Source organism: Strongylocentrotus purpuratus, unplaced genomic scaffold, assembly GCF_000002235.5.
Source record: "Strongylocentrotus purpuratus isolate Spur 01 unplaced genomic scaffold, Spur_5.0 spur5_scaffold_13, whole genome shotgun sequence".
NCBI lineage: Eukaryota > Metazoa > Echinodermata > Echinoidea > Camarodonta > Strongylocentrotidae > Strongylocentrotus > Strongylocentrotus purpuratus.
In genome coordinates, this window is record NW_022145598.1 from 198,702 (window position 1) to 261,165 (window position 62,464).

Below are 62,464 nucleotides of genomic sequence, written 5' to 3' on the forward strand. Positions count from 1 at the left end.
GAGACACGAACCGTGTTAATCTGAATGTGAGAAGAGCCCGGGCTTGCCTCTTTTTACTCTCAAGGAGAGATTTAACATCATTAAGGTCGTCAATAATGGACGAAATATAAGCATGGACTTCAAAATGTCGACCGTTAGTCCGAGTGACTTAAAATAATTTAAGGGAATTGATTACAATATGTAAATGAACCAAATAAGAGGAGATAAGTATGACATTTTTTGTATGTGTGATGTATCCGTTTGGGGGAGCAAAACAATGTTCAACAACGTCCCATACGTGCTATGCTTTTCTGGCTTTTCTTCTGCGAGAGTTATGTTGGTAAAATAGTTCTTCAACATGCATTACATTAACATAATTTTTCAAGAATGTGGTTATCGGATACAGTATACTATAACGGCGCATGTGAACTTATATGACTAGGTCTCCATAGTCTTTGGAGCATAGAAGAAAATGTCATGTTAGTGGCGCACGTTTGTAAAATCATTATAGGGGGCAGAAATATGAAATTATGATAATTGTTTCGAAAGTAGAAAGGAAATAAAGTTTTAGAATTCTTAGCATTAGGGAAGTCTCTCCGAAAAAAGGGCATCGTTAAGAAATTTCCTTTCAAGTTATTTCCTGTCAACTGCGGGGAATACACCGTTCACTATGTTTACATACTGGCCTGGATGATCGCTAAGTGTGACCTATATTAAAGGGAAACCCCTTTCCATGAAGTTATTTCACAATAACAAAGAGGGAATTCCCTCTAGGTTTCACAATATACCGAGGCAGTATCAGCTTTTCACATACCCCGGAAAAAACAGCTTCAATCTAAATAAATTACACACATATACTTTCTCTGAATTGAGGTACCCAAAAGCAGATAATTAAAATTGTAATAATGTTATTTATACTTGTTCGATAACTGTCACAATAAAAACCGTTATCTTATATCATTTGGTTCGATGTAATATAATATGTATATTCATAATATCATGTAACTAAAGGTTTTTAACGATATGTTTAGTAAAATGTGTCACTTAAGATAACCTTCGTGTAATCATATGCTTTTGTAAATATGTTAAATTTATATATAAACCTATGAACCGGGAACTACATAATACAAGCTTTGATTTTTAGTAGATCCCCCACTTTATTGATTGATTTATATGAATGTATTCTCTGTTATAACTGTTATCATGTACATTATGTTTTCTATATTGTATGTTTAGTTATAATAATTACCATTATTCATTATGTTCAATTATGTTATCTTTGATAAAGTGAAATAAATAAACTTAAAAACTTGAAACTTGAAACTTGAAAGGAAAGATACAGGATGGAGGAAGAGGGAGACAGAGAGAGTGAGGGAGAGAGAGACAGAGACAGAGAGAGGTGGAGCTTGAGCATGCTGACAAGATGGGAAGAGAGATGAAGAATAGTGATAGAGAGAGAAAGAGAGCGAAAGAAAGAAAGATAGAGAGAGAGGGAAAGAGGTAGAGAGAGTGAGAGAGGAAGAGAGAGAATAGAGAGAGTGAAATAGAGAGGGGGGAGAGAGAGAGAGAGAGAGAGAGAGAGAGAGAGAGAGACATAGAGAGCGAGAGATAACGTAGATTTTCACCCTAAACCTGTTGGCTGATATTTAATATTCTGGTGTGCTTTTCTATAAAAACAAGTATTGACTATTTAAAAGTGTTCCGTCGAAAGTATTATATACAGACACGAACACTTATAAGAGGAGAAGATAAGAAACGTTGACAAGTGTTGGCATTTGATAATGATAACAATAATAGTTCTGATTAGCTGTGCAAGGAACCCTCATCAGTATCATTGCGTTTAAGGAAAAACAGGGTTTTGATGGCAGTGAGCATTGATTCGGCCATGTGGTAAGGTAAAGGACCCGCCCCCCCCCCCCACTCAGTGTTATTTAGGGTACGCATATGCTTGTTCCCTCTTTTTGAAAGCACCCCCTATCTGAGGACTGCCAACATTTCCGAACCCCCGTTTCGCGGGCTTTTCGCGGGCTTTGCCTGCCTTGGAGACCCCCTTTATCATGAAAAATGTTCAATGTACCCCCCTAAATTCGGAATAATTTCTCAGGAGTCCAAAGAGATGAGAGAAAAAACGAAAAAACACACCCTTTTCAAAGAAATATCCGGGTGAAAAGTTAATACACCCCTTTTTTTTTACAATTCTCGGGCCAGACTTTGTCGCACGAAAAGTACCCCTTTACCGGACATTTTGGTAACACGCATGGGGTCCGTCCGTTCTCGGAGTTGGGGGGGGGGGGGGGCGGAGGTAAAGGATGTTATGAATATGAAAGATACGGTCGCAAAGACTTACACGAAATCAACATTAAGATGGCACTTTTTGTGGCCTTGTCCATCACCATTTGAATTATTAGAGCGTGACAGTGACGTATTAGACGAACGTTATCTCTATGGATTCATTCGATACGGCATTGAGACTTTAAGTTGATTTTTGTCGAAAGTTTGCATCGATGTTGTGTCTTCCATGTTTCGTTTTCAGACTTTGAGCCATTCAGTATAATCTCCTCATTTTTTGGTTCAATAACTCTTTGTTCTAAATATCAAATACAACACGAATTGATGACAAGGAAAGGCAATAATTTTCACACAGCGTGTGCTCATCTATGTTGCATCACATGACGCCCAAGAATTTAAAAGAACAGTACACATTTTCTTTAGAGCGGGACTGCACTACTTGTCGCTACTTGCGCCCTCTATATAGCCAACAATGCCTAAGCGGTACCCGTTGATCCCCATGGTCCCCTTTTCTTATGTTAATTGAGAGCTGATGTGATGAGATAACCATCTGCCAGTGACCATGCAGGGAGGTCTAATCCCTCCAGACCAAACTAGTGCAGATAGGCTTTAAAATTTTCGAATTGGAACTCATGGACCATTTCAAAATTATGGTTATTTCAACGACATAAATTGACAATTCTTATTGACTTTTTAAAAATAAACATTCTTTGCTATACTTAAATTTCAACTTTATTTTTCACATTCCATCAAAAACATACCACCAATAACACAAATAATATGAAAAAAGCATATTACGTATATATATATATATATAACAATACAAACGAAAATGTGGAAGGGAACCGCAAAGGCCATTGGCCTTTCGAGGCAGAACCCTAAACAGATATATACATTCAATTCAATTCAATTCAAGGTTTTATTTCAATCAAACATAGAGTACAATGATGCACATGCTGCATCTAAAAAGCTGAAATGTATAAGTTTACAACTATTGAGGATACATATAAATAGAAAAGAATATCCATTCACAAAACATATCTACCTAATCATACAATGAAACCATGACAGATAAATACTGGTCGAAGATAAAATACTGGACAATGTAATACAAGCACATAATATATCGTTCACCACTTGGTGGTTCTAGTAAGATTTATAGTCAGATCGAAAATATTGAATTTGAAATCAAAAGATATTGGAGTAATACAAAATAACAAACTTCGAAACTTGCATTCCTAGAAATGTAATATTTTGTGACGAACTAGTAACTCTTGACATCCAAGAGTGTAGGTCGTTAAACAAAATTATATACCTCATTTTAAGATTCTTTACTAATCCTGTCTTCTGATTGGTTGAAAATGCAGTCATGTTCTTAACCATGCCCGCTAATTGAAATTCATAGTCATTTTTCACGGCTCTACCGGTTTATATCAATTTTTCATAGCACTTTTTCCATGGCCGTGAAACGTGACGTCATTTTGCTGCGATCCCCATTTTGGTTTACGTGTTACCGTATAAGTTTCTTTTGTGCGATGACCGATGCGCAATACCGTTAACGGTGTTTGAGTGCAATTCGATTTTGGTCGCTGCATTCAGGCGACGAATCTACCAATCCACGCAGCGCAGACGACCGATCGCCATTTTGTGTACTAGTCTCGATCGCAAAATACTGGGGTTTTTTGTTTCCAATTTTTTGTCAATAAAGAGGCAAAATGGAGGACACAGCTATGCCAAGATTTCAACTTATGGATGACATTCAGCTGCAAGACTTAATCGATTCTGCTGATAGCAAAAATACGAAGTATGCAGTAAAATACGGCATTAAAATATTTGAAGAGTTCTTGCGAAATGTCAACACGGACCTCGGAGATGTAAACAGACTTCCGAATGCAGACCTGGACAAGATCCTTCAAAAATTCAAACGCACAGTCTGTGTAAATATGTTGCGAATTTGTGAATTTATAAAGTTACTGTTCATGTTCTACTGTTCTACTGGAGCACAGCTTGTTGGTGATATCATCCTGTACAAAAGTTACTGTTCGTGTAAACGTGTTTGGTATTCCCTGTTCTACTGGAGCACAGCTTGTTAGATTTTATACTGTACACAAGTTATTGTTGGTGTTAATATTCATGACTTCAAAGAGATGGAAACCTAAATGGGTGAGTCAACATTTTCCCTTTTTTCGGTATATAAAATATATATTGACTGCTTTTAATATTCGAGGCATAGTTGTTTCTATAGGGTCTCGGGAAACTCACAACCTGCTATGACCCCGCGGCGCAAGCGCCTTGGGGTCATAGCAGGTTGTGAGTTTCCCTTGACCCTATAGAAACCACTATGCCTCTCAAAGCAGTCAATATATCCTTAATAATAATATTGAATTTCTTGGAAAGCAAGTTTCGAAGTTTGTTATCTTGTACCAGTTCAATAACTTTCGATTTCAAAATAATACATTTTCGATCAGACTATAAATCATATGTTTTATTATTAAAACCTATAAATAGATAAATTCATAATTTATGTCAGGGAATGGCTTTCCCAATAGTAATCAAATCAGCATCGCACTGTACGTGTTGTTATAGAGCAGTGAAGCGCGCGCGTCTGACCCAGTACACGTACAAATAATGATGTGCGGTACCGCATCCTTTATATAAATATTGTTGACAACAAGCGGGAAGGAGAAGCTTGAGCAAAAGGGACTCTCCATTCTTTTGACAGAGGCGGAACAAATTGTGTATCAATAGTTATCCTGTCATTGATGGTTGCGCTTTGGAAGGACTGGCCTTTTTCAACAGGACCTGATCTCACATTCGAACATTTTCCATGTTAGTATTTAGAAGGTGGTTACTCTTATAATATATTGCTCTTTCTTCACATTTCGGAGGGCAATATGATATTGCGTGGATGTTTTTTTTAACAGACCTGGGGGTATTTCATGAAGCTGTTCGTAAAATTAGGCATGACTTTAGTGAGCACTCATTTTTGTTCATGTCTGCCCCCAGAAATTTTAAAATCGCGCCGGCCGATATTTCGCTCAACACCCCTCGAGCAAAAATAAGGGTATATTTCTGGTCACCATTTTTTTTTTTTTTTTTTTTTTTTTTTGGGGGGGGGCGTCTATTTTTTGTTGGGGGAAGGGGGAGGGGGTGGCAAAGGCCCGCTCGCCTCCCCCTGCATCCGTGCCTGATAGCTGCAGCAATGTTTCGCCAAATTCATATAAGTAATCAATATATTCAGAGGAAGGGGCTGAGCATCTTTGAAGGGGGGGGGGACAACACTTTCTGGAGAAAAAAAGGGGGGCACCTATACTACGAAAGGAAACCTTTACATCTCTTTACATGATCCAAGTTACTGTTTAAGCATCATACATTGCAGGCGGATGTAATGGTCTGAATATTCATTTCCAAGGGAGAGAAGGTTCAAAAGATTGATAAGTTTATTTTCTTTTCATCGCTTTTCAAACAGATTATGAAAGATCTCGTCTGCAATCAACGAGAAACCATGGCTCAGAGACCGATGCTGATTGTGACTGTCATCCTGTGTACGGCTTACATTGTATCTGCACAATGTCCGGGCATATGTGATTGCAGTAGCTACAATAGTCGTAAGGAGATTCGCTGCGGCACCAGGGACCTCACATCAATTCCAAGCAATCTTCCCTCAGACACGCAGATTCTCCGACTTGAGTTTAACCGCATTGAATCTATTAGTTCAACTGATTTATCACGGATGGTAAATCTGAAGCGACTCACGCTTTACAATAACATGATATCGTTCATCGATACTAATGCTTTTGCATATCAACAAGATCTGGAGATACTTAATCTGAAATATAACAGGATCCGATTCATTCATAGCCAAACATTCCGAAACATGCAAAAGCTAGTCGAGCTGAGCTTGGACAATAACCTGTTACAGTCCTTCGGAAACGACACCTTCAACGGTTTGGTGAAATTAAACGAGTTAGAAATAGATGGAAATCCGTTGCAGTCCTTGCCTGAGGGAATCTTTAATGGCCTCACAAACCTGCGTCTCCTTGATATTTCTAATGTTGTTTTCGAAGTCATTCCATCCAATCTCTTTGATGGACTGACTAGCTTAGAAACCCTCAAGATGAACAACGTTACTCAGAATGGGGACCACCTCTTCAGTAGTGAATTCATTTTCGCTTCTGTTCCTACTCTAATCACGTTAGAGGTTCGTCGGAATTCCTTACATTGTCTTCCGGGGTCTCTTGCAGTACTCAGAGCTTTAAAATTCCTTCAACTATCCATGAATCCACTAACCTGTAGTAATTTTACCGTACTTAAACACCTTCAGCGTCTCGAAGAACTGCACATGGAGGACTCTGGAATAACTACGTTATCCTCAAACATGTTTGTTGGGAACACCAATCTCGTCTTCTTGTTGATAGAGTACTCGAGTTTGTCTACAGTGGAGGAAGGTGCATGCGTTCACAGGACTCAGTCGACTCGAAGATCTGTACCTCTCTTCCAACAACATTACTACTTTGCCAGACCACGTATTTGATTCTCTTCCTAGTGGTGTCAACCTTGATATCGCCGACAATCCTTGGGATTGCGACTGTGATCTACGTTGGTTGCATACTTGGTTGATGATGTCGTATGCAGGCAACACACCTGATGACCGTCAACCAGAGTGCGTATCACCGAATCGCCTGATTGGTCAGCGAATCCTTGACATTGACGAAAGTGAGTACGCCTGTATGCCTCAGACTGAACTCAATGAGACAATGACGCACTCGGTCAATGAAGGTGAAAACTTCGTAATAGAATGCAACATTACAGCGGATCCATCACCTGATCTCCATTGGCTAACACCTGATCATACCGAGCTGTTTCCTAATACCAATCAGATCCCTTTCATCGTTGACTCAGAAAGCACTCTTACTATCATACGAATCAGAAAGGAAGATGATGGAACCTACAGTTGTACTGGTACAAATGCGGCAGGAACTTTAAACATTCGAAACGTTGTTAATGTTGTTGGGACAGGGAATGCGCCTATATTAAAGACTGATCCACATCTTCAATCTAGCACAACTATAACTTCTCAGCAGAGTGAACCACTAAAGGGTGACGAGAATTCAACGTTAGTGATCAGCATCGCTGTTGTTGCTTTCCTCATTATACTAGTTGTAGTGGTCGTGATTGTCGCAGTCATTCTCAGAAGGAACGGCGATGATCGATATACAGATACTGATACATTACAGCGTCAACCAACAACATCTGTGTTCGATCCTCCATCTCACTATTCCACTATACCACTATCACCGAACGATGACATATACCAGGAGATAAAACATGAGGATGACTTGTATGAGAAGCCTCGAGAGCCTGGTGACATGTCTCCAGCGTCAATCAGACCCGACCATACCTACATGGCACATGTACTCCGTCAAGACTCGTTTGTTTCGAATGAAAGCGGGGGCGTCCCAGCAGGTTACGAACGATCGATGGTACGCGATGTCGGCAAACCAAAAAGTGACACCTCATCAACTCCTGGTTCAGATGGTGGTTCAGATCGGCCGGCTAACGGTGCGCAGAGAAATATCTATGTTGCTACGAATGATCGGAAGGGTAACAACCGACAGAGTAATGTAGAGCATAACGAAATGCGAAATTGGGTCCCAGATCTCCATCCAGAAGCGAAAGCGATGTACGCAAACATAAAACGAACCTAGCTTTAAAGAGGCATGTTCCCCGTATTCCAGAGGGCGTTCAAAATACGTACCCGCTGGCGGACGGTGCTAGCTGCCTATTGACACCAACAGAATACGGCTCTTACGCAGATGGCATGTTCCGAATGCCCGGACAATACCGATTATCGCATACATGTGCCGAAGTAATGCCAATCGCAGTTCGGCTCTAAGATTCGGCTGCTGTTTCCGCCCACTTTCGTGACGTCGCGATCGTCAGCGATCAGCTGGCTTGGCGAAGGCAGGCCAGGCCGCGCGTACTTTGATTGACAGATGTATGCAAATTAGAAGTCGATCTTCGGAACCAAGATGGCGATGACTAGAGCAGCGATAACTACACTGGCGGGAACGTGCCACTTTAATATTCAGCACGGTCAGGTTGAGTGAAAATATCCTAACTCTACAAGCATGCATGCATGTATTTACCTTGACCATATGCCTATACACGGGTTAATTTGTTACTATATTAGGTACCTGTTCAATTTAAGTACTATTATAATTTAAAGAAATGTTGGTACAAATCATTTTAAAGATGTTGGGCAGTGCATGGTGTAATGAGCAAAAAACTTTTTTGATCGCAGAAAGATAAACGAACCGGAAAATCATTTCAGCAGCATTTCTAATCACTGGTATTGAATAAGAAATAAACCACATTTCAATTGTATCGGGGGGGGGGAACAACTGCCCCCAAGCTACCCCCCCCCCTCCCCTTCCCACCCATTAATCCGCCAGTGGTGTTGGGTAAATATGTTTAAAATTTCGATCAAAACGGTAAGATGATTAAAAATCAAATTGAAAACCCCGAAATGATAGCATGGACGGCACTTGTTCCCTTTCGAAACCCCGAACATACCGCGGTGTATGCAGCTGAAAATAATGTAGCGTCTTATTTTGTTTACAAGCAACGGATTCCTTAACTTTTTAATCAAAATAATACCATGCGCGGGGTTTATAGTGATTCAATAGATTAATCATTTAGCCTGTGGGTAGTGGAGTAAGAAAAATAACTGAAGAGAAGATGACAGAACAGGCACTAAAAATGTGTGAGATGTCATGGGACATCGTCTCCTTGAGCAAATCATGTTTAACGTGTGACGTCATACATCTCAGCAGCGATCGGAGAGCTTTCCAAGCGCTATGGGGCTGTATATTTAAGCGTTTTGTATTTGATAATAATCGTTACTTTGAATGTTTTCAAGCATTGAATTTTGATACATAGTCCAATCAAAGTTTCACAATAATAAAATGTATACATAGATAATAACATGTAATTTTGAATATGCACACTGGTCTTTGTACGATATCAGGCAGATCAGGATAACGTACGTTTGTGAAGAAGTGTCGTCAGATAACAAATCAAATAGCATTTATTTTTTAAGCACGATTTGGGTGCGATATTTACTCTTATTAATCTGAGATACCAATCAAAATTGTATAAAGATGTCATTGAATACTTATACTGCTGTTTATGGAGTGCTTTATCGTACATTATAATGTTTACGTCGTGGTAGTTGCACTCTGGTAGGTAGTCTGTGATAAAAGAATTTTTAGTACAAAAAAAAATATGGAAAATGCTCACAGGTGTTTGTACAATATCGGGTAGATCACCATAGCGTTTGTGAAGAAGTGTCGTCAGATAACAAATCAAATCAAATTTATTTGTTAAGAGCTGTTTATAAACAAAATCACTATATGCAGGATTCTCGGGTGTGATATTTTATCACTTTTATGTGAGATATCCATCGAAAGTGTACAAAAATGTCAATGAATGCTGTGGTTAATGGAGTCTTTTATATGCACATCCAGTTTCAACGCAGATATAAATTAATCTTTTTGTTGCGAACGTGCAAAGTTATACAATATAATATTATATGTGATATTAATAAAGTCTTGATTTTAGTTATGGTATTACCGAATTGAAAATGGTCTGTTCATGTTTTTAATAGCCTACATGGCATGTAACAAGATACAAGAAACCCCACGAATGAACCAGAGAGAGTGAAATAGAGAGAGAGAGAGAGAGAGAGAGAGAGAGAGAGAGAGAGAGGGAGAGAGAGAGGGGGGGGGGGGGGGGGGGAGGAAATGAGAAGATAAAAGAGGTGATAGAGATCGCTGAAAGGGTTGATCTCCAATATCTCGAGTAGCTTGAGTAATTCTAGATAAACAAATAAGGGCGAGGTTGAAATAGTGCAAGAGAGTGGGAAAAGATAGGGAGAGGGAGAGGGCCAAAGAGAGAGAGAGAGAGAGAGAGAGAGAGGTGCTAGAGACTGCTAGAGAGAGAACTATTCCACTAGGCTTGTAACGAAAGGTTTTCATCTACATGAAAAGAAAATAGAAACAAATCTATTTTGTAAAATGTTTCTCATATTTTATCACCCAATCTCATCTCGGTTTATTGGGAGCCGGGGTTATTGATCATTGGTTAAAGAATTTGGATTGAAATCTATTCTGTCAAATCATTCACCGAGAGAGGGAGACATATGCATTAAGCTCAATCATTTATATTGGGTTTGGGCCTCATGGAATCCCTAGCAAGATCAACGTGATAAAGTAATGTTGTTTAACACTCGCTTTACCGCTTCAAGTGTCCAACTTTTTCAATAAGATGGATTTAATAGGTAAACCTGAAAATTGAGTAGACGAACTAAGACTTGGGTGGGTGGGGGGAAGGGGGTGTTTCATAAAGCTGTTCGTAAGTTACGAACGACTTTAAGCACGACTGGTGATATGTTCTTGTGCTACATGTAAATGATTGAGAATCTGATTAGCACCCATATGTTCCAGTCGTGCGTAACTTACGAACATCTTTATGAAACACCCCCCTGGGAAATTGCAATAAGGGGTGATGAGGGAGGAGGGCGGGCCACCAGATAGCATATACTCAAGATATAGTACTGGGCCGTGATCATATTATTTCCTCTTTAGCAATCTCTATCACCTCTTTTTCTCAGTTTCCCTCCTCTCTCTATTTTCCCTTTCTTATGTTTCTTCGTGGGGCTCCTTGTATCTCGTTGCCATATAGGATATTAAAAACATGAACAGACAACTTTCAATACCATGCAAGCCTTAAATAATATAACACAATATATAGTTTTGTATTTTCACATAGAAATATATATTTAGATCTCTGTCTGTCTCTCTCTCTCTCACACAAACACCGCCACTTTTGCTCTCTCTCTTTCTCTCTACCTACCTCTTTCTCTCTATCTCTGAATGTTGAATACCACTATAAAAGTGCGTAATAAACATGCCAATCACATGTACATCCTAGTCCTATACAATTAGTCTTTAATTTGCTGTATCGTGGTTGACGAGTAAAGGGTATTCTTTTTTTCAAACGTCTTAATAAACAAATAGAATTATTTTTCTTATAGCAACATCGTTATCACAGACCCATACATAAATATAGAAAAAAGAATTCTACAATCATCTTCCAAGTCAATTTGAATCGATGTTTTCCTTAGTTATCTTAATGTAGCAAACAGGTCATACATACATGTATTTAGTTAAAGCCTTATCATGTCCAACTTTTTAATTTTCGAGTAATATTGAACATGTATTGTATTGTATTGTATGTATTAAACTTCATTGATGTACATCAATATTCTGTTTATAAACATATAATCACTTTACAATGCAATGTAACAATCAATATTCTGTTTGGGAACACATCATATAAGTCGATTTACAAAGTAATGTAACATGTAATATTCTGTAAACATATATACCGTATAAATCAATCAACATGATAAAGGATATCCGATCGCAAAAAGATAAAGAGAAACAAATTAAATCTCCCAACATCTTCTGTATTGTATACGCATGCCACTTTAGTGTATTTTAACATTTTTAACGAACATTTTAACCCCCCCCCCCCCGCCCCCACCTTGAACGCCAGGGGGTGGGGCCATCCCCTAAAAAAAGTTAAAATCACGGTTTTTTACACATTTTTTTCTCCCCCCCCCCCCCCCCCCCCCCCCCCATTTGTCTATTTCCCCATGTCCATTTGCCCATTCCTGTCTCCCTTCCCCTTCCTATCTTGTTCCTTTTGTCCCCTCCACTATCCTCTCTCTCTCTATTCTTCTCTTGTCTCCCGCCCCCTCCCCAAATCTCTCTCTTTCTCTGTCTCTGTCTCTGTCTCTCTCTCTCTGTTCATCCCTCCAGCCCTCCCTCCATCTCATAATCTTTCATTTATCTTCCACCTGTCACCCAGACCTTCTATCCATGCTTAACCATTCCACTACCAGTAACAAAAGACACAAATGCATTCATTCAATATTCCATACATATATTAATTTGAAAAGAAAAAAATATAGTCATTTCGAATATATAATGACATACACTATACATGGCAACATATTGTACTGTATAATACCATGCTTGGTATTATATGCAAACATTATCTAAATAATGTATTACATGATTGTCGTCCATAAAGTCCTGTCAAAAACTGTCATACAGTAATTCTTTAATCATCAAGTTTGACAAGCATGTACATGTGTAGGACTGTCAATATATTATTATTATTACATCACAATACCTGATGCCACAGAATTCAAGAATATTTTTTTGTTTTCAGATCCATTTTAAAACATATTCAATCAAATCTTGTCCACAAAGATAAACTAAATATCTCCTTTTAAAAACAGGTCATGAAATGCATAATATTTTCTTCAAAACTTATAATAATGGGCAGCAATTCATGACACTGTCATAAGTACAAGTTTGCCAACACTATTGAAAAACATGTATTAAATTAAACGTGAATTTGAATAGAATGTCGACAAATGACCAATGACCGTTTCATATACTGATTTCCTGTACTTCACTCGGACTAGCAATATAACTGATATTAATGTTGGATGAAAAAGCGTGGAAATTAATCTTTTCTGACGACAATTTGTTCCTATTTTCACAAAGTGAGGGTAGTGAATGAAAATCGCATACAATTTGCATGCATATTTTCCTCACTACCGTCACTTCGTGAAAATAGGAACGAATTGACCCTTAAGCGATAAACATTGTAAGAGCATATTTGACTCTTTCTAATCGATTTTCCCCAATACTTGATTTGTTTAAAATTGCTTGAAGAATCATGTCAGTCCATGAATTGTGGTTATCTTTATATTTGGAAGACATATGGGCTAAGATATTCACTAATTTCACAACCAATTTCTTTGACCAAGATTGTGTTGTATCCTATTTGGAATGTCCTTTCCTTTTCATACACATATTCATCATTTTGAAATACATGTCATAAAGGTGATCTTCCTAAATTTTAATGGTGAGCTAAGTTTCATTCAAAAGATATAAATGATTTCCTCAGCACAGATTTGATCCAGGTGCATATGACTATGATTAGGCAAAATTAGAATAAGGGAGTTTACAGATACAATCTGCGCATGGGCAGATAAAGGTCATTTGTACCAAAAAGGTAAAACACACAGAGATGAATACTGGATATGCGCTCATGAAAGTTTTGTAACATTATTCATTTATGCACCAATGGTACATTCTATGATACGGAAGTATTCTTTTCAAGAGGGCAAACAAAAGGTATTCATGAAGCACATCTAGGACTTTGGCAGTTTTTATTCTAATATGCTCAAAGTGGAACTTCTCCATGTGTAAAAGATCTGTGGATATTTGGGGTCATTTGTACCATGTGCTATCTGAAAACTTCCTCATAGTTGCTAAGCAAAGTGATTCATGTTGACCTCAGATCACAGGTGGCTCATATCATCTACAATATGACCAATAACAGCTATAGCTTCAATCTCTACTTGACCATCCTGCAAACAAAACAGAAGATAAACAATATCTGAAGAACTCCTGCAAGAAGACAGCTGAATATTGTGTGTCATAGGTTGGTGCAAAATGGTCCACACCTCAAATTCATCAAAAGGAATAATGCACGTTTAGACAGCTTAATGAAAGGAAATTGGACATAAAACAGCAGCATATTAATGAAGGAATGCAATTAGTTTAGACCTATATATCAGGCCCAAGTTCATAGAACTTGTTATCAATGAGAGTAAACTATTGAAATCCTTGCATTTGATTGCCTACGAACAGATTGGTCATAGACATATAGTATATCTTGCAATTGTCATCAATAAGGAGTTTAATGAAACAGGGCCCGGGACTTAACTCAATGTATTTACATGATGTAGTTTGACTTGATATGACAAACATTTGTCTTATACCACAACCAGTTATATCTCTTGTACTGTCAACAACTGGTTCAAACTAATTTTGTTTGGGTTGTAAACTTGTAATGTAGTTATTTCAAGTCTCATCATAGTCCTCCACATCAGATATCTCAAATAACTTCAACTATGTATGATGAAGGAAGAACATTTCTTAGCAGACATAATCAAAAAGTATACATGTAGTCAATGATTTGTTTTGCCCACTGTGTGGATTACACAATACATGTACTTACCAATGGGAGACGGGCAACTTGATAGGCAGCTCTAGCAGGAGGATTTTTGGGAAAAACTAGAAATGGAGAATATATATATAACACAATTATATCAATAGGCACAGCAAACACATTCAGGTAGTTAAACTTTGTTATTTAAATCAATATATTGGAAAGCTAGTAGCAAAAAACATTCACAAATTGAAATAATTCACAATTATTCTTCAATTATTTTGCAGTACAAAACCCATGGAAATCTTAATCTCTAGGGAAATTTGTGAAAGTTTCATTTCAGAAATATTTCAACCCCAAAATCAAAAGTATAAAACATGCAGATTTAGCCAGGAGGCCTTGATACATGTACATGCATGTAGAATCAATAGGTTATGTTCAAGAACCATATACCGGTATTCTATTACAAGTAAGCATTAAATACATTGTATTGACACAAGTATACATGTAGGCAGTCGAAAAACATAGAGAATGAAAGGTTCAAACTTAAGACTGGAATTAATCACCCAGGATTATTAGAAAAGCCCTAGAATGATCAGGATGATTTGGAAGAATATGTGTAGGTGGTATGGTAACTGTGGTCTAGGGGATCGGGTGGTATGATGACTGTGGTCTAGGGGATCGGGTGGTATGGTGACTGTGGTCTAGGGGATCGGGTGGTATGGTGACTGTGGTCTAGGGGATTGGGTGGTATGGTGACTGTGGTCTAGGGGATTGGGTGGTATGGTGACTGTGGTCTAGGGGATCGGGTGGTATGGTGACTGTGGTCTAGGGATTGGGTGGTATGGTGACTGTGGTCTAGGGGATTGGGTGGTATGGTGACTGTGGTCTAGGGGATCGGGTGGTATGGTGACTGTGGTCTAGGGGATAGGGTGGTATGGTGACTGTGGTCTAGGGGATCGGGTGGTATGGTGACTGTGGTCTAGGGGATCGGGTGGTATGGTGACTGTGGTCTAGGGGATCGGGTGGTATGGTGACTGGTCTAGGGGATCGGGTGGTATGGCGACTGTGGTCTAGGGGATCGGGTGGTATGGTGACTGTGGTCTAGGGGATCGGGTGGTATGGTGACTGTGGTCTAGGGGATCGGGTGGTATGGTGACTGTGGTCTAGGGGATCGGGTGGTATGGCGACTGTGGTCTAGGGGATCGGGTGGTATGGTGACTGTGGTCTAGGGGATCGGGTGGTATGGTGACTGTGGTCTAGGGGATCGGGTGGTATGGTGACTGTGGTCTAGGGGATCGGGTGGTATGGTGACTGTGATCTAGGGGATTGAAGTAACCACTCTCTGAATAACAAGCTAGAGGATTTCAGTCCTGGCCACAAAACTACTAAAATCTTACAGTTAACAAGGGAAACGCTCTCGGCGGTCTCGCCTGCATTACGCAATTCGATATGATGAAAAATTGAGGTTGGAACATTATTTATAGGCACGGTGACCCATTAGCAGGCCCCACAAAATGAAATCCTTTTGAATATAATCAGCATTTTGAAGTGAATATTGACTAAGAATCATCAAAAGAATTATTTAATATTAATTGTACCACGATCGATAACTTGAATGAAATATGAACAAATTAATATAAAAAAATGATTTATTAATTCTCATATTAAGTTTTGAAAACATAATCCAAGTCTACTGACCTAAAATGACCTTTGACCTTGTGACCTGGAATTTGTGTCATATGATTTGTGATACTTGATAACCCTTGTGTACAAGTTACATGGAATTTGAACAAACAATTTTGAAAATATGCTAAAAATTCAAAATCTTGATGTTGATGCCACAACAAATTTTAAGTGTGTTGACCTAAAATGACCTTTGACGTTAACTTAGTGACCTGAAATACTGATCACTTGATTGGGGATACTTGATAACCCTATAGTCCAAGTTTCATTGACTAAGAACTTAAACATTCAAAATTATATAAAAAATTCAAAACCTTAGCCCTAGGTTAAGATTTTGATGATGATGCCACAACATAGTCCAAGTCTGTTGACCTGAAATGACCTTTGGCCTTGACTTTGTGACCTGAAATTCTACTCACATGATTGGGGATACTTGATAACCCTATAGTCCAAGTTTCATTGACTAAGAACTTATACTTTCAAAATTATATTGAAAATTCAAAAACTTAACCTTAGGTTAAGTTTTTGATGTTGACGCCGCCGACGTCGCCACCGTCACCGGAAAAGCGGCGCCTACATGTATGTCTCGCTTTTTTGCTACGCAGGCGAGACAAAAACTAAATTATTCATACCCTTACCAAGTTTTGTCATTTTTTAAGAGTGTCAAAATTGATTTGTCCCGACTTATGTTTCTTGGTATAAAAGTATTTAACAAAGGCCCTAATTCACTGAACCGATCCACCATCCATCGTTGAGTTACAAAAAACATCAAATCTACTAAGGATATGAATAATTCAGTTCTTAAAATATAAGAAAATCAATGAAAGCTGAAACATGATTAAACTTGTTTAAAAATATATTTGTTGTAGAACATATCTGTAAATATGGTGTCACTGTTATGCTGTATTCATACATTACATATTACACTAAAAGCCTAAAAACAAACTGTTGTGGCAAAATATAAAAAGAATTGAGGGTGATACATATTTTGCACTTCATACAGTTTATCGTAAAGGCCCAAATTCACAAAAGAGGTTTACATTTAACCCATGCTTTAATCCTCGCTTGGTATTCACAAAGAGTTCTTTGTGAATTCGGGCCATTGTCTAGTCAAGAGCAAAATCGCATAAGAACTTTCAAGAAAAACATTTGAGATATTACTTACATCTAGAATAAACAGCATTCATCTTCTGGAAGTCCTCTAAATCCGCCATGAGTACAGTCGTCTTCACAACTGAATAAATTATGGAATACAAGTCAAAACAATAAATATACAAATTTTAAAAGAAGGTTCAGTTTGTTGTTAAAATGTTATTTTTTCTTTAATAGCTCTCCACAATCGCCAACTCAATCACATTACTTTTTGTATGTACAAAACTTGGCATGAATGATGATGCTCCACGTTACTTGCAGGAGAATTTGATTAGAATACTGTTAAAGAAACTGACCACTTGTACAGATACCTGGTCAGTTCATGCAATGGGACATACCATCAGCTGTAGCTACATACTACATCTCTTCTTAATAAATATATGATTCAAAGATTCAAGACTCAAATGATTTTATTTCTCATGCATAACATAATACAATGAATCAAGACAAATAAAATAGTAATGATACAAGAAAATATGATCTAAATAAAAGCCAAGCTTGTTGAAGTATTAGTTCCGATAGGCTGTATTACTATAGGTTCGCTTACTTCTAACAACCATTTATACTTTCTTAGCAGTCAGGTAATCACCATTATTGTAATTATGGAACTTACCCAGTACATATCATTGTATGAGGCCACAGCTTACTCTTTTTGTTGTCATTGTTGTTTGTTTGTCGTTGTTGTTGTGTTTTTTTTTTTTTTTTTTTTTTTTTTTTTGGGGGGGGAGGGGGTCAGTTATGTTACGAAAGAGCATAACAAATGAAACCAATTACATTACCATTATTGTAGGTGAGTCCTTGGCTCTTGAGAACCTCTCCCATATTTTTCAGAGCCTGGAGACATACAGAAATTAAAAGAACATAACAAATTTAGGTTACAAGTAAAAATACAAAATATTGTTTGCTTATTTTATTTGATTATCACCAAGAATTATCCCATATCATGAAGTGAGATGAGGCTTCATGTTTGCTAGAGAGAGTGGACATGTGTTGCTGAAACATGTTTACACAATTTTCAGGCAACATTAACACTCCATCTGCTAGGGCTACTCACTGAACCTCTACACTGCCGTTGTTTGGGGTCATAGTTAATTATACACACTTAAAGGTAAAGACCAGTTTTGGAAACGCCCCCCTCTCAAAAAATGAAGTGGAAGCTCTTATTACCAATCATGTGAAAGAATATGTTTTGATTAATACTTGATCATACAATTTTTTGCCGAGAAACCGCCTACTAATTGATATATTTGGTAAATTATTATATCTATTTGGACCTGTTAGATATAACACATGTGTCACGCACATGTGCGTATTCCCATATACATCTTACAGTGCTTGTAAATTTACCAAGACTGGGCCAAATTTCTTATCATTTTGATGATGCCAGAACCTTGCAGTACACACCAATACTGATCAACCTTTTTCTGATCGATTCCACAACGTTTCTTTCACGATGCAATCGCATGACCAGAACTCAACCTTATCTTTTAAGAGAAGGTTGAGCTCCGAGGAAAGGTGAAAAATCATTGTTATTATGCAAGTACATGGAAGAACATCAGAGAAAAAATGTTCCCTGAAAAGCATGGCTCATCAAATGCTCCAAAATTCTAAATATGACCAGTAACAGTTTAAAAAATAAGGCCCAATTTTTATGCTGCATGTTTATGTAGTCCCATATACATGTACAGTTTCTGTGTACAGTGCTTGTTACTTTACCAAGACTGTGCCAAATTTCTTATCATTTCGACTACAGAACCTTGCAGTGCACACCAATATGCTACATGATCAACTTTTTCTGATCAATTCCACACCATTTTTTTCACTGTGCAATCGCATGACCAGAACTCAACTCTATCTTTAAAGGCCAAGTCCACTCCAAAAATAATTTGCTTTTAATAGATGCAGAAAAACAAGAGAAACAGAGCAAAAACATTGAGAAAAATAGGATAACTAATGAGGAAGTTATGATTTTTTTTTCAAGTATGAAAAACTATGGAACTATGAAAATTGGCAAAATATATTATCAATAAAATTTTTAAAAATAGTGGATAGTAAGGCAATGGCATCACAGACTCATGTGAGTGAGTTGCCAATTTGTTAAAAATTAAATACTTTCTTGGTTAATAGTTATCCAATTTTGCTCAAACTCTTTTGATTAGTTTGTCTGATTTTTCTGCTTTCAAAGAAAGTAAATTATTTTTGAATTGTAATTGTGTGACAATAGTTGACTATGGCAACCCACCGTTTGTCCCATACATAAACCAAAACTGGTAAAGAGTTACCTGTTCAGTCTCTGCTACAATTCCTCCTTCAATCATGTTCTTGGTGCCTGGTATGAGACCAATCTGACCAGATAAATACATCGTATTCCCTGCTATCACCGCCTGGCTGCATTCAAAACAACATAGAACAAAACTCCTCAATACAATGAAACTTGAATCATAACAAAACATGTTTAACCATATATGTGCCTATGTGAAGCAAGTTGTACATGTACATGTCCATGTAGGAGACATGCTAAGATGACAATTGCAGTGCACTCAATGACATCTGGGGGTGTTTCACAAAACTTTTCAGCAGTGACAAATTACAGTTTTTGTTATAAGCTACTGAAATCCTTGCTTCTGATTGGTTATCAGCAGATTTGTCACAGATTTTTGTAATTTGTCATTGAAAAAAGGCTTTGTGAAACACCCCTCTGAACTTCAACCCAATATCCAACTGTAATACACCTAACCCTTATTAAACAATCATCCTCCCCCAGACCCCCATCCTTCCTTCCTGCATTTCAAGGTGGTGAGGTCAAATCTGTACATGAAATAAAGCAATACCTGATCGAAATTTTCATGTTTTCGCTGAATGAGCTCATAGTAAATGCCTCCCTCTTGTGCTAACTTCAGATCAGGGTAAAGTTAAAATGATCAGTTCTGACTCTGAGTCTCTAACCATGCGGACTACAGCCTTTTCCAAAACACAAGTTCTTTGTCAAACTTCTGCCTTTAAAGTTGCTGGGACTTTGTGCTACAATTGCAGATTCCTAAGAGATGTAGATTGTAGGTGATAAAGACATCAACCAGATAATTACAGATTTCTGCAAAGCAGATAGAAAAAAGTTATTGAATCATATTGTTAGTATTCTGGTGTTTTAGTATTAACAGAGAAGGACATGAGTTGTAGGTCTATGACTAGTTGACTACCTTTTTAGTTAGGTTTTCCCTTGCAATTGCATGTCTATATTCCCAAATCCCAATGAGAGTTGACCATTCAGGCTCAAATCCTTCACCCCCTATTCATAATTAATTAAAAATGTGCTAAAAGGCCATTGATTGTGTTTTTCCCTTAATATGAACATCACATTTCTCACCTATGAGTAAACAGGAGCACATAATTTGAATTTTGATTGCTTGGGTAATGTAATAAATAAAGAGTCTACCAAGTTAGACTAGATCTACATACATTGTAGGTAGACCCATGTACACCTGTAGGTCTAATACAGGGTCTATCTCATACAGATCAAGATTAAGATCTACTCCTAAACCAATGCCATGCCCATTGCAATACAGTCAGGGTGAAAATAAATCTACATATGTACAACTACATAGACCTAGACCCTAGTTTTATGTCCTCTAGGCTATAAGATCAATAAGTGATAAGAAAACACAATTCTCATCTCAGGCTCAGCAAATACCCAGCAAATGCCTATAGATATCTTACATAGTTACAGCCTTTGCACACAGGGGTAAAATTCTTTGTATCTAGAGCTGATTAGTTTAAACAATGACCGGTAGACATGTAAATTCTTGTGAATATCGTCTGCTGCAGTACATGTACATACAGTGCTGACGCAAGCACATGCCTCTGTGTGTAACGGTAAGGTTTACAAAATGTTATGTCAAGCAAATGCACGATTGCATGAGTCTGTGAAGGTCGAAATTGAACTCTGTGTTGAAATTCTTGCAGCCGTATTTTAAACTGTTACTGCGCATGAGGAAGATGATGCTATCCATTGACAGTAACAGTTTAAAATACTGCTGCAAGAATGTCAACACAGAGTCCAATTTTGACCCCAAAAATGCTGAAAAAAGACATTCAAACGCATTCAAACGCATTATACAGTCAAGCTGGGAAGTTAAGTAGAATCTAGTAGAAATTATACAACTCACTTCTATATCCTTATCAAATCATTGGTCATGAGCGGTCACATGTGATTCATTTACTGAGATTAGGCTATCCCACGTTTTTTCATGAAGAAGCGTGCAATAGTTTCCAGTACGGTACTACCACACAATTTTTTTTAGTGCATGCGCAGACTTGCGCGTAGAGTTTAGAGTGCAATTGCATACCGTCACGCCTGCATACCGTACCGACGGTGGGGTGCAGGCGGGTGTGATAACGCCATTACGAACGTGTAGATGGCGCAAAGTTTTTCCTTCATAATCATTTTGCCTTCGGCGTAGACTAGAAGGGATGAGATTGACGGCAGCGAGAGTTTAACACGGCTTGCAAGATTTTCAACATGGATGTCGATTTTGACCCATAATTTCCTTAAAAGGGACCATTAAACGGATTATTTCAATCAAGTTAGTAAGTGGAACCGATGTATTATAGCCTAGACCGTCTTAGACCGAATTTTCCGTCTCTTTCGTTCGTTAGCCTCTTATTGGGGTAGGGTCGGCCGGCTCTCTCTTTAGAGACGGAAACCATCTATACACTTTCCCTTGATAACTCCACGGCCATTTCAGGTCGTAGCGTTTTGCCCCCAAAATCCCCCAAAATGTCATTTTACCTCATGCATTGATTATTTAAAATTAGGAGAAGGTTATACTACATCGGTTCCACTTACCAACTTGACTGAAATAATCCGTTTAATGGTCCCTTTTAAGGAAATTATGGGTCAAAATCGACATCCATGTTGAAATCTTACAAGCCGTGTTAAACTCTCGCTGCGCACGGAGTCATCTAAATCAATCTCATCCCTTTTAGTCTACGCCGAAGGCAAAACGATTATGAAGGAAAAACTATGCGCCATCTACATGTTCGTAATGGCGTTATCACAGTTTTTCCTTCATAATCGTTTTGCCTTCGGCGTAGACTAAAAGGGATGAGATTGATTTAGATGACTCCGTGCGCAGCGAGAGTTTAACACGGCTTGCAAGATTTCAACATGGATGTCGATTTTGACCCATAATTTCCTTAAAAGGGACCATAAAACGGATTATTTCAGTCAAGTTGGTAAGTGGAACCGATGTAGTATAACCTTCTCCTAATTTTAAATAATCAATGCATGAGGTAAAAATAAATGACATTTTGGGGGATTTTGGGGGATTTTGGGGGCAAAACGCTACGACCTGAAATGGCCGTGGCGTCTAGACGGTTTCCGTCTCTAAAGAGAGAGCCGACCCTACCCCAATAAGAGGCTAACAAACGAAAGAGACGGAAAATTCGGTCTAAGACCGTCTAGGCCTAATTTACATTTGGATATAGGCCTAGATTCTAGACCTGGTCTACACGAGGTAAAATGACATTTTGGGGATTTTGGGGGCAAAATGCTACGACCTGAAATGGCCGTGGCGTTATCAAGGAAATGTGTATAGACGGTTTCCGTCACGGTTTCCGTCTCTAAAGAGAGAGCCGGCCGACCCTACCCCAATAAGAGGCTAACGAACGAAAGAGACGGAAAATTCGGTCTAAGCTCAGCTCAGCTCAGCTCAGCTCAGCTCATGATGTACCGTGCTAGCGCTCCGAGCCGAGGTGGCCGGTGGTGAATGGCTCGCGCTTGACGGTAGGCCTACAGTTGAGCAATAATCTTGCCATGTTCACATGGTACACCAGGCCATGGTCACGGTCTGGCGTTTAAAGATGAACTTTATTTTTCAACAATTAAAACAAACCTAGTAAAGCTTAAATGTACATACATGTACAGTCATTTAGGAGCAAAAGAAAAAGCTGAAAATCAACTTACCTGTATGGGCCAATAGCAGCAGGTGCAGTTGTAATTTTGACAATTTTTCGTACGATTCCAGCCATCTTGAAAGTTGAAGTCCGATCTACAAAAGGGGCGGAGTTGGAATGAGTCTCTCAGCGCATGCGCGTTTTTGTTTTTGTGATGCACCGATTTTTTTTTTTTTTTTTTTTATTTTTTTTTTCCTTCTTCCTCTTTACGTATGATATACAGGCACGTAGCCACGGGGGGGGGGGGGCACTCCAGTGTTCCCCTTCCCCCCCCCCCCCCCCCATAAAAAAAAAATAAAAAAAAAAAAATTCAAGATCGGTTGAACTTTTTTAGACCCCTTTTTTAACTCTGGGTACGTGCCTGGTGATATACAGTGTTATTCAACATAAAAAGTTTACACCTAGAAAATTGAAATGAAAAAGTCTCATTCCGAATCATTTAGTATAATTTTGTGTGGTATGTGTTGACGCTTGGATAAACAGAAGGCATTGTTTGCGAGAGATAAAACACTCTTTCATAAGATGTATAATAATTTACTGTTCATAGATGATTTTTTTTTTTTAATAATTAGCAATTTTCTAGGTGTAAACTTGTTTTGACTCACATTAGGCTTACATTGTCTTGTGAGTTACACGTTATAAAATATGGGCCTCAGTCAGAGACGATCCTACCAGGGGGGGGGGGGGGGGCAGGGGGCACAGTGTCCCTACTTTTTCAAGTACCCCAAAAAGTACCCCCTTTTACATAGGGAAATTCCCCCTAATTTCCATTTTCAACTCTGATGTGTGCCCTTTTTATTTTGACACATGTCCCTTTTCCTTCGACAAGTTCCCATTTTACTTTGCAATAAGTGTCCATTTTCCATTCTCATAAGTGCCCTTTTTAATCTCTAGTACGAGAAGTGCCCCTTTTCACTTTTGATCAGTGCCCCCTTCACCTCCGATAACTACCCTATTCAAACTGAGAGATGCCCATTTTACTTTGATAACTGCCCCTTTTTACTTTGTAAGAAGTGCCCCTTCCTTTTAATAACTCCCTTTTCAGTTAACTCGGATAATGCACCTTTTATTTTTACATGTGCCCCTTTTCCTTTCTAATAAGTGGCCCTTTTCCTTGAGTGCCCCCATTAAAAAAGGAGCTCCTCCCCTTTCTTATAAGTGCCCCTTTTATTCAGGTGGCTTAATTAGCGTCAAATTTATAGATTATCGTTACTTGCCGGATAAAAGCACCATTTTTGGTACAGGGCTTTTTTAGGACTTACTAAACGATATTAGGCTAGGAGCCCCTGGCGAAAATTCAATTTATGGGTGTGGGGGCAGGGGCGTCTTTTTGGAGCCCCAAATAATTTTATAACATTGATTTGTTGTTGTATACAAATGCCATTTTGGGTACAGGGCTTTCTTAGGACCTACTGAACGATATTAGGGTGGGAGCCCCCGTCAAACATAAGGGTCTGGGGCGGGGGCATCGCTTCGTAACCCTCAAGTAATGTGTAAGGTAATATAACATTTATTTGTTTCTGTACAAATGTCATTTTTGGTACAGGGCTTCCTTAGGACCTACTGAACTATATTAGGGTAGGAGCCCTCGGCAAGAATATCATATAAGGGTGTAGTCCAGATTCAGTCCGTTCGTTCTTTTTACCCCCCACACACAGCGCGGTCTCTCCACTGATCACGCAATCCCCAAATTTCCGTCAGGACCCAGATTTAGAGGAATGGCTAGGTCTACTTTCAACGTTGAGGGTGTGCTATTTTATCAGCTGATTGGGTGCGCTAAACGAAAACGGTACAGAGGCTGGACTAATAAGGGTGTGGGACAGGGGCGTCGCCTCGTAGTCCACAAATAATTTGTAAGGTAATATAACATTGAATTGTTGTTGTACAAACGCCATGGGCCCCCAATCACACATATATGAATATGTATGCCGGGGGCTCCTACCCTACCATCATTCAGCAGGTCCCAATGAAGCCCTGTACCAAAAATGGCGTTTGTATAACCATGGACCTATTACGGATGGACATATAACGTGATTCTTTCTTTGATCCTATATGATAGTCGCCGTCTTCTGATTATGTGCATCTTAATGAGAACATTCAGCTGTTTGAACAAAAACGACTGCGTAAGCATTTTTGGCCATTGACAAAGGAGCAGTATCCCTCTCTTGGGTTTGGTTTGGATGGTGTGCTCTGTAAGGGTGTGTCTTAAATAAAAGCATCCCCAATGGTAAGCAGCAAAGTTGAAAAGCAGACGATTTTGGTGATATGAAATGTATTATTACTGATTCGCAAACTTTCGCACACACATAATATGACCTTTTAAAACAATTAGAAGGCCATGATCTGTATCAGCCCTGTGCGTTGTAACTCTGGAATATTATGAGGAAATAGGGGGAATCTGGATTTTAAATCACAACCCAAAAATCCAAAAATAACCTCTATCTGGTAATATCAACATGTTTAAAAAAAACAAAAAAACATGTACAGTACACGGAACAACAATTTCCGATTATAAGCCAGAACTGCACATCTATTTTCCATGATTAGGCGAGTTATTATCTTCTGCGCATGTAGATTAAAATGTTTAAAATCACTATCTTGATTCTGTCCCGGCTTATTGGCGGCGACCATGATGAGATCAAAGAGAAGAAACATGTACAGCATGTTATTGAGACGACATTGACGAAGACAATCACAATGAATTCATTAAGAAAACGATGAATGTCCATTCGTAATAGGTCCATGGTATAACAAACATCGAAAACGAAAAATCGACTTGCACAAAAGTATTAAAGTGAGAGAATGAATTGAATGTATCAAATGAGATGCATTGCATATGCTTTTTTGCAGTAGCAAAGTCACACACACACATACACACGCGCGCGCAAAAAAAATGTTCTTTGATATTTGATATGTGTGGCATGATTAATCTTGTTAGATATGTTATTTGGATCTGCAAAGACCGAATTAATGTCCAAATCCCAATTGTTTTATTCAATCATCACATAAGCATTACTGGCGCAAGTCGATTTTTGCACTCTATTAAACAATGTCTCCTGTTCATCCAAGCGTGAACACATACCGTACACACATGATATCAGGTGATTTGGGATAAAATACTCTTTAATAAGAGGTAAAATAATTTACTGTTCATATATTTTATTTTATTTTTAATAATTCGCAATTTTCTAGGTTTAAACTTTTGTTTTTACTCACACTGTATAGGATATACCTTTGATCCGTCCCGTCTCTCCCCCCCCCCCCCCCCCCCCCTCTCTCTCTCTCTCTCTTTATGAGGGCATATTGAGGGTTAAGAGAAATCAAGATGTGGGATTTTTTGTTAATAAGTAGTTTATTATGATTTTTTTCAGAGGAAAACTGAGAGGGCATTGATTAAATAAATGTCCTACAATCTCTTTATACTAAAATAAACGACAATAAAACAAAGGGCATCAACTAAATAGTGGTTCATTGTGTTCTTGGAACAATTTATTAAACTCAAAATCGTATCATTTTGATGTACCACAAATAAAATATGTTGTATAAAATACATACTAATAACAGTGATTAAGGAAAATAATCAATGGTGTGCAATAGTCTTGTAATTAAGAATTATATACCGGAACTAGATGAAAACTTCAATCTAGCCTGCAATAAAAACGGGAAAATGGTGATACTATTTTCAACTTATCAATCAAACGGACTTGGGATGAATGGACTCGGAGGAAATCCTGAATGGTCAGAAGAGGAGAAGAGCAGGGGTTGTTTAATCGCTGTGTGTATCTAGGGGTGTATCTAGGGGTGTATCTAGAGGTGTATAAGGGGCACGAGCCCTTCCAAAAAATGTAATTACCTAACTAAATCAAGAGCAAAATCCAACGAATATAATATATTTTTCATTTGCGCCCTGCAGATGTTTTTACTTGGACGAAGTTAACTGTACCTTTTATCAGACATTGTACGTAGGCCTACATCTGCTCTGTACCTGAACAGTACGAAAATACACCTGGCGGTGGCATGTAGGCCTATATAGGCCTACTGCAACTGAAAAAAGAAGACAGTTGAATAAATTTTCAGTAGGGCTTATTATTTTCAAAAATTGAACGAAATTAACGATCAGTTTCTGAGCTTCTTTAAACAATCTGTACTATGGTAAAATGCAAAATAAATTTCGTTCATATAGAGTGAAAATGAAAAAAATGATACCGCTTGAAGGTTTTGCTCCCCTGCTTCAGTGTATAATATTCAACGTTTGGTTTCCTACACAACTAGGGTTTAATACATTATTATTATTACGTGGTGAAAAATGGTAGTTTACCCAAGTGATGGTGCCCCGGGGGCCACAATACATTTAGATAACTACAATTGTCTTCTCTTTGTTGCATCTTTCATTTATTTCGTGGGGAATATGCCTTGCCATCAGGTGCGGGGATCCCGATGGTGTGTACCCCCCCCCCCCTCATTTTTTTTAGAGGGATCGTAAAATTTGCCTCCTGGAAATTTGAAAAAGTGCATCAAAAACATGTACAGCAAATAAAGACTGCAACACATTTTTAGGCTATGGAGGGCAGAAGAGTGCAGCGTTTAGACCAATAAAAAATGAAAATATCTTCTCGCTCGGTCGCTACGCTCCTTCGCATAATATCTTTCAAAAATAATGTACAAGTAAATATTGTGGAAAATCTGTATTTCGTTGGTATTACAGGCGTATAAGCACAGTTTCCACTATGCTCTCTCATCCCTCGCATTTCGTCCCCCCGGTCTCGAAAAGAAACCGCCGCCCCTGCTTACCAGATCTATACCTCATGCATATGCTATAAAAACTGTCGTGATCTTAAGACCGGGCCTTAAGAGCTCGAACAGAATGATATGCGAAGAACATAATCTATGGAAAAACAAACAGTATTCTGTTTACATAGGCTAGGCTACTTTCTTAATCATAAAGTATAATACAATATCTACAAGTCGTGGTTTCATTCTTGAAAACACTAGCCAGTAGAAAATTACATTTTCTGCAAGTATGTTCTCAATTCCATTTAATGCTTCGACGTGTATTTTGCAAACTTGTGTAATTAGTAATGTTAACATTATGTGGCCGCAATGGCAGCTGTATGGTTAGGAAAGGAGGTACCCGACAAACGAAACATATCCAATGATTCCTTCTGCCTGCGCAATGATTTTTCGAAGAGTAATTTCATCGCCTTGGTTTAGATTCTGAGCTACAGTAATAGCACTGTTCTGTGGTGGACCATATGAGGTGGATCGAAACATCATCTCAGCATCTGGAACAGCAAGACCAGACACCTGCGCTTTGGTATCTCCGTTCACTTGAAGAGCTACGATGACGTATCCTCCCCCATCGTCTATGCGTACGAAAGTGAACGCCAGGTGAAACACATAGAGACCTTTAAAAATGAAATGGTGAGAATTAATGAAGATAAAGTTTAGTTCTGGTCATTAGTTGCATTGCGAAAGAAACGGTGTGGAATCGATCAGAAAAGGTTGATCGTCTAGCATATAAGTATTGGTGTACTGTTTACTGCTAGGTTCTGGAATCATCAAAATGATTAGAAATTTGCACAGTCTTAGTAAAGTTACAATTAACACTGCATGTACACAGACATAATACACGAACATCCGTCCCGAATGTTATGCTGGTACATGCCATATTTTAGGAGCCATGCTGTTCAGGGAACATTTTTATAACTGATGTCGTTCTTCCACACTTGCATAATAACAATGATAACACTCACAAATTATTTTTCACATCTTCCCATGCAGAACTCCTTCTCTTTAATAGCGCAATAAGACCATATCGTTAAGAGAGTTTCACACCGGACGAAATGTAGAGTTGCGTAGTGTTGCGTACTCACTACACCGAGCGTCCGCTGCCCTACGCTGGCCTACGTAGCTATACGCTGAGAGACGCAAAGGGATACGCGATATATGGACGTAAAGAATTAAACATGTTTATTTTTTGCGTACTTTCAACGTAGACACCAGACGCATTTTGAACGCAAGTATATGCAACACTACGCTACTGTACGTCGTGCGTACGCAGGAGTACGCTATCCTACGCCACAGTCCGACGAAGCAGTAAAAGCGGGGTAAGAGGCCATTTTTTTTTTTTGGTCTCGAATTTTGAAAATTTGACATTTGGCTCCGTTGGGGGGGGGGGGGGGGTAAGGTCACCTTTTTAGGTCAGCCATGGGAATTGTTTTTGTTTAATAATTAAAAAAAAAAACCCCTCAAAGGGGGGGGGGGGTTACACACATAAAAAATACCAAAGGGGGGGGGGTTAACCCCCCCCCCCCAACCCCCCAACCCCCCCCCCTCGTGTACGCGCCTCCTTCCCCCCCCCCTTCCACACAATTTTAGCCCTAATGGTGAGGCAACCTCTCATTCCTAACTGGGAGCGGATATTAAATATCCTTGTAAAATATATTTATTTCAATAGATAATAAAGATAATACCTGTATTGATCTTTGGGCACAATAAACATGTCATTCCAAAATAACAATCCCTACATAACCATCACATTCATAAAACGATCTAGCTAAGGAATATTTACCAATAACATCTTAAAGTTACTGTATAATGCACTCGTATTGCTTCACTTTGATTATTGTTCCTCTGTGGGGACAAATCGGTATTAGGAACAAACGGATAAACTCAAGAAAGTTCAAAAACGAGCTGCTAGAATAATTTCATACAAAAGCTACGAGACTCCATCCAGTGAATTAATTAGCAATCTGAAATGGATGCCAATTGAAAACCGTTTTGAATTTCAGCGTGTTTGTATGATGTACAAATGCACACATCATTTGGCGCCATCCTATTTACAAGAAAGTTTAATTAAACTAAGTGACATATATCAGCATAATACGAGGCAGGCAGTTGAAGGTTTACTTTCTGTGCAAAAGTATAACATAATGCTTTAAACATAGCCCCTCGTTTCTTCAATTATAGCATTGAATCAATTGGACAGATCATTGAGAATGACAAGCTCTGTGGACACCTTTAAATACATGTTCAAACAATCTTACATTATCGATTCCCAATGAGATAAAATGACAAGAGGAATTTTGTTAATAGTGTATGTTTTCTTAGCACTGTCAATGTAGGACGATATACTGCTTTTCAAACTTTAGGAATGATTTCATATAATTTATTATCGGTTATAAATACATTTGTATTTTTTAATGCCATTTAAGAGTGTACATTCAATTGCTATACTAGATTACATGCATTAATTTGTCATATTATCCAGTAATTTACTATCCTGTAATATATTTTGTGGTTGTAAATATGTATATAACAATTGAACTCTCAAAGTATATGTTGCCTTTTTTCAAGGTCCAATACTTACCGAAATATGCTTATAGTTACTTTTCATCGGATTTAAAAACTAATTACTGTCTATGCTATAATGTTAAATTAAAATATTATAATTATGCAACAACGTTTTCTGAACGAAAAGCAAAGCAAAACAATACAGACAAACCATTCTTTTATTACGAGGATACCAAATACTTTGAATATATGTTTATTCATGTTCTTAGTTATTGTTTATTGCTGTTATGAATTTATGTTCAAGATTTGTTAAACTATAATGTACCTCATTATGTTTAACCCTAATAAGGCCGGGGGGCCATTATGCCCCCCCCCCCCCACGATTGTTCTGATTGTTCGGGAACGCATATGGATGGCGCCCCGCCGCTCGCTGACTTTTTCTTTCGAGTCTTGCGCATCTTTAAAAATGTCATTTTTCCTAAAAATAGATTAAACATTGGTTATTGGGTCTTGTTTAAAGTTTAGGTGGTTGTTTTGGGGGTCAAAATAGTTGAATTGTAGTAAGAAATTAAATAAAACAAAAACAATAAAATACATAAGTTAACAAAACATTGAAATACATAAGAAATTGTCAAAACAAGAGATAACATAAGGAATAAGCTGGCTCTTCCGAATTTGTTGTGGTGTATTATTATTCCAAATGATCTAATGAATACGTGTGGTGAAAAAGAATGCTTAAATATGAAAAAGTTATGATTTATGGGTAAAAATGTGATTTATGACCTTATTTGCATAAATTACCATAAATATGCAAATGAGTGAATTTTTCAAAAAAAAGGAAATTATCGTATTATTCTATATACTTCATTTGATATTCATGCAAATTTTCGCGGAGATCTTAAGGGGGGCCATAACCCCCCCCCCCCCCCGGCCGTACTAAGACCTCAAATTGCCCGGCCTTTTTAGGGTTAACAGGGCCTCATGGCAGACCACCATTATTGATGATAATGAGTCACCCTGTCTAAATATCAGAAATAAATAAATAAATAAATTCATCCAAAGTGTATTTGATAGAGCGCATTTTTCTTCCAGCTAAAAATCGCTGCACACCGTTCCAGTTTATTAACAGGATTCATGATTATATATATTCATTTATTCGTATTAAAAGAAATGTTAATGTTTTGCAAAATGTCCTGGCAAAATGTATTGTGCACGTTATATAAATGAAAAGAAATCAATCACTCCAACAATATCACTTCCCGAGGGTTTCGACATTTTCAAAATAGAAGTATTAGAAAACAATATTTAACGAGGGCATACCTTGGAAGGGGGCTGTAAAGACACCTGCCCTACTGTCGAATCCGTCGCCGATGTTGACGTCTGGAGGTGCGTACATGTCGATCATCGAATCAGCAAGTTGCTGCTCTATTATGTAGACCAAGCCATAAACTGAAAAAGCACTCTGACGAGCGCGTGGAAACGAAACGATCGGCTTGTCTGCATGAGAGATTAAAGAACTTGTCACTAATAGTCCTATGAATATGACGGACAAAGAAAGAGGACACCATATACAGTTCCTCATTCTACTCTCAACAATTGCTGTGGTAGACAAAGGAACATCCTTTCACTGCTATTAAGTAAAAATGTGTAGAACAGGTGAATATGCATATGACACCTGTTCTACACATTTTTACAAAATAGCAGTGAAGGGATATTCCTTTGTCTACCACAGCAATTGTTGAGGGTAGAATGAGGAACTGTATATTTTGTCCTATTTCTTTGTCCGTCATGTTCATAGTGTATACCACTATAGCATGTTGTATATGAAGCGTCATTATTTTACCTGACGTGTTAATGAGTGTTCAATCTTTAACGAGCCGTGTGAGGTTTATAAGGGGAAAACGTGATTTATAAATGCATTTTTAGGATTTCTTTAATGTGTTTCATCCATATGGTTATAATACCGATTGGTCATTAACTCTTGAACATCACAATTTTCCTTTATGTTGGTATAACGAAACGTATAATTTTCTGTCTCATTATTTTTAAAACAAAAATTGCGTTTTAATTCACATATAATTATGAATCTTGGAATAATAAATTTTAGATAATTTTTATTTCATAATGCATCATAATGATACATCAACTAATTTTCAGCCAAATATTCGAGTGTTATTGTACTTCTATTTTGTATAATCAGTAACGTTTTGTTTCCAAAGCTTTATACTTGTATAAAAGTCAAATTTAAATTTGCAAAGATAATGTAATTTTAATGATGTACCTTTATTTCAGATTCATTAATTTGTTTTTTTAAATTGAGAATCCTTTTTAAGACCATTTTATCGCCGAAATCACTCTGTAATTAGTGCCTGGACTACTACTTTGTTTTTCTAATAAACCAAATTGAATTTAATAGATTCGAATTGATTTGTAGAAGTTGTAACCATAGTAATGCAATAAAAAAGACACCTCGTGTGCAAAGGGCGTACGACTATAACCTGATAGTAAGAAAAGCATATAACTATTTTGGCAACATGTTCATGTTGGTCGCTGTAAAACAATTATTTGCGAAAAGCATTATTGTTTATCATCTTTGGTGTAAGCGCGTCATGTTTGCGAAAATATAATTATTGCACTATAAACAGCATTATACCTAGATGCTTGAGTGAAACAAGAAAAAGATGAATTATATCAACGGAAAGTTTATAAGCCATAGATTAGAATACTATCAATTACATGCCATTTTAGTGTCTGTCAGAGGAGTAACTGTTTTCAGCTTTATGAAAACTCAAAATCTTAAGCTTTGAAAATTGGAAAAACGAATTATCGTTTTTGTATCATAACTTAGAAATGACACATATTTGTAAAGCTTAGATCCTCTTCTTTAATTTGATGCAACTTATGTGATGCATATTTCACGCATGAGTGATTAAAAACACTCATTTGGAGGGCGGTATCTGAATTTCAAAGAGAAAGTCGCATTTCTAGAAAGTTCATTTTCTGCCCTTTTTATATGACACCTCAATCAGTAAAAATGAGCCAGGAATAACAAACTTCTGTTTGCTTAAAGTAATGCTTGCATTTCCATAATTTGATTAAACGAATTCGTTTTCACTGGCTGCCTGCCGTGGCAACAAACAGGGTTGACAATAGACTTAACTCTGTTTCGTTGACGATTAGCCATTCACAAAGACGAAAAACTTGATGCATAGAGCACTGTATAGGTGAGCCGATCGGGTCCACATGTTATGTCGTCACTGTAACTTCGGCAAATTTGACCCCTGTTGACCCATAATTTTGAGGGGTGTTGAAAATAAGGTTTTGATTGCTATTGTGCAATCCTGAAAGGGTAAATAATTTGTATTCCTATTTATTTATATTCTACGTACATCATCAGTTTTCCACTTAAATAAGGTTGTTTTTTCATCTGATAAGGTCTTTAATAATGCCCGTTCTTGCATACATAGTCTTACGTCATTAACGTTGACCGCTTTAAATAATCGAATGTACATTGGACCACTTAAAGGAATAAATTGAATTTAATGAATAGAGAATAGAGAGTTGAGTAAATGTTGTATGCATACATTATTGTTCTATATAAAGAAACACTCCGATTGGAATAATCGTCTGCTATGACAGCGGATTGGGTGAAACATGACAGTATTCGGAATAATCTTAACTGCCATAAACTACGGAGCTGTATAACGGTAGGCCTACAACGTTGTAAAGGCCAAACAATTAGGTTTGACGGTCTTCGTAAAATTATTTTTTACCAAATGCCTTTTAGTACTCACATTTATGTTTTTACGATTAAGAATTATGTCAAGTCAAGTCAATTCGACCAATCAGTGTCAAGCCGGCAAACAGCTAACCAAGTGCAGTTCTGTCATAATATTAATATATTACTCGTTTTGCTTAAATGGTTCAATGGACACAAAAATGAAAGTAATTCAAACTTACGATAGAGGAGAAACACCGAGAAAATAAAAGGTCGATTTTCATCTCCAACGACGTCAGCTTTGTTATACACATACACAACATTGCCCCTCTTCAACTCGGCCAACGCATGAGCGGTAAAAGTCGCCCTTTCTCCGCTGTTCAGTGTAAAAGCGATTATCCCCCAGTCTTCGACTACCAGCAGAAGTGGTTGAAAAGCGATCCCCAATCCAGGTCGATGAATAATGAATAGATAAGTACCGTCATCATTGATCTCGATCTTACCGGAAAGTTTAGAATACCTGGCCGCTGAGCCTCTCTCAACCACGGGATCCGTTGAAAAGATCAAATACGGGGCTGGTTAACATTCGTCCACAGTATAGTTTTCGTGAGTAAAGGATAAAACATTAATAAATTAATAAACGAAACATTGTTAAATCGCACATAAATAAAACTCAGGATCCAAAGTCGTTTACGTGAGAAAAAAAAATGGCATCAGATTTTTAAAAACGGCTTTGTCCAATTTATACTCGTTCTAAAACCAAAAACGGGTTATGTATTTGCCGACGAGCCGAGACTTATTGCTATTCGTTGCCATATTTTTGCTGGAAAAGCAGCCTTGAAAAGACAGTTGTCATAATGTAGGCCTATTTTTATTGATACATGTTTTATCTAACTTTGAGTTATTACGTTCACCTGCTACAGTCACAATGCCTACATGCATAAAACAGTTGTTGCTACGTCGGACTATTATTTTGGTTTTCCACGCCTAACAATACATAATGCATGCAATTCGTATTCAGACTATTCTTACAGTTGAACACTAATTCGTTTATAATATAGAGTAACTGTGTTTGGCATTACTACAATACTTAAGGCTCTGATTTTGTCAAAAACTACACGAAATCTATCAAATCAAAATTTTAAAATATCTTTTGGAGTAGGCCTTATATCATAAAGCTTAATCATACTAAATACGACATCTCAGTTCGATATAAATTTTAACTTCTTAAGTATTACCGACCAAATAAAAGTTAACGTAGTGAATTCACCTGATGATGTCAAAGCTTTGTCCACGATACACAAACCGAAGTCATTCAGGAACTCTGACGAAGCTACGCCTTCTCTCACGATCATTAGCATCAAGATGCATATAAGCATGTAGGATGGCCCACTCGCCATTCTGAGTAACAACAAAAACAATAAATCATGAATATTTTTCATTATTTAGAGTGTCATAAATTATGATAACCTATCTACTATCTAATATACAAAGAAATGTGAAGTCGCCACGGCAAGTCATCAATAAATGATATTTCAAAGTTAATATTAAATATCCCAATGTCCTCAACTTGCACTTTTCCTTGTAATGAATCTACACCTTTAATTGCAGTTCTCGTATACTGCGTAATACAAGAGGGAATCTCATACTAAATTTTCAAAGATTGGCCATAATAACAATGATAATAATAACAATAATGATAATATCCAACACAGTTAAATTCAATCGCTGATATTCAACTGTTTTTAAAGGGAGACCTTAACTGTTCCTCAAGATAATGATTACAAATCCAAACATTTTCCCCCGCTTTTATTTACTAACCACGCAGGGAAAGACAGTGAAGTATCCTAATATTTAGATCAGCTGGAAAAGATTTGTCTTACCTTAAATCCAGGGTGAAGCTTTAATATAGCTGGAAATCGATTTGAAAAACGCCTTTCTGATTTCTCCAGACTGCTATGTTAGCATGCTCTTGGAGATGTCTCGTGTGTCTATGCTCTCATCACGTACATTACAGAGGCGTCAGTTCGTGAGGTATTATGCAAATTACTTGAATGTTTTATTCAAATGAAAAATCTGGAAATCCAAGAGGATGGCATTTGAAGACAATCGCTTCAGTAAACAAGTTCCAAAAGCATTCAAGTGATGGACATTAACGCTCAGTGCCGTTGCATGGGTCTAACAATAGGGGCCATGTGACGTGCTGCGATCATGTTGCGGGGGGGGGGGGGGGGGGGTCTAAAAGGATTGAAATGCAAACATTTTCGCATTCTGACTAGCAACGTGCATGGATGGACGAGATTAAAACAAGCTGTTTTAACTGCAAGTGCCTCCCTCAGCTTAGTATAATTTTAATTGTTAACTTAAAATTGTGATTATTGATGATTGTTAATAAACGTTATGTTAAAATGTAATTATTTTGTATGTATTAACATATTTATGTACATGTATACACCTTCAAATATCCGAAAAGCAATTTCCCATCTCCAAGTAATATATTGGTCAGTGTACTCCTGACTAATCAAAAGAGGTCTGGATGGTCGGCCAAATTGGCTGGGCTTACCTTGAATCATCGCCGTCGGTCGGGTGGTCGCGTTACACGTCATTTCGTGAAACAAAAACGGAAAATCATGCGACCTTTCGTACATTTGCCGTAGGGTTTTCGTCACAAACGATATGGTAATTGGACCAGATCGTTTGTTGATGAGAGAAGGTAATTTTACGAATATTACCTCCGAATTTTTTTAATTAAGTGGCAGTTTTCATAAAAGGTCGGGTAACGCGAGCTAAGTCGTTAGCTGAATGCTGACATTTTGTAGTCTCTTAAAAAAAACAGTGACGACTACGACACCGCCTCTTCCACCACCACCTACATTCCCACCTCTTACATCACCTACATCACCGCCACCAACACCGCCTCCAGCATTGTATACAACACCCCCTACAACCTCGCCTACAGCACAACCTACTACATCGCCTAAAAACACCACCTACATCAAGCCTATAACACAACCCCGGCATCGCCTAAAACACCACCTAAATACATTACTGCCCTCAACGTCGCCTACAACACCGCCATCTACAACATCACCGACTACAACCATTTAAATCAATTACCCTCATGGAAATCGCTTGCGTGCTGGACCATTTCTTTATGAATAGTGACCCTCGTTTCGTATTATGAATAGCGACCCTCTCCTCGTTTTTATAAATAGCGACCGTTTGTGTTATGAATAGCGACCCTCTTCTCGTGTTATGAATAGCAATGCTGTTCTTTGATTATGAATGACCCTCATTCTGCATTATGAATAGCGAGCCTCATTTCGTATTATGAATAGCGACCCTCTTGTCGTATTATGAATAGCGACCCTCATTTCGTATTATGAATAGCGACCCTCACGTCGTATTATGAATAGCGACCCTCTCCTCGTTTTATAAATAGCGGTTCTTATGAATAATGGTCCTTATATCTTTATGAATAGTGACCCTCTTCTCCTATTATGAATGATATGTACGGCAGGTTTGGGAAGTTCCCAATTTCGAATAGCGGTCCTTATGAATAGCCTTCCTTATGAATAGCGGTCTTTATGAATAGCGACATTGACCCGCCTTATCGGGGGAAAAAAAAATCAAGAAATATATTTCACCATACCCTGGTGCCAGTTGACTCCTATTTAGTAAAGCTATGGTCACAAATCAGAGCAGCGACCGACCGATCAGTAGCCTGCTCGGTCGCTGCTGGAATTAGGCATCTCCCACCGATTAAGTCGATGCCCGAGCGGCGACCGCCCAGGCACCGAGCGTATTTTGGGCTGCGAGTGAAAAGTGAGCAGGCGCCGCCCAAATTTTAACTCCGCGCTATAACTTCAGCGGCGACCGAGCGATGCCCTAAAAACGAGCGGTGCCTGGGCGGCCGCCGCTCGGTAGCCGGGCAGCCGCCGGGCAGAATTGGTTAAAAACTCGCCGCTCGGCCGCCGAGCAGGCTACTTTTGGGTAATGTGACCATAGCATTACTTTGTAAGTAGCTGACTCTAGGTGTTAAGAACGTTGGTCCAGGTTTTTGTATAATTCGGAGCACATATAAGCAATGCGTGGGACTGTATGTTCTGAAAATTCCTTCACATGCACCAGAGAGGTATTTTTCAAGCTGTTAATTACATAGTTTATACGAACTTATTTGTAATGACATCAACACCAAAAGCAATAGTGTTACTGATCAACGGATTATATATGTAAGACAATGCACCCCTTGGTGGGCCCATATTTATGAGTCAAGAAAATGGATCTTAAGCATTGTGATGGGAAGTGTAGAAGCACCCCCTCCCCCTCACGCACTCACTCACCCACCCACTTACGCACGCACTCACTCACTCACTCACGCACTCACTCACTCACTCACACATACGCGCGGTCTCTCTGGGTGCGTTCAATCGAAATTTTGAAGCTAGAATCACAAACATGAATCACAAATCAAAACGCCGTTACAAAAAACAAGGTCACTGCGGTTAGCGTTCAAGCGATTTTTCATCAACGCTGATTCTAGCTCATTTCGAGCCCAGCCACTGCGTATCACACTCGCAGTTTGACCCAGGAAGTATAGGTCAACTTCGGCGCGCGCTTTCTGGAATTGTTTACGGCCGACTGTCGACTGCTGTTTTGAGCATAGATCGCAACAATAAAACAAAGAATGATGGAAGGTGATGGAAGGAAGAAACACAAAATAACATAAGGAAAGACAAAAAGAGAAAGTGATAGAATGATTGAAACAAAGAATAACATAAGAGAAAGTGATAGTATTCTAAAAACAAAGAATAACATAAGAGAAGGTGATAGAAGGAAGGAAGAAAGAATAACATAAGGAAAGACAGAAAGAGAAAGTGATAGAATGCTTAAAACAAAGAATTACATAAAAAAAAGCTGATAGAAGGAAAAAAACAAAGATTAACATAAAAATAGAAGGAAGAAACAAAGAATAACAAAAGAGAAAGTGATAGAATTATAAAAACAAAGAATAACATAAGAGAAGGCGATAGAAGGAAAAAACAAAGAATAACATGAGAATAAAAGGAAGAAACAAAGAATATCATAAGGAAAGACAGAAATAGAAGGTGATAGAATGATTAAAACAAAGAATAACATAAGAGAAGGTGATAGAAGGAAAAAACAAAGATTAACATAAGAGAAGGTGATAGAAGGAAAAAACAAAGAATAACATAAGGAAAGACAGAAAGAGAAAGTGATAGAATGATTAAAACAAAGAACAACATAAGAGAATGTGAGTGAAGGGAAAAAACAAAGATTAACATAATAGAAAGAAGAAACAAAGAATAACAAAAGAGAAAGTGATAGAATTATAAAAACAAAGAATAACATAAGAGAAGGTGATAGAAGGAAAAAAACAAAGAATAACATAAGAATAGAAGGAAGAAACAAAGAATAACATAAGGAAAGACAGAAAGAGAAAAAGATAGAAGGAAAACAAGGTATAACATAACGGAACAGGCCACGATAAAGAGCATGGTATAGTAAACGCATAGAAAAGCAGGCGCGCGGTTTTTGCCCAAACCGGAACAGGCTCCGTCATACAATCATGATTGAGAACTCCGTCCGTTCAATCGAATTTTAGCGACCGTGATTCTGCAGAATCATGATACAAAACGCATCTTTTTCAGCGTTTCATGTTTGTGTTTTCAAACACGTTTATTTTTAGGACCGACGAAAAAATCGCTTGAACGCATTGCGTTTGAAACTAAACGTCTTTAGAAACCGTGATTTTAGGGTGAAAAAGTGTCGATTAAACGCACCCTCTCTCTCTCTCTCTCTCTATTATCTCTCCTCACAAACCTTTTGACAGGAAGGAAAAGAAAATCTCATTCCCTTAGTAAAAATTAGATAGTTATGAAAGCTTATGATCATAACAGGTTCTATACCCAGTAGCCAAGTGATATATTCTCCACCCGACATGCCCGATTTGTTGCTTATGCATTTGTAGGGGCACAGTTTTGTTGTGTGTCCCATGCAGTGCCTTATAAGGCTTGATGAGGTTTGCCCCGGGCGCTACAATACGAACCAGGTAGCACAGTTGAAATGAAGATAACTGCAATTGTCTTGTCTTTGTTATATCATCCATTTATTCATTTATTCATCTTATACCTCATTAGATCTGCCTTATGTATGCTATACAAACAGTCTTGATCTCAAGAGCTCGAACAGATATTCTGGATGGAAAAAAACGTATTCCTCTATACTACGAAAAACAAATCACTTCAGAGACAGCAGTTGTACAAATACCCCCTTAATGTATATATTTTCTTTGTTAATTTTACAATTCATCACTGCCAAAGTGATGTCGGTGATTGATGAATACATTTTGTTTGAAATCTTGAAAAGAAAACTTTATAGTTTTCCACCTGTGTATCATAGAATGTGCTGTCGGTGCATACATCAATAATTATTTCCTAACTTCTATGACCAATTATCCAACAGTCGTCTTGATGGCCATTGGTTTTATAGTATTGTACAAAATTGACCTTTATCTGCTCATGCGCAGATGGTATCCCTGAAGTGGCTTATTCATTATCAAATAATGCACTGTCAGATGGATCTACTGTACATTGATATAAATGTAAATAATACGTCTTACAAATATAAGGCCTAATCACTTTACCAGTCAGAATCCATGAACAGAAAATAAAATCCTTACTGACCTCCCTTCTTCGGGTTCTTTGGTATCAACATGGGAACAAAAATATTGTCCTATTGTCATCTTTGTACATCTAATCATATACGAAACGAAAGGACTAATTAAGCAGTAGTTTTCTGTTCAGATAGATTAGGCTATTTTTATAATTATAAGCATCGTCTCAATCCCGTTCAATTGCTTCGGGAAAATTGTGTAAACTTTTTCAATTCTGTATTCGGTTTGATGGTTCGAAGAGTATTTGCAAACATGTGTAATTTGGGATTGTTCAAAACATAATTTGGATGGTTAGGAAAGGAGGTATCCAACAAACGTAACACTTCCTCTAACTCCTGATACCGCGATGACATTTCGAAGAGTAATTTTATCACCTTGGTTTAGATTCTGAGCTACAGTAATAGCGCTGTTTTGTGGTGGCAAATAATAGGTGTAGATGTCTCGAAAGGCCGGCATCTGCGGAATACTCTGAACTTGGTCAGAAACCTGAGCTTTGGTATTCCCGTTCGTTTGAAATGCTACGGCGGCTCTTCCTTCTCCATCTGCTTCAGATGAGAAGGTGACCGCCAGGTGGAACATATAGAGACCTTTAAAAATGAAATGGATATTTAATGTTGATAGGTATTAGGTAATATCATAATCAGACCGTAGAGTTAGGGTTAAACATTTTGGCACAGAGCTCTGTGGAGGGGGGGGGGGCATATTAAGGGTAATATGAAGCATTACCTTAAAGCCCCACTGCAATACTTTTAGCTACTTGCGCCCTCTGTAAAGCCAACAATGCCTAAGCGGTACCCGCTGATCCCCCGTGATGCCTCATTGAGAGCTGTTTAGATGAGATAACTACCTGCCAGTGACCTTGCAGGGAGGTCGAACCTCTCCATGCTAAACTAGTGCACAGGGGCTTTAAAGCATTGTATGGCTACAGCACATTGAACAAGGGTTATACCTTAATTGGGCCAGTAGCAGACGGGGACTTTGTAATATGCCCCCTTCCGACCCGAGCCAGCATACCTTTACAAAATGCAGTAAAATATATAAATGGCTTCTTTTACCCCAGGGCCCCGTCTTTTAAAGAGTTGATATCAATCGTAACTTATTTGCGATTGATATCAATCGTAACTATGTACATAAGAGATAGGAGACTGCAAACTTGCGATTGATTGGAGGACTTACGATTGATTTGGATCGATCGTAACTCTTTGTAAGACGGGGCCCTGGCCTACCCCCCCCCCCCCCTTCTCCTCTCCACAGACTATTAGCCCCAATGGAAAACCTCTCATTCCTAACTGGGAGCGGATAATATCCTTGTAAAATATATTTATTTCAATACATGCTTATAATACTTGTATTGAACTTTATCCGCATTAAAAATGTCATTCCAAACTTACATTCCACTAGATGATCATAAAATCCATACAAAATGTATTTCATATAGCGCTTTTCCTTGCAGTTACAAAAGGCTAAATTGCGATACAATTCACAGATAAAAACATGCAAAATTACACAGTTCCAATTTATTACTACGATTAATGAATAATTATTTCATTTTTAAAAAATTCGTTACTTGAAGAAATTGTAATGTTTTGCAAAATGTATTGTGCTTTGTTAATTTTGCACAGAATATAAATGAAAAGTAATTAATGAATTGCTACACACGTTTAGGCCACTTCAACAATTCAACTTCTTAGGCTTTCGACATTGAAAAAAAAAGATTAGGAAATGATATATAACGAGAGCATACCTTCGAAGGGGGCGGTGTAGACACCTGTCATTCTGTCGAATTCGTCGCCGATGTTGACTGTTGGAGGTGCGAATGATTTGATGATCGAATCAGCAACTGAGAGGTCAACGCCGTTCAAGTTAACCGAAAAAGCACTCTGACGAGCACGTGGAAACGAGACGATTGGGGTGTCTGCATGAGATAATAAAGAAGTTGTCACTAATGGATTCGTAGCCCAATAACACTAAAGCATGTTGTATATGAGGCGTCATTTGCCTGACGGTAATAATGATAATAGTAATAATAATACTAAAAATGATAATAATAATGATGATAATAATAGTGATGATGATAATAATAATGATGATGATAATAATAATAAAATTAATAATAATAATAATAATAATAATAATAATAGTAATAATAATAATATTTATATCGGATTATAACAATGCATTAACTAGTTTTAGCCAAATATTCGAGTGATCTTTTACTTCTATTTTGTTTTGCTTCTAATGCTTTATACTTAGTGAAAGTGTGTTAGAATTGTTATTTGTAAAGACGTGTACTTTATGTACTTTAACTTCTTAGTAATTCTTTTTCATTTTTCATCGATAATCCTTTTTTATTACCATTGTAACGCTGCAATCATTGTGCAATTAGTTCCTAGACTAGTACTTGTATTTCTAATAAACCACATTGAATATAATTGATTCGAATTGATTGGCGGAAGTGGTAACCATAATAGTAATGCAATCAAAACGACCCCTCGTCTGCAATGGGCATATCACTATGAACATGCTGGACAAACAAAGAGGACAAAATATACAGTTCCTCAGGTAGACAAAGGAACATCCCTTCACTGGTATTATATAAAAATGTGTAGAACAGGTGTCACATGCATATTCACCTGTTCCACACATTTTTACATAATAGCAGCGAAGGGATGTTCCTTTGTCTACATGAGGAACAGTATATTTTGTCCTCTTTCTTTGTCCGTAATATTCATAGTGTATATAGCCTGATTGCATCACTCTAAACCCCGCGCATGGATATATTTTGATGGCAAATGCAGCGATACAAAAATAAAGGAATCTGTCGCTTTTAAACAAAATAAGACGCCATTGTATATTCAGCTGCACACACCGCGGTATGTTCGGCGTTTCAAGAGGGAACACATAATGTTTTTAATATCATTCCGGGGGGTTTTCAATTTGAAAGTCTGGTTTCTTTGATTGTTAATTAACCCCTACCCTGTGTATTTACAAACAAACGATTTTAGTTATCAGAATCGGTTTCATAGCCTCCTTTGAATGGTTTGAAATGCCATCACATTTATATACACTAAACTCATTATAATTTGTGAAATAATAGCTTTGCAATTATGTTCATTCTTTATGGGATGTCATCTACTTGGGCTGTATTGGTCCATGATGTGACGTCATTAAAACATCGTTATTTTTCTGGCGAATCTTTCGTATATTCTAGATGCTATGGAGGTGGTTGCATTTGTATTTTTAGAAATCATCGGATATGTAGTTGGCCTAAAACTTGTACGGTGGCTATCTGTTATCTTACCAGTTTCTAGTGATACATTATTTGACATATTTGTGATTTTCTTTGAATTTCCACTTTAACATAAACGGGGCACTTATCAGAGATTGAAAGGGGTAATTACGAGAAAGGTAAGGGGTACTTATAAGAAGGAAAAAGAACATTTAATATTAGAAAGGAAAAGGAGCACGTGTCAAAATAGAAGGGGCAGCTATTAGAGCTAAACAGGGGTACTCATCAGAGAGTAAAAGAGCAGTTATCAGGAGGGGAAGAGGGACACTTGTCAAAGTAATACGAGCGTCTCTCAGATTTGAAAAGGGGCGAATATCGGAGGTGAAGGGGGCACTTATTTGAAGTGAAAAAAAGTAACTTCTCGTACCCGAAAAGGGTCATTTACCAGAGATGAAAAGGGGCTCTTATGAGAATGAAAAGGGACAATTTTCATCATAGAAAAAGGGGCATTTATGATAAGGGGAAGGAGCTCTTTTTTAACGGGGGCACCTATAAGGAAAAGCAGCCGTTATTAGAAAGGGAAAAGGGGGCACTTGTAAAATTAAAAAACTGCGGATTCAGAGAGTCATGACGGAATTCGGAGAAATTCTTAACTGACATGAACTACGGAGCATGCATTTTTTTGTGTAATAGTAGGCCTACACCTGTGGTAAGGCAAAACATTTAGTTATGAACAACAAAAAACAATTACCTCTTAATTTTTAGTATTCACATTTTTTCTTAAACAAAAACAGTGCTGTTCTTATATTAATAATAATTTATTATATTTTCTTAAAAGGTTCAACGTACGCAAAAGTCAAAAGTAGTTAATACTTACGATAGAGGAGAAACGCCGAGAAAATGAAAGGTCGGTTTTCATCTGCAGGGACGGTATTAAGACTTGATGGTATACTGATAGACACTATATTCTCCCTCTTTAACTCGGCCAACACATGCACGGTACAAATCGACTCTTCTCCGGTGTCCACTATTTCAACATTGGGTGTGTTGCTGATTTTCAAGAGAAACGGGTCAGGCCTGGATCCTTGAGAATCCCTGGCAATCACTCCAGCTCGATGAATAATGAATAAATAAGTACCGTCATCATTGATCTTGATCCCATCTTGCGATATGATGAAACTGGCCGCTGAGCCTCGCTCAACCACGGGATCGGTTGTAAACATAAAATCTCCGGCTGGTAATGAAATGAAATAAATCTAAATAGGTTAACGTTCGTCCAAAGTATAGATTTTGTGAGTAAAGGATAAAACATGAATCAATTAATAACCAAGACGTTGTTAAATCACACCCAAATAAAACTCAGGATCCTAATTTTTTTCAAAGTCGTTTACGTGAAGAAAAAAATGGCATCACATTTTAAAAACATGCCTTTGTCCCATTTTTACTCGGTCATAAACCAAAAGCGACGAGACGAGACTTATTGCTATTCATTTTCATGTTTTGGCTGAGAAAAGCAGTCTTGAAAAGACAGTTTTCAAACTGTAGGCCTATCTTTATTGATAAGCGTTTACCTAGCTTTGAGCTATTACATTTACGTGCTACAGTCACGATGCCTACATGGATAAAGTAGTTGATGCTAAGTCGGACTATTTTAATTTCAACACCTAACAATAAGTAATTCATGCAATTCCTATTCTAACTATAATGTGAACAATGGAATACTAATAATGAGTAACTGTGTTAGGCATCAATAAGATACTTTAGGCTTTGATTTTGTGGAAAACGACACGAAATTTATTTTTAAAATGTCTTTTGGAGTAGGCCTTATATCATAAAGCACGGGTGGCCAACCTTTTAAAGCTCGCGGGCCACAGATAACGGTTGGCATAACTTAGTGGGCCGTAGGTAGTCTTCTTATAGAATTATGGAAATAGAGATAGCTGTATGTAAATGGTTTACCCTATTTCATCGCCGCTATGCGGGCCGCATTTCATTAATAAGCTATTTTTTTATAATTACATTTTCAATGCTCCGTCGGCCGCACCAGAAGAGGTCGCGGGCCGCGGGTTGGCCACCCGTACTTGTCATAAACCCTAATCATACTCAATACGACATCTCAGTTAGATATACATTTGAACTTCTTAGGTTAACTTAGTGCATTCACCTGATGCTGTGAAACCTTTGTCCACGATACACAACCCGAAGTCATTCAGGAACTGCGACGTAGCTACGCCTTCTCTCACGATCATTAGCATCAAGGTGCATAGAAGCATGTAGGATGGTCCACTCGCCATTCTGAGTAACAAAAACAAAACAAAAAACAAAAAAGTCATGAATAATTTTCATTATTTAGAGTGTCATAAATTATAATAAACTATCTACTTCCAATACACAAAGAAAATTGTAAAACGCCACGCAAATCATCAAACGATATTTCAAAGCAGGGACGTGATAGAGAAGGACTGGAATCAAGCCGCTCTCCTTTCACCCAATGCTCCAAGCCGCCGAAAAGTTATGCGCTAATCTGCAACCGTTGACCAGGTGGTGAGATAAAAGAGCGCATGAATTTCAGGATTTAGAATTCCTATACATCAGAAAATGGTATCACAGCAACTGTTCGCTGTCCCTGTCAATGATTTCTCATCCATTGTTGAATGTGTAAAGAGGAGAACAAGCGAACACAAACTTGTGTAATTTCATCCTTTTTTTAACTTCAAAAATACAACAAAAACACGCAAAAACACGCATTAGCAAACTTAATGTTATTGAAGATTGTAAATCATGGATCAAATAACGGGACATTAAAACATGCACAAATTAGCGCATCATCCTAAAATATTGAGTTTTTGACAGGATGTAATTTTTCTTTTACCAACTCTGGCACACAAATTAAAGGAAGGACGGAGTTCTAAATTTGAAAATTTGTTTGATGCACTATTCCCAATACAATCCCCATGTAAAATGTTTGATTTACACTGAAATTGTGCCTGTAATTCAATATTTTGTAATAAATGTAAAACTGGTGCCTGGCTTCCGAAAGTCCCCGCAGTGCAAGCGTGGTTTGGAGCATGGAACTTCAAAGCCAAGTGAAATGTTACACATCCCATCGTTACGCTTTTACTCACGAATGCGTTTGAATAAATTACAAGAGTTTCGCCGGCTTGATTCCAGTCCTTCTCTATCACGTCCCTGTTCAAAGTTTAGTTTAAATATCCCAATGTCCTCAATTTGCACTATAGTCTATACCTTGTAATTAATCTACACCTTTATTAAAGGGTCACCCTGACCCAACTAACATAGCCTTTTAAAACATGAATACACCTCTACTTATGAATATTCCAGCCTCTGATTTTTCAGAAAATCTCTGTATTGACCAAAAAATGATAATACCCATCCATTTTTCACAGTTCTCATGCTTGCTGCGCTACGCCTCTCGAAAAAAGAGTAATACGGTCACATAGCATTGATGACGCATTTGACGTCAGTGCGGGCATGTCCGATTTGTCCTACAACTAAGGATCTTACAATCTCATTGTAATTCATGAATGAAACGTACTGGGATTATCAAGTGCATATTATTTTTCGGATAAATTTCTTTTTTTTTTCTTCTTCAGTTAATACATAGTTTGCCTTTTAAAAAACATTTAATGCCTAATCATCGCAGAAGCTCCTGCAGTGACGTCATAAACAGTTGCGCCATACAGCTCCGAAACTGGGATTTTTTTCTGATCCTTCTGAGTCGTCATTTTTAAAGCTAGATTACAGAATTATTGATGATTTCTAAGAAAAATCATTGTCTTGTTCGGAATCTCCGTCAAAAATTATTCTACGTGTCCGTTTTTCGGATGGTGACGTTTAAAGGTCGGTCCCCAGACGTAAATAATCTGTTAAAACCCAACACACACACACACACACACACACACATACACCCACACACATCGTATACTGCGTAATTCAAGATGGAATCTCAAAAATGCATCTTTCAAAGATTGGCAATTATAATGATATTAATGATTACAATAAATAATAATATCTAACAGAGTTGGATTCAATCGCTGATATTAAACTTTTTTTAAAGGGAGATTTTAACGGAACCCCAAAATGATGATTACAAATCCAAAAATTTCCCCCGACATCGTGTTATTTACTAACCACGGAGGGAAAAAGTGAAGTATCTTATATTAAAATGAGCTGGAACAGATTTGTCTTACCTTAAATCCAGTGTGATGCTTTATTATAGTTGAAAAATCGATTTGAAAAACGCCTTGCTGATTTCCCCAGACTGCTAGGTTATCGTGCTCTTGGAGGTGTCTCGTGTGTCTCACAACGTACATTACAGAGGCGTCAGATCGTGAGGTATTATGCAAATTACTTGAATATTTTATTCAAATGAAAAATCTGGAGATCCAAGAGGATGGCATTTGAAAACAATCGCTTCAGTAAACAAGTTAAAAAAGCATTCAAGTGATGGACATTTTACGCTCAGTGCCGTTTCATGGGTCTATTAATAGGGGCACCGGGCATGTACTGCGATCATGGGGGGGGGGGGGGGTTCTAGAAGGATCGAAATGCAAACAAAGAAGTTTCAAAGCCATCGATTAGGGGATGATATGTAATAGGGTCCAATACTTTTTTCTCGAATTTCCTTTCCCCTTCTCCCTGTCCTCCCTGTCCTCTTCCCCTTTTCTCATGGGGGGGGGGGGGGGTGCCTTTCTTACCCTGTTATGTCTAGATTTATCGCTGTCGACAATGTCTACATGCATGCCTTCTCAAACAACATGTTTGTATATCCGAAAAAGCATCGACTAATTAAAGTACATAGTTCCTTAATGCGGGACTGCACTATTTACAGCTTATTGCACCCTTTATACAGCAACCGATTCCTAAGCGATACCCGTTGATCCCTCGTGACCCCCTATTTCTTATGATAATTGAGAGCTGATTTGAGGAAAAAAAAAAAAAAACCTGTAAGTGACTTCGCAGGAAGGTCTAATCCCTCCTTGCCAAACTAGTGCAGATAGGTTTAAAACATAGGCCCTACATAGCAAGTTAATTCGAAATGCTTTTAGCCTAGTTTTGAAAAAGTTCAATTTGTTTTGATTTGATTTGCATACTTAGACTTTACAAAAGGAAAATGAAATGAAATACATTCATTATGAAAATTAAATGAATATTTTTTTCAACTTGCGTCGGGCCTACATACTTTCTGAATGTAAAAGAGTCGTGGCACCCGTTTGTTTGTCCGAAACCTCTCCGACCCGCTCCCCCCTACTCAGTGTTATTTAGGGTACGCATATGCGTGTTCCCAGCACCCCCCCCCCCCTTCAGCATAAGTCCGGTGTGTAAAGTCAATACGGGTAGATCTTTTTCTTTTGTTATACGAGCGTTTTTAGCAACCCCCTTTCAGCATAAGTCAAGTGTGTAAAGTCAATACGGGTAGATCTTTTTCTTTGTTACGAGCCAGAGATTTTGGAAACACGCATGCGGTCCCTCCGTTCCCGGAATGGGGGCCGGGCTCTCCGACATCAGTCTACGATTTGGATTCCATTTAAACAGATGGTAATAAACACAATGAGCAAATTGTTAAATGAGCTCGTTATTGAGCACACGCATGAATTAATAGGTCATATTCGAAATGGCACATATTCTTAAGTTCCTCGTTACGTATTATTTCATTCCCGGGTTTCATTCACCTGTTACGAATAATTGTATTTCAATAGTCAGAATGCAAATTGGATACATTTCGCGTTGTTAGGTTGGGCAAGCCAAGTTTATCCTACCAAGCAAAAATGTGTGCAATTCGCATTCTGACAAGCAACCAATATCTGTAGCTATTATGCCATACTTGCGGACATTAACATATCTAGAAAGCTAATAATCAAGTAATCGAAGTCTGCTATTAGGCATATTTCCCATCTCCAAGCAACATAACGGTTAGTGTACTCCTGACTCAACAAAAGAGGTCTCGATAGTCAGCGGTCGGTCAGTTGGCTCATCGGGAGATCTCGTCCGGTCGGGTGGTTAAAATAGGGACTTTTAGATCTGCGTGGACTGATACGTGTGACGTCCATTCAAGGCAGTGCAATAATAATCCCCATTGTCTTCGTGCGAATCTAAAAGTCCCTATTGTTAAAATGGACAGCAACGATGAGACCAAAAAGAAATGGTCTGTTTCGAACCCCTCCAGACGTTCAAACAAACTCCCTGCAGGATAGTAAACAATTATCCCCAAGAATATCATCACAACCTGCGCCAATTATTGTCAAATTCCAATCATACAGGAAGAGAAGTGAAGTTCTGGCCAGCAGACGTAAGCTTGCCGGCACACGAAAGTCGATTCAAGAGGACTTGACCAAAGAAAACGCGAGGCTGCTGAAGGCGACCCGGGACAGTAAAGACGTCAAGGCTGCGTGGACCAGGGATGAGCGAGTTATTGCCCTTGTCCCTGCCACAAACGGCAAAGAACTAAAAAGGACGATCAACTCTCTCGAAGACTTGAACAATTAACAGTGAACTTACTAGTTACTACATTGTCTTGCCATGGTCAGATAACCATGTCTGGTTTTAAGTGTGCTATTTATTTACAGTTTGTTCTTTGTTGACATGCTTTGTTTTTTGTATCTTGTATCTTATATACTTTTTTTTCTTCATTATACTTGATGTTACAATTTTCCTTGTTTTTCATTGCCCTTCTCTTCATTCCCCATTTCTGAGTCTATCCCAGTTTCCTTTTCCCATATCCCCTTTTCTCAGTACCCTACATGAATTGCTGAATATGAGTTTATTTCACCTTATGCAGTTTTTTTTGTCACGTTTTCTCCTTTCTTGCATGTTTGTCTGTATTGCCAGCCACCTACTATACAATATTTCCATGTAATGTTGCACATTCAGTATCAATATGGCTCAAATGGATGATGAAATTTGTAGATTTTATGAAGACAATATGAGCAATTTATATGACGGTTATGATATCCCTATTGTAATTATCATACAGAAGATCAATTTTTTGAAACAGCATCTAAATATAATCATGTGAACAGTGGCTTAACTCTTCTTCATATAAACATGCGTAGTGTTTGTAAGAATTTTGACAAAATGTTAAGATTCATTGATAATATCAATCTAGGACGTGTAATACTTGGTGTCACTGAGACATGGTTTACGAGTGAAGCCGATAGGAGCCTTTTTTCTATTTCTGGTTTTAATCTTGTGAACAACAATAGAGAAAGTAGACGTGGAGGAGGTGTTGTTTTGTATCTTCCTTCCCAAGTAGAATACCAGATACATCACGATCTTGATATAATGTCAGATCATATAGAAACTATTTTTGTTGAGATTGATAACCCTGGTCAAAAGAATCATTTTATAGGAGTTATATATAGGCCCCCAAATGGTAACTTTAATGATTTTGTAAATGAAATTCAGTCAATTTTAGACAATCCACTTTTAGTTGGAAAGTCACTCTATCTTATAGGAGACTGTAATTTGAATTTATTACTTTGTAATAACGATAATCGAATTGATGTTTTTCTAAACATGTTATGTCTTTCTCATTATTGCCCCTAATCACTAAGCCAAACGCAGCGAAAGTTCCTCATGCACTAAAAGTGCTACGGTGTGTCTGCGTGCTCCCAAATCCGTACGGAGGCGGTACTCATCACGTATGGATACCCAAATTTTGCCCACGTTTTTGCACGTAGACAGCACGCACTTGCAAGTACGGCGGGATGTGACCACCGCGTTAGTGGGGCAAAATATACATGTAGTGAATGTGAAAGTACTTATGAAGATATTGTCCAAGCATTGGAACCTACATCTACCAATAATTGTATTTACTTTATATTTCATATGGTCTAAAGGTACTAAGACCCATTTGCAGTTCAACACAGTGGCGGATCCAGGGGGGGGGGGGGGAGAGAGAGAGGCCGGGGGCCCGCCCCCCCCCCCCTGGCAAAAAAAGAAGGAAAAATGAAAGGAAAAAAAAAGAAGTGAAACAAAAGAAGGTAATAAAAGGGGAAAGATATCAAATGTATCAAAATATGCTCATCAGACCGTAATTAAATGCCTAAAACCCGTTGACTTCCGATGGCTCTGCCCCCTGGACCCCACCTAGGGCCCTAAGGCGGCCGGCTAGATGCTAATCTGACGGTAATTTAATGCTTAAAACCCCTCAGCTTCTGGGGTCTCGGCCCCCTGGACCTCACGCCAATTAGTGTCCTGCCAGTGTCACAAATAAGGTATACAAATATACTCATCTGACCGTAATTTATTGCCCAAAACCCCTGAGCTTCCGGTAGTTCTACCCCCGGACCCCACCTAGGGCCCTAAGGTGGACGGCTGGATGCTAATCTGACGGTAATCTATTGCCTAACACCCCTGAGCCTCCGGGGGCTCCGCCCCCGGACCCAACATCAATTTCGTGTCCTGTCAGTGTCACAAATAAGGTATAAAATATGCTCATCTGACGATAATTTAATGTATAACACCCATGAGCTTCTGGGGGCTCCGTCCCCCAGGTGCGGATCCAGGATTTGTTAGGGGGGGGGGGAGGGGGCCAAATTTTTGCGAGACAAATTTTTGTACGTAATGGTGACCAGCAGTGACGTAATAAGCAAAAACGTTTGGGTGGCAGACAAACAATTCGCATCCCTAGGGTGGGGGGGGGGAGGGGCGAGTTTCCCCCTCCCTCATACGCGAAGCTTTGACGTTTCATTAACTCATAGCCTGCCATGAGGCTGCATTAGAGGGCGCTGCACTGTGGCGACCACCACTGGTTTTTTTATGTTCTCATCTTTTCGTGTTTTTTTTCCTGATTTCGTCGTACTTTTGTCTGTTTTTCGCTATTGTCATCGTGTCATCATGCCTTCTACATGTGTTTCTTCATTACTGATCCGGATATTTTTAGCAATTCTACTAATTTCACGGCTTTTTACGAATGTTCACTGTCAGGACCACGCCCAACATGCTCAAGGTTCCATTACTTACACGCGTACCGAACTGTTGAGCTACCGGCCCGCCCAGGCCCCGGGTAGCAAACCACGTGGTTTCGCCGATTTCCCGCGTGAAATTCTACCACGGAAAAGAGGAAAGAAAGGTGGGGTTCGACAGCGAGTGAGGAAACGAGGATTTAAACCACCGTTGCCTTCTATCGTTTTTGGTAATGTCAGATCCCTACCCAACAAAATTGACGAACTCCGTGCAAATATACGTTTTCTTCATGAGTATAGAGAATCGTGCCTTCTGTGCTTCACGGAAACATGGCTCCACGAGAATATCCCGGACCGGACAGCGCCATAGACATTGGAGATTACGAGATTATAAGAGGGGACAGAACTTCAGAATCAGGTAAATCCCGTGGAGGTGGTGTTTGTGTCTTTGTTAATCATAAGTGGTGCAATAACTGGACTGTGAGAGAGAAGTTTTGTACACCCGACTACGAACTACTAGTTGTTGGGCTTCGACCTTTTTACTTGCCGAGGGAGATTAACAGGATTTTCGTATTAGTTGCATACATTCCGCCACATGCTAATGTTGATATCGCCAGTCAATTCATCGCCTCAAAGGTCAATGAACTCGAGGCACTATCACCGGATTCAGCTAAGATTATTTTGGGTGACTTTAATCAATGCAAATTGGATGAGGTGCTTCCGACCTACAATCAATTTGTTCAACAGACTACACGTAACGATGCCACCCTTGATTTATGTTACTGCAACATTCCGAACGCATTCACATCGAAGTCCTGTCCACAGTTGGGTAACTCCGACCACAACAACATTTTTCTCCTCCCGTCGTACCGACAGAGGCTGAAAAGCAGCAAACCAGTTGCCAGGAAACGGCGTGTGTGGAGCTCCGAAGCCATAGAGGAACTGCGTGCTAGCTTCGATTGCACAGATTGGGACACCTTCGTAGATTCAGCTGAGTCGATAGACGAAGCAGCTACAGTTATATCCGAGTACGTCAACTTCTGCGTTGAATCTTCGATTCCTCTTCAAGATGTAAAGTCATATCCAAACAACAAGCCATGGATTACTCAGGAACTGAAGGTGTTATTGAAACGGAAACGCGAAGCTTTTCTTTCAGGAGAGAAGTCATGTGTTAAGGAGATACAGAAAGAAATCAACCGGCAAGTCGCGAAAGCTAAAGTGCTGTATAAAAGAAAACTGGAAAGGAACTTTAATGAAAACAACCCACGAGCTGCATGGCAGCAAATGCAAACAATGACCGGTTATAAGGACACTAATAGGAGAGTAATGGATTGTAAACAGGATTTTGTTGATAGTCTTAGTGAATTCTATGCCCGATTCGATGTTCATGACTTTTCTACAGAGAATGATGTAATAATAGATAGGCTGTCAAATATTGTAATTGATTCAAATGAGGTAATTGTCTTTAGTGAACATGAAGTTCGAAATGTATTTGCGAAGACAAATGTAAACAAAGCATCTGGTCCAGACCACATTTCTAATAAGGTTTTGAACATGTGTAGTCAACAACTTGCCTATGTTTTTACACGTATTTACCAATTGATCATGAATGCTGGTAGGATCCCTCGTCTTTGGGAATCCTCGATTATTATTCCAGTTCCTAAGATGAAAAACCCTAGTGAACTGAATCAGTATAGACCAGTAGCCCTTACATGCAATCCTATGAAATGTTTTGAACGGTTATTGTTAAAACACCTTAGAAACCATCAGGTTAATATTTTCGACAAGACTCAATTTGCATATCAGAACAATAGAGGTGTTGAAGACGCAGTACTTGTTTTTTTACAGGGTCTGTATCAACATTTGGATACTCCTAGGTCTTACGTTAGGTCTGTGTTCATAGATTTCTCAAGTGCCTTTAATACGATTGTTCCTTACATACTGATAGATAAGCTACTTAATATGAATGTCAAACCATGTCTAGTTAGGATTATCCATAATTTCCTTGTAGACAGACCACAATGGGTTAAGTGTAATAATCTGAACTCTATCATCAAATGTCTGAATCTAGGTGCTCCTCAAGGCTGTGTAATTTCACCAATTCTCTTCTCGCTCTATATTAGTGACTATACCATCACCAATAATAATTGTTCAATAATTAAGTACGCAGATGACACTGTGATAACTGGTTTCCTTCAAGGAGATTCCAGCCCATATGTTAGAGAAGTTGATCAATTTGTAAACTGGTGCGATCGGCACCATCTAGTTCTTAACGTAAAAAAGACCAAGGAAATGGTATTTGACTTTCGTCGTTCCTCTCAGCCTCTTGACTCGTTGGTTATCCATGATCAAAGCATTAAGCGAGTTTCTGAATATAAGTACTTGGGAACAACTGTTGATAATAAACTTAACTGGAATAGGAACACCCAAATCGTAGCAGGCAAGGCGAGTCAAAGGTTATACTTTTTAAGGAAACTAAAGAAATTTCATGTGGATAATAGGATTCTAGTTCTCTTCTACCAATCTCTTATACAGAGTATCCTGACATTCAATTTTTTGTGCACTTTTGGTAATCTTTCAAAACAAAATCGGAGAAAGTTAGATAGACCCAGGAAAATTGCCCAGCGGTTAATTTATTCAGATCTTCCCCCTATCAGTACTGTGTATGAAAAACGTATGTTACTTAAAGTTCACACAATAATGAATGACCCATCACATCCACTACATCATTTCTTTGGATTCAATCGCTCAGGTATTCGCCTACGCGTACCGAGGAGCAACCGCTGTCGTTACAGACAATCCTTTGTACCGAATGTCATTCATATGTTCAATGCTAATGTCAAGCGATGACCCTTTTGAAAGTCTCTTGCCAGCCAGTTAGCCAGTTATATATTTATATTTTCCTTGTAACTCTAACACCTGCCAATTGACCTACCGTTCAATCTTGCCTCTGCTCTGTTTTTACGCATAATTAGTACCATAAAGCCGGTTTTTTAAAATGTGCAACATAATGGACCAGTTTCGCAGTGGGTTCGGGTTGGGTGCGTGGGTCTTTGTCGGGGTGCCTGGATGCGGGTGGCTCCATTCACCGTTGGGAGTGGTTGTGTTTTGGTGGGCGGGGTGTGAGTTGCGTACGTTGGTTGTTGCTAGGATGGGCGAGCTCTAATGTATTGCCAGCCTGGTAGCGTCTTTCGTGTGCAGCTCGCATTCTGCCTGTTGGAATACGATTGTTCCTGGCGGGTGGGAGGAGTCATTCGTGTCCGCGCACTTCGCGGAGACCTGCGCATTCAACGTGGATACACTGCGAAACTGGTCTATTACCTCTCAGATAGACAGTTACATGTGTCGTGTATAACTCGTCCCCCTTCCTTTCCTTTCTTTCCCCTCCCTCTATTTATACCCTCTTCTCTCCTTACGTCCACCTTTCGTTCCTATCTTTCTCTCTCTCTCCCTCTATCTCTCTATCTCTCTATCTCTCCCCTCCCTCTCTGTCTCTTTCCCCCTCTCCCCTCTCTCTCTTATCACTATTTTTGCTCCTCAGTCTCCTTATGACTTTTTTCTCACTTCTCAATCTTTGAAAGTCGACTTCTTTCTTAAGTTTTCCCTATTACTATGTAATTTATACTTATGCTTTTTGTTAATGTCATGATCTCGTGTGAATTTATGTACATTATGTGACATATCAATTATTTTGTAACTACTTTGTATTATGTTTATGTGCTGCCAGTGGAGGCCAATTTTCTATGTTTTTGAATATGGACCAATAAATTATCTAAATTATCTATCTATCTGCATGCACGCTTTTGTTACTCTGCTTCTTGCATGCTAGCACGCATTCGCAATAGCAGTTATTGTTCATACCCATTGGACTGTGCCTAGTGTTTTGCACGCGCTATTGTTAGTACCATCGCGTTAATCCGATTATCTCGTTATAAATCTGGCACTGGGGGATTAGCCCTGTGGCAGGATAAGAGTTAAAACAGAAAGAAGACGATTCGTTGTATTATTCTCGACTCTTAATCCCTGTCTGAATTCAGTTTCCTATACTGTATAATTGGTAAAATTTATGGTTCATTTTCTTTGGTAAAATTCTTGATATTTTTCCAATGCGTTAATCTCCTTCAGAGGACTGGAAATTCGTTTAGCTTCAGGAGTCATGAGCTTTCACTATCGTTAGAGCTTAATGCACTCCCAATCATAGTGGAATCCACTCCCAACCATAGTGGAATCCACTCCCAACCATAGTGGAATCCACTCCCAACCATAGTGGAATCCACTCCCAATCATAGTGGAATCCACTCCCAATCATAGTGGAATCCACTCCCAACCATAGTGCCGGAATCCACTCGAAACTTGTAGTTGACAGTCATTCTCACACATTCTGAAGGATATTCCCCTTTTTCTACCTTCAAGTGTATTGAAAGAGTAAATTTTAGTTTCTGGGCTAGCAAACAGGAGACAGATTAAATCTGGCTCTGCCCTAGTTATGGATATGCCTCTGTGATGTGCCAATTCTAATCTCAATTTCTCGATTCGTTTGTTTCTTTAATTGCAACAATAACGTATTCAGTGATTTGGCGACTGAGTATATTTTTAATGCAATTCAGCTTCTTAAGTTTTTGCAATCTTGTATTTTCAAATCCTACACATCTTTTTAAATGAATTTAATCAGTACATACTTTGTTCAAAGATATTACTTTGTAATTTTTGTTTGACACTGGTACAATTTTTTTTTTAAAGAAGCCATTTCTAATGAAAATATAACATAATCTAAAGACATATGGAAGCGAAAGATGCATACGAATGATTATGTTAACTTGACGTTATTTTTATTCAGTTTTAACGCTTTTTGCTAAATAAATACAAATATGGCACAGTATTGCATACAATAGTGCTTACAAATAGCTTGAACATTGTTATCTCTATTTGCATTTGGTTTTAAACATGAATAGAGATTTAATTGCGTTGAAAAGAGCCATACTTAAGTCTTTCGTCTTGCACTCATCAGAGTAAAACGCAAGAATGAAACAGAATGTTGCTGTTGTTGTTAGATTATGTTTTAAGGCACTTCAGTCAAAACTGACTAGTTATGCTTATGAAACAGAAAATAGAACGAGCTCTGATTGGCTGTCTAAGGTACAGCCAATCAGAGCTCGTTATATTCGTGCCTTGTTCCTTTTAGTTTTCGTGTATAATGTTGGATTTCGGCTTTCTGTTTCATTATGTATGCGTTTTACTCTGATGAGTGCGAGACGAACAGCTTAAGTATGGCTCTTTTCAACGCGATTCTCTGATTTTGTACTACCAAACATCTTTTCATTTACTTGTATTGAACTTCAAGTAGTATTTGAATTCAATTGTAATGACACAACATGCCCTGGAATTATCGTAGATAGGTGTTTTTCTTGTATTCATTTTTAAGAATTGGTTGTCAAATAATATTTTAATATTTAAGATTTATATAGCGCTGGTATACAAGTACAGTTTCTAAGCGCTTTACAAAACAAGTGAAATGAAAAGTACGGTTAAACTAAATATGTGATAAGGATCAACAAGAAACATGAAATAAACAATGCGCTTAATTTGGACGAATTACTTAACTAACAATGTATAACAATAACATGATAATGAAAAATGAAAATGTAAATACAATAATTAAGTATCATTAATGAATGTGCAATAATTATGTACATTAGACAATAAATAGATTACAAGAAGATAGGACATGTGGTTATAAATACGGTATGATGATGGAAAATTACTTCGTGTTGAATAGATAGGTCTTAAGTCTACGTTTAAAAGTGTCAATAGTTGGGGATTCACGGACAGAGACGGGGAGATTATTCCAGAGTTTAGGAGCACATACAGAGAAGGCACGATCTCCATAGCGGGTGTGAGTTCGAGGACCAGATGATAGTTGAAGATGAACAGATGATGATGAGCGGAGCCTGATGGAGGAGGTTTGCACCTTTGGTGAAATGAGTCCATTGATGTATACTGGAGCAAGTCCATTACGGGCCTTGTAGGTGAGAAGCAGTACCTTGAATTGGATGCGCTGTGGAATGGGGAGCCAGTGAAGAGAACGAAGAATAGGTGTTATGTGTTCGTACTTTCTTGTGCGTGTGAGGAGACGGGCTGCAGTGTTCTGGATGTGTTGGAGTTTGGTCAGATGTGAGCTGGGTAGGTTTATCAACAGGCTATTACAGTAATCAATGTGTGATGTCACAAATGCATTTATTAGGCGCCCAGTAGAACTTTGGTCTAGGTACTTTCGGAGTTTTCCGATCCGGTAAATTCCAAACGAAGCGGCTCTGCATGATTTCTGAACATGTTGCTTCATGGTAAGTTTGTCATCCACTCCGACTCCGAGATTAATAGACGATTTTGATGGATTGATTGTATTGCAGTCGACTTCGAAATCTGGCAGCTCACTGGCTTTTCGAAATGCTGACGTCATATGCATGAGTTCTGTCTTGGCACCATTAAGCATGAGGTTGTTATCACGAGCCCAGACTTTCACATCTGCGATGCACTGCTCCAGTCTCACCACCCCACTGGCGATTTCACTTTGCTTCAGTATCAGATACATTTGTGTGTCGTCGGCATACATCATGTGCTCAACACCCTTATGGGACCTTATGACGTCACTGAGGGGACCAGAGTAGAGTATAAAGTCCAACGGTCCCACAACGGATCCTTGTGGTACTCCCCAAGTTAGTGGAAATGCTTCGGACTGGACACCATTGAGAACGATGACCTGAGATCGATTTTCCAAGTAGGAGGCAAGCCACTGCAGGACGACTCCCTCAAATCCATATTTATTACAGAAACGTTGTATCATCATGCTATGATCGATCGTGTCGAACGCAGACGAGAAGTCAACAAAGAGATTTGATTAGTTGCAATTGTTTCGGACAATACAAATAAAAACACTTTTATGAACGAAAAGCAGTATCATTCCTGTTTCGTTGTACCACACAAATTATTATATTATTTGAACATTTCACATATATAAATTATTTGATTCAATTTAAACTATTTATCAGTTTCCAAAAACAGGGAAACCTAAATATAAAGACTGCTCAAGGGAGATACGAAGAGTGGTCTTTGTGGGCGTGGTCTATGCGGATGTGGTCTTTATAATACAGGTTCTTATGATACTTGTTTCAAAGAAAACCATTGTCAAGGGAAACGAACAATTTTGCCGGTCTCTCCATACAGCTGACCGCGAAAGAAAGTTTGACTGATCATCAAACCATGGAACCTATCACAAACTATCAAACTGTTATCATGGAAAGAGTAACGAAAATGCAGCTATTTAGGGACGTTAACTAATCAATAGCAAGAGCGTCATACATAAGTGACCTGTCATCTATATAGAAACCAAAAAGATCTAAACAAAAAAAATGTCACACCGCCATAAATTCTCGTGAAAAATCTCGAACCAAACCGTAGAAGTCTGGTATTTGTTGAGAAATAATTATTTAAACAGGGTTGTGATTCCTAATGATCTGTTTTACTTGTTTGTGTTTGTGAACTGTTCCAGCGTCGAAACTTATATTAAATGTTCAAAATTGCCATCGCACCTCCATGAATCTAGACGAGCGAAAAATAATTTGTATTGGTTCAAATCTTGGCGAGGAGAAAAAATATCTGACAAAGCTTTGTAGTTTGTACTAGAACTAAATCGATTTTCGAAACAAGATACTACATTTGAAATGAACCAGGCGATATGATCCGCGTTCTCAATGACATATTGAGCTATTGTGGAATAATTGCACAATGCATATCGTACTGCTTTTACAAAATATCCAGCTTGTGATAGATATTGTATCAATAGCATTGAGTCGTAATTATATGTGTACAGAAGGGTGTTAAATGTGGCCAATTTGATGTAAATCTTATATTTTTGTTTAGATATTGGTACACGTTTTAAATGTCGTACCCTTCAAAATACTGACATAAATACTGTTTGATAATATACATATCAATAACAATCTTTTGTTATTTATTGTTATTGATTCTTTGCTTATTCACAATCATCAAAGTACAATTATAAGTATGTTTTTAGAAAAGGCCAAGCTTTATGATGACGTTTAGCCACATACGTATCTATTCTTTCTGCAGCAACCAGGCAAGTAGCCAATTTGAAGTTCATGTACAGGAATAAGGATATTTTTATTGGAAAAAACAAATTCCTTGGTTTGCTAATGTAATAATATATATTTTGTTAGTCTTAAATTATGATAATGCTTATTGTTGCTATTCAAGTGGAAAGTATATAATTGTGAAATGGCCTACACATGTATTGATAAATGGTACTAGTCTTGAAAACAGAAATAATTAAATATTATATTAAGTCTCAATAATCTCTGATTGACTTAGCCCTCGGCAGGGCCTAGGGAGCATGAGGAATATTTGCGTGTGTCTAAAGATGTGGCAGTATATTTTGTCAGAGAGAGAAATTGACCATATCGTCACCCGTTTCACGAACCGTCCTCTCTGGCCAAATTCGGCATTTTTTTCAATTTTTATTTTTTTGCATTTTTTTCATGTACTAATAAATACCTACATTTTGTGAAAATTTCAGAGTCTAACATTGCGCGGTTACGTAATAACGACGTCATCGTAAAGCGTCCTCTTGCAATAAATTGGATATTTCTGTACCACGAACCGTCCTCTCTCGCGCTCGCGCGCTCAGGACACTTCGTGGTGAAGAATTTGACGTAAATTGATCCGTCTGCTGCACCACGAAGCGGCCGCTTCCCTGGAAAGTTTGCCCGGATCCAATTATTTCGTAAGTATATGCTCTAAGATCTATTTTCTAAAACATAAAATATTTTCAAAAAACAATAAGAGATTCTTCCTTCGGTTATAGCAATTATATTTTTCTAAAAAGTTCATTTTATCATTAAATTCTCACGAAAAATTATGTTACAGTCCCGCCTATTCAGTTTTTGGTTGGACCTAACACGAAATCCTGTCTGACTGTTGATAATAAGAACTAACTTCAGATCTACTGAAGATATCTGCTTTCTAAGATTATTTAATGAATACTGTCTGTAGATTAGATAAACACAGGAAAAACTAGAACAAGAGCAATTCAACACTAGTAATTTAGGTCTAACTCTAGATCTAGACCTAGGATCTACTTTGTCTTTATCTTACAATACTATTACTAACGACGACGATTTAGGCCTAGACCAGATCTATTTCTGATCAAAGAAAGACACAAATTAGACCTAGATGTAACTTAGTCTTAGTGTAGATCTAGACTAGAGTCTAGGTCTAGTCCTAACTTTTTTTAGTATTATTAAGATGTATAATGTTACTAACTAACCTATCTTATAGATTTTATCTAGATCTAACATTTGGACTAGATAGTTAAGGTTTTACCTAGGAGCTCCACCATTAGCAGATCTTAAGTCATTTGTGCCCTGCCC

At 38.2% G+C, this 62,464-nt stretch overlaps 5 protein-coding genes across 7 annotated transcripts; 2 read left to right on the forward strand and 3 right to left on the reverse strand.

Moving 5' to 3' along the window:
* The first annotated feature begins 5,769 nt into the window (after positions 1-5,769).
* On the forward strand, positions 5,770-6,802 carry LOC115923346 (leucine-rich repeat and immunoglobulin-like domain-containing nogo receptor-interacting protein 1). The gene has a single exon (XM_030983801.1). It carries the CDS (start codon positions 5,774-5,776, stop codon positions 6,800-6,802), a length of 1,029 nt encoding a protein of 342 aa, XP_030839661.1. The 5' UTR covers positions 5,770-5,773.
* An 88-nt stretch (positions 6,803-6,890) lies between these two features.
* Positions 6,891-7,976, forward strand: LOC115923347 (leucine-rich repeat and immunoglobulin-like domain-containing nogo receptor-interacting protein 2). The gene has a single exon (XM_030983802.1). It carries the CDS (start codon positions 6,891-6,893, stop codon positions 7,974-7,976), a length of 1,086 nt encoding a protein of 361 aa, XP_030839662.1.
* A 5,670-nt stretch (positions 7,977-13,646) lies between these two features.
* On the reverse strand, positions 13,647-23,298 carry LOC591407 (2-iminobutanoate/2-iminopropanoate deaminase). Of its 3 annotated transcripts, none has more exons than XM_790969.5 (7): positions 23,168-23,261; positions 20,037-20,242; positions 19,488-19,593; positions 17,985-18,039; positions 17,219-17,287; positions 14,437-14,492; positions 13,647-13,783 (listed from the first exon to the last, which is right to left on the reverse strand). In XM_790969.5, the coding sequence occupies exons 2-7, from the start codon at positions 20,072-20,074 to the stop codon at positions 13,715-13,717; spliced, it is 393 nt and encodes a 130-aa protein (XP_796062.4). In that variant the 5' UTR covers positions 20,075-20,242; positions 23,168-23,261; the 3' UTR covers positions 13,647-13,714. The 3 variants fall into 3 exon arrangements, with proteins under 3 accessions (XP_796062.4, XP_030838519.1, XP_003729764.1); XM_030982659.1 differs by having other exon boundaries at positions 20,037-20,296; XM_003729716.3 differs by lacking the exon at positions 20,037-20,242 and having other exon boundaries at positions 23,168-23,298.
* Positions 23,299-26,618: 3,320 nt separating this feature from the next.
* On the reverse strand, positions 26,619-36,285 carry LOC105440586. The gene is made up of 5 exons (XM_030982660.1): positions 36,052-36,285; positions 35,439-35,569; positions 34,411-34,743; positions 31,771-31,947; positions 26,619-28,562 (listed from the first exon to the last, which is right to left on the reverse strand). Exons 2-5 carry the CDS (start codon positions 35,566-35,568, stop codon positions 28,273-28,275), a joined length of 930 nt encoding a protein of 309 aa, XP_030838520.1. The 5' UTR covers position 35,569; positions 36,052-36,285; the 3' UTR covers positions 26,619-28,272.
* Positions 36,286-40,287: 4,002 nt separating this feature from the next.
* LOC373254 (cortical vesicle protein) lies at positions 40,288-48,418 on the reverse strand. Its single transcript, NM_214504.2, is given in 5 exon segments — positions 40,288-41,452; positions 42,610-42,780; positions 44,972-45,328; positions 46,259-46,389; positions 48,306-48,418. Coding segments are annotated over 4 exon segments (954 nt in total). The 5' UTR covers position 46,389; positions 48,306-48,418; the 3' UTR covers positions 40,288-41,156.
* Positions 48,419-62,464: the final 14,046 nt, after the last annotated feature.

Coding starts and splice junctions, on each gene's coding strand:
- LOC115923346 (XM_030983801.1), top strand. CDS start 5,774: ATGGCTCAGAGACCGATGCTGATTGTGACTGTCATCCTGTGTACGGCT.
- LOC115923347 (XM_030983802.1), top strand. CDS start 6,891: ATGTCGTATGCAGGCAACACACCTGATGACCGTCAACCAGAGTGCGTA.
- LOC591407 (XM_003729716.3), bottom strand. CDS start 23,232: ATGGCTGGAATCGTACGAAAAATTGTCAAAATTACAACTGCACCTGCT. Junction 19,594..23,167: donor GCTGCTATTGGCCCATACAG/GTAAGTTGATTT, acceptor TTTTGAATGCAG/CCAGGCGGTGATAGCAGGGA. Junction 18,040..19,487: donor TTGTAGCAGAGACTGAACAG/GTAACTCTTTAC, acceptor GTATGTCTCCAG/GCTCTGAAAAATATGGGAGA.
- LOC105440586 (XM_030982660.1), bottom strand. CDS start 35,568: ATGGCGAGTGGGCCATCCTACATGCTTATATGCATCTTGATGCTAATG. Junction 34,744..35,438: donor CAAAGCTTTGACATCATCAG/GTGAATTCACTA, acceptor AATGTTAACCAG/CCCCGTATTTGATCTTTTCA. Junction 31,948..34,410: donor CTCGGTGTTTCTCCTCTATC/GTAAGTTTGAAT, acceptor TCTCTCATGCAG/ACAAGCCGATCGTTTCGTTT.